Below are 60,948 nucleotides of genomic sequence, written 5' to 3' on the forward strand. Positions count from 1 at the left end.
CACAACGGTGCCAAGTCACCTCATCGGCGCATGGTCGCCTTCCGTGATGGTTGTCCCCCTTTAGCACGTAAGCGGCGCCTCCCATGGACCGGTCTGAGCCAGGAGAGTGCCCCGGCCATTGGACTTGAGGTCATGATCCAGTGCTACTGACGTTGGTGGAGCCATCCCATCGGGAAACTCCTAGCCTCTAAGCGCAGAAAGGCTTGTCCTGGCCTACCTTGGCCAGGACGCCACACGGGTTTCTTCCGCTGTAGAATTACCCCCGTGACACGGTGTCGGGGGGCTTAGCATTAGTCCATTTGATGTTATTCCTGGTGGACTTCGCACATGCCTCAGTTTAATTCCCCTTTGCACACCGATTCCGACTGAGCCTATTGAAGAATATTTGCCTCGGCTACTGTAGAGTGACTCAGCCTTAGTCAGATTAAGATATGGTTGTGCTCAATTCCTTTGTTGTTCGCTTGTTGCTACTCTGGTTAGTGATGGCAATTTTTCTCATTAATGACGGTGATCCAAATTCTCGATTTTGGCAGGGTGGGGACGGGGATGGAGATTCGGATTAGGTTCGACTATGATATGAAAAAAATATGATATCTGAAAATTTTCTGACTAGTCAACTGGAATCACAAACGTGGTAGTCAATTAGGTGTTATTTATCAAAATTCATGGGTGAGTTTTGATTGATTAAAACTCTTCCTATACTATATTTTTTCTGCATCATAGATTTTCCATTCGGATTAATAGAAATTTTCAGTCAGTGTTGGGGTTGGGGTGGGGATTGAAGTCCCCGCCATGCCCCAACCTATATACCCTGAAATTAGTTTTTTTAAAGCCTCCTTGAAATTAGTTATATAGTTGGGTATTGCAAGTACCACATCATTTACATAAATTGAATCTGGATCTGCTCTTCACAAAGAGCACCTTAGACGTCACAGGTCACAGCCCCATCCTACAATGTATTGGGAACATATCCCCATGAATAACAACACAAAGGACCTGAGATATTCCTAATACACGATAGGATGGGGCTGTGAGGTTTGTCTGAGGTGCGCTTTGTGAGGAGCAGATCTGAATTAGGAGGTGATCATTTGTGCTAAATGTGGAATTATACAACTTCAACTTTCTCCGATAAGGTTTTTTGTAACCTACCCAGAAAAGTTTTATCCTTCTCTTCTCTCCAATGAGACCGAATCAGCCCCCTACAATGTCCCACAGCACATCCCGGCTGTGTATTGGGAACATCTCCTGATGATGACAGCATTTCTGGTATTATCATCAGGAGATGTTCCCAACACACGGCGGGGATGTGCTGTGGGATGTTGCAGGGGCAGTCTCGTTGGGGGCTGATTTGAACTCCTCTCCAATAAAATAAGAGTAAAAGCTGTCATTAATTACAAAAATGCAATTCGATAAGCTTTTTAAAAACAGAAAGGTCAAGGATAAATATGAAAACTTACGCATGTAAATTTCAATAAGAAAAAAGCATAGGTAAATACACTTATTTGGGAAACACTTGGGGTGTTAGATTTTTAAGTAGGGGAAAGTTGGTCAATGGGATTCCCATTTACCAAGACACCCATGTTCTTTTTTTTAGATTTATGTGGGATAAATGGAAACCTTATTTTCCCTATGTGGATAAGTAATCTCGTAGGTGGATAGAAAAGTTACCAAAACTTGAATGGGACAAAATTGTCCCTTTTAATAATGGTTTTTTTATGGTTAAAATGGTTGTCTTATTCAATGTTTTAAAAACAAGCCAGAGGCTGAACCGTTTTTGCCTCCAAGACACGGATGTGTGTGTATTTGTGTGTTTGTGTGTGTATGTATAAATATATATATTGAATGGGACAAAATTGTCTCTTTTAATAATGGTTTTTTATGGTTAAAATGGTTGTCTTATTCAATGTTTTAAAAACAAGCCGGAGGCTGAACCGTTTTTGCCTCCAAGACACGGATGTGTGTGTATATGTGTGTTTGTGTGTGTATGTATAAATATATATATATTTTAACAATAAATAATGTATAAATATGTTATATATATTATTTTATATTTAATTCAGTTTTAATTTTTTTTATTTATAAAAAAATATTAAAAATAGTAATTTAAGGCAAAAAAGGTTTTTTTCATGAAAATAGTAGGGCAAGGCGCCTATGGCCCCTTGGGACACATAGATCTCGAAAAATTATCTAAAATAATAATAATAAAAAAAAATCACTACAATCAGACATCGGAGTTTAAAGTTATGGCCTCCAAAAGTTTGTATGCATTAAGTATACAGTCCATGACTCGATCACTGCATCAAATAAGTCAACGGCCAAACTGTCTGGGTCAGACTGTTCTTGACTAAGCCAACAGGTTTTGACTGCTCGATAGATCTTGACTGAACCAGATCCAAAATCTTGGCTGGGTGATGATTCAAATGATTCGATCAGCCAGATGAACGATGGGTTGAAAACATTGGTCTTAACAGAAGAACACTTACCGTTACCCAAGTAAATAACTTCGCAAGCCCATTTCCAGTGCCAGATTGGACACCAATTTCAGTGTCTTTTGCCTCGCCATGAAGCCCTTGCACGGTTGCACCAAGCCTCACTGGCCCAACACTGTTCAGGTGGAGCCTAAAGTTGATCCCAGGTTCAATCTAGCGTGGAAAAAAGTCAACACAAGCCTAAGCCCACTAAAATTCTTAGACAAAGATCCTTTGGGGTGGCCAGTCTCATTAAAAGTCCCCTGATATATTTAGTTCACCACGCTACCTATATGTCAAATCAGGACAACTACTGTAAGTAACAACAGTCAATAAATCTAGAAGAAAGAAAGAATATGTTATATGTAGGGTAAACAATGGAAACAAGAACAACTCATAAATTACCTCTATGATAAGCAGTTAGAAAGGATGAAAAGAAAAAGGCAAGAAAAGTTGTTTAACAGAAGCAAATCTGATAAAATGGGCCTGCACCTCATCACCTTTAGAATGAAAAATATTAGATCAGATTATCTACCAGACTACCAATGCTGGGTTAACCTTGGTTAGCAGAATTACTAATCCATTGATCAAATCAGTCAGGTACCACCTATATGTCTTGGATTTCACACAATGGCAAAATAATATATATATTTATTTATTTATTTATTTTGCCGGTGGCCGGAGGAGTAGACATGATTCTTGAGGCCGATGCCATTCTCCAGCTTCCAAAGTAATTAATCTTCAACATAAAGTAACCGGATAACCAGCCACAGGTTTACCATATGAATGCGTAGCATGTGAGCGCACCTCCCGCTGCTTGTTTTTGTTTGAAGATTCTCTCTTCTGTAATCTTAAATTTCATAGGGGCCACAGCCCACACACAGACCCTAAGTGCCCGTTTGGGAGGGCTGAAGCGCAGCGTGCAGCTTCTGGCTTTCTAAGGTGGTCTCCACGCCTCACCGGCCGTAAGTCACTAAGTCGGTCATCTGAAGGGCTATCTGCTAGCTATCCACTTCAACTTCTTTAAATAGCTTATCTGAAACACTTCAAAGCAGCTGAACCAACTTAACTGAATCTTCAGCTCAGTCCTTTTGAACAGACCTTAAAAACTTATCTCCCCATACCCTTAAAAGACTATCCTATCTAATTAGTTTGGATCCCTAATTGCATCATAAGTAGACATATGAAGCTGATGGTATACAATTTTAGATCTGAATGATATATTTATCTGTTCATCCAAACATTATATCATATATTTAGGGTCCTTTGGTTCACAACTGAATTGGAATCGGAGTTAAAATGATTTATTCCCATAATCTGTTTAGTTCAGATAGAAATCAGAATGAGAATTAAAATAGGCTAGAATGGGTTTTATTCTCAAGGGAGGGGAAGGGAATGGCCATTCCCTTAATGGGAAATCTGATTCCAATTCCATACCCTTATTCCCATAAACCAAATGGGCCCTATTCCCGATTCCAATTCCAGACCCCTATTATAACTTGATTGTTATTTCTTCTACCCACCCCACCATCTGATACTTAAGTAGAAAACAGATTTTACAATGACATATATGATTCTAATTATATGGATTTCAACCTAATATCAATTTCTTTATTTATTTTATTCCACGTTTAATGCTATATCTTAATTAGGTGACATGTCTGATTATGTAAAAAAATTAAAAAATAATATGTTCTGTAATTCATATCTACTCACTCTTCAAAGAATATTTCTAACATTTGCATCAGACAGAGGTTGTTACTTGTTGGGAGGACAGGAGCCATTCTCCTAGCTTTATGGGACTGAGATTTGAGGAAGGATTAACATTTATATCACTGATCTGAAACTTTACAATTATCAATGCTATATATTGTTAAATAAAAACGACCTTTGGTGTGAACATGATTCTGATCGAGGCCAATGTCACCCTCCAGCTTTCAAACTTACTTTCTTTAACATAAAGTGATTGGATAAGTAGACACAAGTTTATGCTATCTAAGTGTGTAGCACATGCCTCCTTGTCTAGTTGCTTTTATTTTAAAGGTCAATGCATACATATCTGGTTACAGAACTAGAACTTGGGGTCATCAGAGGAGTCAAAGGAAAAGGTTTCATATCTGAAAAACAACTCCAATAATGGAGAGTGGGTGATTCAATTGATGTTGTTTTCCTTTCATTGGACCCACAAGAGAGGTACTCTATCTAACAAAGTTGCATAAATCCCTAACTTCATGATCATTAGGCATAGGGGAGGAGGGAGCAACTAATGCCTCATGAAATATTAATCTATTTATTGATGTATTTATTTATTTTACCATCTAATGTATTAATTCATTATTATTAGCTTCTGATTATAATGAATTAATAAAATGGGTTTTGCTTTTGCAATAACCAGGTGCAGACCTAGGAGCTTAGTTAATAGTTATACTCTTAAACTTCAAATGTTAGCTTCTTTATTTTTGTATAATCCACACAAACAATGTCACTTGTGTGTGTGCAAAGCAAAGGCACATAAAAAACATCCATTCTGTAATTTATATCTATTGCAACATTTTCATGAGATAGAGGCTGTTACTTGTTAAGCAGACAGAAACCACTCCCCAACTCTCTGAGACTGAGGTTCCATGGAGGATTAGCTTCCCAAACTGCAAAGCCATGATTTATAGAGCAGAAAATGGCGCCAAATATGTTGCGCTTTTTCGCTGCCTCGTGCATACAATTCAGCAAAAATGCTGCAATTTCTTCATCAATCTCCATGTCTGGATCTAAGCCATAGAGAACAATCTAATTCTTTATACAAATACATTCCAGCCCTGTGTTCCCTTGGTTGAATGTTTTCTTAATAAATTACCCATAACACTGATCATAGATTTCCGTCACTTGCTTTTTGGATGGATCATCACTGAAACTGTAATATTTAAGCTACTATATTTCATTATTCAACTCCTCCCTTTCTTCTGACCCCTCTTTCTCTTTTTCTGCGTAGCATCCACTATGTGGGGACTGGGGACAAACACATATAATATAATGTGCCGTCACAGTCTAGCAACTGTGGTCTTCCTCTCTCCCTATTACTTATTAATTTTCTTAATTAATATGAATAGTGAAACAGTGAAGCAGCAGAAATAAAATAGTGAAGCAGACAGCTAGAGTGTCTGCAACTCTTTGTCAACACATTATGAACCACACAGTACATAGAAATGGTCCCCCTCCATGGTCCCCCGGGTACCCAGGACCAAGTCCGACCAAGCAAATAAAATAAGTACACTACGAAGGTGGCAGCATTGAGAGCCCGGCCAGTTTTGGATGGGTTTATATGGACGGGTTCAGTTAATGCTAGGCCTGGGCTCAACCCATTTTTAACTGGGTTTAAAAATAGCAACCCATATAATAATTATTAATTGGGTTGAATGTTTTGGGAGTTGTTTGCCTTCTTTTTTTTCTCCTTTTTCGGGGAGAGAAAGAGTTGGTCTAATGGGGATTTGGAAATACCACATCTCAGACTCCTGAACCAAAACCAAGGAAGAAACGGGGAAGGCTCAGGCAAGTTGGTGGGTCAGCTCAAGATTCCAAAATTTGCTTTTTCCAAAGTACACTTGGGATATCTGGTGGAGATGTTATTATATTACAAAAGAAAGACCTATCAAGTACGAGATGTGTATTAGTACTTGGAAGTGGGTACATATTCTCATGACTAGGCGGGTGGATCAATGTAAGGTCATGTTTGTTTCATTGTTTGTCACGAATGAATTCCAAAGCACTGACTGTATACTGAACTATCTGGCCATGAGAAACTGCTACTGCTATCTGCTTCTGCTTCTACTTTCTTGTGTGTGTATTGTGTCACTGGTAAAGGCTGAACTTTCCTATGAAGCAACCAGCCAACATCTTCAACAAGGTTCAATTTCTGGAGTAAGAATGGGTATGGAACACACAATTGATCTCCTTGTTGTTGGGTGTTGCTTTTGTTACAAATAAAATTTGCAATTAAGGCTTCGTTTGGAAGGAGTATAAATACAAATTTGTAGAGTGTGAAATTTTATATTTTATATTATTTTGTATGCATTTGTACTGTATATATTTATATTTGTATTCTTCTCAAACTGAGCCTAAGATGCAGAGTGCAATCGAGGATTAAAAATATAGGTATTAAAAGGTCTCATCCATTATTTTTAATGTATTCATATGTGGCTGAATGCATTGATATGGCTTATCGTATCGATATTTTAATCCTTGAATGTAATTTGAATTGGGTGAAGCAGTGGCAAGAGAAGATAAACGCCCAAATTCTCTCTCGTAGATTAAAATATAGAAAACCAAACCTAAAAATGAGTTCTAACAACTATAATTGACTTTTATGAACTGTGTTAGCTTACATTTTCATTTGTTCACGCCATGATCCCAATCTTGAATAAGGATATGATGCAGAAATGAAGGAATAATGGTGCCAATCTTGACAAAGATGTGATTCGGAAAGTGTTCAAGATATAATTCGTCAGTTTGCAACCAAACATACCCCATGTCTTGGTTCGGAAACCGACGTGAAAGAACAATGATGCCATTCTTGACAAGGATGTGATTCAGGGAGTACTTGCTCAAATTAAAACTATCAACTGCTGTAACTCTCCGATTGGACTTTTGGGGAATATGTGCTGCAGTAAAAAATGTGGAATTCTGAACTATTCCTTTTAATATTATTTTAACAATTTTGAAATGGAGATCTATGAGCAGTAGTTGATCACCATTTAAAAATGTAACTATATCTACTTGCATTAAGGAAAAAAAAACTAGAAATGAAGTCGTTTCAAGTAATGAACCCTTATCCATTTTCTACCTAATTACCGAAATAACTCCATTTTCAATAATAACATTTTCTTTATAAATGCATTTTCAATAATAACCTTGTCGGTTCAAAATCTCTTGTGTGAATTTATCCTATACTGCTACTCTACTAGTCACAGGGTTACATCGAATTAATGATAATCAATACTAAAACTTTTGACAAATTCTGGTAATCATAAATCCTAATTGCTTAGATGATGATGATGATGAACTTTGTTAATTCATGTCAAATGGTGTTCACAGATAGGAACCATTGCATTGAATAACAAAGTAGAATAATCACAATTTATAAGATTTTAATATATATTTCCACATATACATATACAGTACAAAAGTAAGGGGATGCTTTGGATAGTCTTTTTACCTCCCCAGACTTGGAGCAGTCTGGCCATGAGCCATGACAGAGCACTGCATAAAAATATACTTTTATCATCCAAAGTATTCAATGTGTAGGATCCTCTGGAAGATTTTCAAGACAAAAGATACAGCCCACAGCCACAAGTACTCATTCAGTTCGATTCCTTTCAAGGGCTAGAAATATAGCATAGCTCTCTTTCAGAGTAGGAGAAAAGAAAAACTCAATGTGGATGGTTAGACCTCCACTAGGGTCCACTGAATGCAGAAAAATGTGAATGCAAGAAACAAGATTGTTTGGCTCAATAAGTCTGATTAGGCGACGCAGGGTTGGATTCCAATTCCCGTGTCTGCGTCCAGGTAGGGCCAAAGATATGGTTCTTTCACCAGCACAGAATGTGTCAAAACCCCAAGATTGGCCCTTTCTCAGAATTTTTTTTTTTTTTCTGGGTTTCAAAGGGAATCACTTGTGTTAACACACAAGTCAGCTGTACGAAACTAGTTTTAATTCTGTGGGGCTTTCTTTCTCATGAAATCATTGACATTTTTTTTTCTTTTCTATCTATACACAACTGGGTACGATCAGAAAACTGAGGAGAGGGAGAGAGAAAGGTGGAAATGGAACTTGGTAAGAGAAACCATAAGATGTCACCGAGTAGAATGGGCCAAATGAATACTGTTCAGAAACTGCTGAGACATTGGGTTAAACTCAAGTCAAGAGAGAGGGAGGGGGGGTAAGACTTACATGACTATAAGAGCAATCCAACTAAAAAATCTGTTCTCACTTTTTATACCCAGATATAGTTTTAGAAGCATTAAGACGCAAAGAAAGCAGCCTGGCATACGCTTTTGACAATTCACTGATGCAAGGTCTATCTAGTGCTGTGACTCAAACTTCCATGGAAGTATAAAAGAGGCTCCACTTGACACTGACTGGCCGAGATACAATAAAGGGTCTCTCTCTCTCTCTCTCTCATGTCTGCACGTATGCTTTGTTGGATGCTTAGACAGTGCAAGACTGCAAGTATTTAGTTTGATTACTTTATAGAAAAAAAAGATCAAAAAATAACAAAGTTGTGGGGCTCCCCACCCCATCCACAAGCAAATAAGGGCACAAAGTCAAGCCCCTCTTTCCTTTCTCACTGAAATGCCCACATCCAACCAAAACATGTACCAACCATGACCCATTCTCCATTATTATCTGGTTGGCTTTGTTCCTTAAAGAGCTGTGTGACCATCATTATTATCTCATTTAATATTAAGTATCTTGAGGATGATTTTCCTTAAAAGCTAATAACATGGTTAATTATCAAATATCTTTGTTTTAACTTCTGCCAATGCCGACACCAGCTCTGCACCCTAGTTCACAATAAATGTGGACCATCTAAAATTAAGCAATCATGCATCAAAATCATATGCTTTTGACTTAGTAAGACGCTAGGACTCATCATCATGTGTCCAAGACAATTGCACTAGTTACACATCATCATGTGAGGAAAGAAAAAAATGAACAACAGTAAATTTCCATGCTTCCACTACCCCAATCTTGCACTAAAATTGCACTTGGGTACTTCAATTTAGACTCTTGTTTGACTAAAATCCCTTTTGAATTCAAAATCTTGAAACCAGTGGTGGTAGCTAACTCAAATAAATGCAGAGAAGAAAAAGTGTTTTTGATAATTAGGTTTCAGAAGTTGAAGTTGGATTTTAGTGGCCAGACCCGTGATGTGAACATTGACCGCCTCTGAAGCCGACCCTCCAAGGATTCCTAATTCTAGGTACAGTAATTGCTTGCATAATGTCATTGACCCAGTCCTAACTTATCAAAATACCACGGCCCACTGAGAATAATTCAATCAATGAATGTAACATCCAAACTATTCTTTTTCTCAGAAAATTAATTAATCTTACCATATTCGGTTGGAAAGTCAAGGAGGTTTTACTCATAATTTAATAATGTGCATGACACTGAACAGAAGGAAATGGTAGAAAGGGATTCATGTAGCTGATCCCATATAATTGAGACATGGTGAAAGAGAATACCCCCTAAAATGTTCATTTGTAGTATTAATTACTTAGGAACAAACCATGTGCTTGAAAAAGCATTCCAGATAAAATTCCCTTCTTGTACCATGTAAAAGTTATTCATAGTACAAGGAGATGATGGAATATAATTCTATTCAGTTGGTCTAGCTTAGTCCAATCAAAGCATTATTCCTACCAAAACAAAGAGCATATTGTGCAGTTCAATCCACTTTGAATTTTTCATCTTTCCCTTCAAACCAAATATATTTATTTTCGAAGAATTCACATTGGTGAAGCATATTGCAGAAGAATTGCTTAGTTATGACTTGATCAGATTGTGTTCTAATCTTGTTATACCATTAATTTGGCATGACCGAAGTTAGGTAGAAGCTCCAAACTCTAATGAAATTGAATTTGTGAGACTTTTGCAGATGGGAGGTCTCTTCTTGTAGTAATATGGAATAGGACATGTGGTCCCCTTTTCCTTTCCATTGTAAATGAGAACTTGATTCCTAGTTCCTTCTCCCCCCTCCTCCCTTTAGCAACTTGAGATCTAAGAGAAACTATCTCATGTAGGAACCAGTTCATATTATTGGAGGAAATTAAAGTTAGGGTACTTCTGATAAGATAGGAATTTGCATCTGAAATCAACTGCTGTGGATGACATACCAATCTGAACTACTGCCATTTTCCCTTTTGTAGTATTCTTATCCATATATCTTTTATTCAGCAAAAAATAAAATAAAATAAAAACAGGACAAATCAGATTTGACCCTTCGAATCGAACCCATCAGGAATTCACCACTTGTAGAATCCAAGTAGGCAGTATGGAATTCCACATGGCATCAAATGAAACTATCTTATAGAAAGAAGAAAAGAAAAGATGAGTATATTCCAAATGAACCATTTGATGGTAGAGTGGCCATAGGCCCTCGTTTGATCCTCAACATGTTGGAATATCCAATGGCCATGTGACAAGCCACATGTTGATGGAAGATTATTATTTTATGGTTATCTCTATGCAACACTCTCGCACACAATCATTTTAAATTATTACCTATTTATTTATTTTCTATAAAAATAAATTTATTTGAAAATGTTTTTATGCATGGAGATACTCAATATGAGACATTTGTCTCAATTTGGAGAGGCCTTAACTTGGTCTTCCCTCCAAACATTCAAGTTGGTTGAGTTCCCTCCTCAAAACAAGGAAGGGAACGTTGGGGAAAGACCTATATATATGGCTATCAGAAAGATAGCAAAGTGTGCAAATTAAGATAACTTGGAAGGTCAAGCAATCTCCAATTTTCGGCCCCATCCAGATTTGACAGTTCCCTCTTGCATTTTGTTTGAGAGATAGTGTCTCGGATCCTATATTGTGCATCTATTTCTTTTTCTCTTTGTTTGCAGGTTTGGTGCGCCCAAGTATCAACCGTCCATCTCTGTATCTGCTCAGTCCTTCACTGGTATCAAAGCTGAACATCGACTGGCACAATTTTTTAACTGTAGTCGCGCTACACCAGATAGAACCCCATCTTTTAAGCTTCAAAAAAGGGAGAGGAGAAAGAATACAACCAGTTCGAGGGTTTCCTCCTTTCTCCACCGAAGCATTGTTCGAGGGTTTCATCAGCTCTCCCATCTATGCATCTGTTTGAGATTTTTTTTTGTATTCTTTTCTACTGAAACCAGTTCGAGCTTAACAAACCTATATGACGGTCTCTCCCACCTACGCAGCCTCCAATTGTAGTTATTCACTATGAAGAAGAACCAGACCAAAGTTTTCTCCTCATCCTCCACTGAAACCCTATTTTGGGTCTTCTTTCTTCTTCGTCGAGATATCAGACAAGCTCCAATAGATGCTCCTTATTTTTTTTTTTTGCTTCGCCGAGTCGAAATGAACAAAAACTCTGGCGACTCCAAAACTAGTTCCAGTTTCCTCATTTTTTTTGTTCGAAAGAGACGCCTATTCGAGTTTTCTCAGAAAGATATACGAATCTATGCTCGAAGAACTACAAAATTTTATCTCAGATCTGAAGTTTGAAGCAAGAAACCCTAAATTTACCGTTTTCGTTCACTACAAAACAAATCTGGTTAGATAAGGCAGATCCGACCAGTGAGCCAAACCCAAGCATCTCAAATTGGGTATTAGAGTTTTATTTATTTGCTTATTTCTCCCATTTCAATTTTTTGTTCAGTTTTGCAATCGTTGATTCCAACATCTTATTAATTATTTACTGTCTTTTTTTTATGATAAATTGTTTTGAGGCTCCAAACCACTTAGAAGTATCATTGTCGAATGCCAAAGTTGTTGCTGAATTAAAAGGAGCAGTGGGAGCTGGACAAATTAAATCTGCTAGATAACTTAGCTGTCAATTAGTTGTTTTGCGTAAACAACTAAGTACTTTTTTCTTTTTTTGGCTCCAAACTTGAATGACAGTCTCATAAAATATAGCCAACTGATATCTTTGCTTTATGTATTTTCGAATAATCTTGCTATTTTGAACAATGCTTGCTACTGCCTTATCCCAAGAACTCAGTAAAACTAAGAAACTGAGTGGCACCAATTATGCTCTCTGGAAACGTAGGATTAGAAGGATACTTGATAAAGAAAATGTTGATTATGTTTTAGATAAATCTATTCCTGCTAAACCTACTGATGATGATTCCTTGATTATAATTCGTGAATATCAAAAATGGGAAAAAGATAATAGGAAGGCAAGAAATTGTTTGTTAACTTTTATGGAGCCTGACATAGAGGTTGTGTTTGAAGAATATAATAATGCTAAAGATATGCTTGAAGCCATTAAAGAAACATATGGAAAAATAACTGAAACCTATGTTCAATTGTTAATTGAAAAATATTATGGCTGTGAAATGAGAGAAGAGGATTTTGTAGTAGATCATGTTAGTAAAATGAATGTTATTGCCAAAGAGTTGGCAGCCACTGGTAACCCAATTCCTGAGAAAATCCAGGTCTCCACCATTCTTAATAGCCTCCCATCTTCTTGGAATTCTGTAGTAACAACTTTAAACCTATCTGAAAGAGAAATTAGCATAAAAAAATTATCTACTTTGATAGGATTAAGAGGCTGAAAGGAAGAGGAAGAAATCCCAACCTTCATCCTTAATGGTTACTCCCAAACCAATTAAAACTTTCCAAATGGCTGAAAAGCTTAAGGGCAAATTTTTCAAAAATAATAATGGGAAGAAATTTAATAAGAAATTTAAATTCTCAAAAGGATTCAAGAAGACAAAGGGTAAACATTGCTTTAACTATGGAAAACAAAACTATACAAAATTTAATTGCCCTGAATGCAAGAAGAATAAATCAAATAATGAAAAGGGAAAAACTAAAAAGAAAGGCATAGTCTTTGTAGTCTCTGAATCCTGGTTTACTGATTCTGATTTTTCTGATTGGTGCATAGATTCTGGCTCCTCTAAGCATATTTACAAAACTAAAGAGACGTTCCTGGAACTGAAGGAAATGAAGATAGGAGAACACAAAATTTTTATGGGAAACAACACCTACACTGATATGTACTTGGAACTGAAAAAGTGAAGATCCCCATAAATGAGAACACAAATTTAATCCTTAATGATGTATTGTATGCACCTAATTTTAGGAGAAATTTATTGTTTGTACCTCTATTAGATGAGAAGGGTTTTGATGTATGTTTTAGGGGAGGAAAAGTGACCATAGGGAAGCATGGTAGAGTTTTAAGGTTTGGAAATAAGTTTGATGAATTGTACAGTTTGACTATTAATAAACTTGATGCTCTTTCTAGTTATGATTGTGTTTATCATGTGGATGAAAATGCATACATTTGGCATATGAGATTTTGTCACATAAACGAAGACAAAATAATGAGAATGAGCACCAATGGATTAATTCCCAAAATATAATTAAATTTTAATTATTGTGAACCATGCCTTAGTGGAAAAATAACTAGGCTCCCTTTCAAGAAAGGAAAGAAATCAAAGGAATTATTAGGTATAATACACTCTAATGTTTGTGGCCCTTTGAATGTAAAAACACATAGGGGTATGGAATATTTTGTAACTTTTATAGATGATTTCTCTAGATTTGGCTTTGTGTATCTGATTAAAAGAAAATCAGAAGTGTTAGAGAAATTTAAAGAATATAAAACACTTGTAGAAAACCAATTGGGTAGAAAAATAAAAACTCTTAGGAGTAATAGAAGTGGAGAATATATCTCTAACATATTTAGTGACTTTTGTACACAAAATGGAATCATACACCAATTAACCATGTCCTTCACACCACAACATAATGAAGTGGTTGAACGAAGAAATAGGACTTTGTTGGATATGGTGAGATCAGTGTTATCTCACTCAAGTCTAGGAACACACTTTTGGGAATGATCCTTAGGTACTGCTATATATATTCTAAATAAGGGTCCAACTAAAGTTAATAACTTAATACCCCATGAAATGTGGACTGGTAGAAAACCAGACTTGACTGACATCAAAATTTGGGGGGCTAATGCCTATGTAAGAGTACCAAGTCAACAAAGAAGCAAGTTAGATAACAAGAGTCTAAGGTGTACCTTTATAGGGTACAGTGAAAATAGCAAAGGGTATAGATTTGTTAATCACAAATCTGATTGAATAGTTGAATTAATAGAAAGCAAAGATGTTGTTTTTCTAGAAGATCAAATTGAGGATAATAAACAATTACCTACCCTATTTGAAATAAACAAAGAATTTATAAAAGCTGAGACTGCACCTGAAAGACAGGTTTCATCTAATAATGACACCTTAGGTAGAATTCAGAGAGAAAGATTCCCTTCATCAAGATTAAAAGATTATTATACCTACTTGAATGAAGAATCTCTTAATGATCCAGTTGATTTTGAAGATGCTATGGATGCACCTGATAAGGAAAAGTGGTGTGAAGCCATGGAAGAAGAGTTAAACTCAATAAATAAATATCAGGTTTGGGAATTAGTTGATTTACCTAAGAATAGGAAACCTATAGGGTGTAAATGGATATTAAAGAGAAAACTCAATGCTGATGGGTCTATAGAAAAATATAAGGCAAGATTAGTAGCAAAAGGGTACACCCAAGTAGAAGGGATTGATTATGAGAAGACTTACTCTTCAGTTGCCAAGTTTACCTCTATTAGAATCCTAATGTCCTTAGTTGCCTTTTTGGACTTAGAATTGTGTCAATTAGATGTTAAAACTGCTTTCCTCAATGGAAAGTTGAATGAAGAAATATACATGACTCAACCCAAAGGTTATGTAATAGAGAGACAAGAAAATAAAGCGTATAAATTAAAGAAATCTTTGTATGGTTTAAAACAGTCCTCTAGGATGTGGTACCACACCTTCCTTGAAGCAATCTCTAAACTTGGATTTATACCTAATCCATTTGATCATTGTGTTTACTCTTTTAATAGTGGGAGCAGTTTTGTTGTTCTTTCATTATATGTAGATGATATTCTTATTGCTGGAAATGATGTCTCTATGATTAATAAAACTAAAGATTGGTTAAAAATCAACTTTGAAATGAAAGACATGGGTGATGCTAATTATGTACTTGGAATTAAAATAGAAAAAGAAAATAACACTAAAACCTTAACTCTTTTACAAGAACATTACTTGGAAAAAAAATCCTAAGGAAATTTAATATGAAAGACTGTAATGGAGTTGAAATTCCAATTTGTAAAGGAACCAAATTAAGTAGGGATATGGCTCCTACTAATGATGATGAAATAGAGAAAATGAAGTATAAACCCTATGCTCAAGCTATTGGTAGCTTGATGTATATCATGCTTTGCACAAGACCAGATATCTCATATGTTGTAGGCCTTGTTAGTAGATACCAAAGTAACCCAAGTAAAACACATTGGAAAACTGTTAAAAGAATATTTAGATATTTGCAATTGACAAAACACTTCAAATTATCCTATCACGCAAATGATTTAGAGTTACTGGGTTATTGTGATGCTGATTTTGCAGGTGACCCAGATGATAGAAAATCCACAACCGGGTACTTATTCCTCTTAGGATGAGGTGTTGTCTCATGGACAAGCAAGAAGCAAAGTTGTGTAGCTAAGTTCATCATCAAAGCTAGGCTTATCTCCTGTAGCTCCGCGGCATCTGAAGCAGTTTGGATTAGGAGATTCTTGGAAGAACTCATAATTCTTGTTGTACCAATAGGAGTTGTGAAGATCTTCAATGACAACCAAGCTGCTATTAAGACAATTAAAAATTGTGAGATCGGCCCTAAAGGGAAACACATAGATCTCCATTACCGATATTTATATGATGTCTACCAACGGAATGAAATCCTGATAGAATATGTGCCTACAAAAGATATGATTGCCGACCCATTGCAGTTATTGATTATGTAAGGCACGTTAAAGCGATGGGGTTGGTTGGCACTTGTTCATCTCGGGCCTAATTGGCCAAGTGGGAGATGATGGTAGAGTGGCCATAGGCCCTCGTTTGATCCTCAACATGTTGGAATATCCAATGGTCATGTGACAAGCCACATGTTGATGGAAGATTATTATTTTATGGTTATCTCTATGCAACACTCTCACACACAATCATTTTAAATTATTACCTATTTATTTATTTTCTATAAAAATAAATTTATTTGATTGTTTATTTGAAAATGTTTTTATGCATGGAGATACCAATATTGTTGGATTATTCTGGATCCAAGTTCCAGTTCTTATTGGGTCAATGGATATCCATTTGACCCAATCTAGACTAGATGATCATGTGGTTAGATCCTTGGTCAATATGAGACATTTGTCTCAATCTGGAGAGGCCTTAACTTGGTCTTCCCTCCAAACGTTCAAGTTGGTTGAGTTCCCTCCTCAAAACAAGGAAATGAACGTTGGGGAAAGACCTATATATATGGCTATCAGAAAGATAGCAAAGTGTGCAAATTAAGATAACTTGGAAGATCAAGCAACCTCCAATTTTCAGCCCCATCCAGATTTGACAGTTCTCTCTTGCATTTTGTTTGAGAGATAGTGTCTCGAACCCTATATTGTGCAGCTGTTTCTTTTTCTCTTTGTATGCAGGTTTGGTGTTCCCAAGTATCAGCCGTCCATCTCTGTATCTACTCAGTCCTTCACCATTGACAACTATCCATGAAGAACCTTAACCCACCCTCGAAGAGGGGAGTGTCTAAGACTTGCATCTTAGGTGAGAGTACTCATGTAGGGGTGTCAATTGGTCTGGACCAGGTCCAATATGAATCCATTACAAATGGACTAGGTCCAATCAAATCCGTTGAATACTCTAGACCATTTTGGATCAATCCAATTTAACGTTTGGACCATCCAATCTGTTCAAATTGATTTTAATTTAAATTAGTTCCAATCCAAACCTGGCCCAATTCAAAATAAGCCCATTACAGATGGATCAGATCCAATCCAATCCACTAAATACTCTAGACTATTTTGGACCAATCTAATTCAATGTCTGAACCATCCAATCAGTTTAAATTGGTTTTAATTTAGATTGGTTCCAATCCAAACCTGGCCCAATCCAAAATAAATCCATTACAAATGGGATCAGATCCAATCCAATAAATACGTTAAACTCTTAAATCTAGAGTGATCCGATTCAATGTCTTATTGGTTCGTTCAACCCATCCAAATTGATTTTGTTTTAAATGAATCCAACCCAAAACCGGTCCATTGACACCTCTACAATCATGTAGGGCAGAAGCAGAACCACACTAATATTTAAAGGGGTCAAGGGGCAACAATGTAATTAACCAAAGACGGTAGCATCTAGGGATCATCTTATCTAATCCGGTCCAAAGTCTAAACAAATGGTGAATTGTTCCACCGATGTGGGTTTTTAATGCTAGGGGTGCACCCCCCAAGTCCCCAACAGCAGAGTCAGCGTCAGGGCTCTGAAGTCAATGGAAATATTGAAGCTTTTGACGACTTGCACACATGCAGCCCCACCCATGAAATTCCAACACAGCCAATGGCGTCTTATCATATTTTGCTTAAACCGTTGGACATTTTCCCACATACCCAATCAAAAACCATAAAAACCCATTTTCAATCAATCACCAAAACAGTAAAAAAGGAGAAAGAAAAGAGATGGAAAGAGGAAGAAGGAAGAGAGAGAAAGAAAACAAAATAAAGTAGTGTCATCACCTCTCTCTCTCATCCAACCTTGTTCTTCACTCATACATCTCTCCTCGGACTCCCCCTCCCCTCCTTTCTTGTTTCTTCTTCTCTGCCCAAACCCTGCTTATTTTATATCTGTGGTCTGTCCAACTACAAAACTCTGTAAGAAGGAAGAGCTAAGAAAGCTGAGAGAGAGGGAAAAACAAAAACATCATGGAAAATTCTCCAAGACGTCAAGATAGAGAGAAGCCTTCTGTCCTAACCTCCCCAAACAGCAACAGCAGCAACAGTAGCACCAGTAGCAGCAGCAATAGCAATGGAGTTCAGCTCCCCTTAACGCCAAAAACCATATGCAGATCTGAAACCAATGCGTACCCAACAACCTTCATCCAAGCAGACACCTCTTCCTTCAAACAAGTAGTCCAGATTCTCACCGGATCATCAGAGACGGCCAAACAAGCGTCCAAGGCCACCGTCGACCCACCATCCAAAAGCCCCATACCGCCCATGAAGACCGGCCCGAAGAAACAAGGATTTAAGCTTTACGAGAGGAGGAACAGTCTCAAGAATCTGAAGATCAGTCCTTTGATGCCTGGGTTGATCCAGAATTCTGGGTTTTCGCCGCGGAAGCCAGAGATCTTGTCACCTAGTCTGCTCGATTTTCCTTCCCTTGTTCTCAGCCCGGTTACACCGTTGATCCCAGACCCGTTTAACAGGTCTCCTACTCCTTATGCCGACAATTCTATCAGTAATTCCTTAGCAGAAGAGAAAGCGATTGCGGAAAAGGGGTTCTATTTGCATCCCTCGCCTATTACGACTCCAAGAGACTCCGAGCCCCGGCTTTTGCCGCTCTTTCCGGTGACATCCCCCAGAGTTTCAGGTTCCTCTTCTTGAAAAGATGTAGTTTTTGTAAGCGCATATCGCAACTGATGAGGAGAACATTAATGGGTCATGATTTTTCTGCAGAGAAAAATTGAGATCTTGTATCAATTGTACAATTTGATCTCAAACTTATCCTTCCCCTTCTTTTTCTTCTTTTTCTTCTTTTTTTTCTGTAATTTCTTTTCTTATCTTCTTTTTATAATCTATTCTTCTCATTTTCCTTTTTGCATGTTTGTCAATGAGACCCATCAACACGAGAAGAATCTGTGTTTGCCTTCTTCCTTTTCTAATCTTAAAAAAAAATGGTGAATGATTTTTATCAAATTTTCCTATTGATCCAATGGTACCGTAAATGTAGACTCTTCATTTGCAGTCTTTGTTTTCAAATTGGCCCTTGGTAAGAGAGCAAAAGAGGAAAATGTTATTTTATGGGGTCCCTTGTCACACTAGTTGGTGAGGAGAGAAGAAACTGGAAAATGAGCTTATTTTATCATTCTATGTGCAGTGAATGTGAATTTAGTCCAACCTAAGTTGCATTATTTTATCAAGTGGAATACAACTATGGAGTATAGAAGAAGACTTCTATTACAAGGAGTGGAGATCTGTAAAGAGATGGTATTCTGCTGTGCCATTGACAAATGGCAAGAACTTGCCAACTGCCAAGACAATTGGATGCATGAGCAAGGAATCTTGACCATTTTGTGTTCATGGCAGAAAAGTGGCCAAGAAATGGGAAGACCAAGCCAAACTAGGATGATAGGGAATTTGCAGAACTCACATTTGCACTGTCTAGAGTGTGTAGCCAGAATGTCGGGGGATACCCATGTCGGTAGACCCTATCAAATGTCTAACAGTATCAATTCTCTCAACCACATGGGGCTGAGAGAATCACCATTTGATATCATGTCAAAGTGCAACTTGATCGGATCGTCATAGCAATCTGATTTTTTTTTTCACTCTGCTGTGAAAGGTCTCTGAAAATTACACCTGTATATGTAGACGGTGTGGCTATAAAGGGTATTTGGTGGGTCCATTTCTTTACATCAGAGATCATGGGTGGGATCCACCAAATGATGGGTTTCTGCTGCCTGGGTCGTGATCTTACCCACTGCTGCTTACAGTTGTAGGTGGTAGACCAGTCTTGCTCATTTTGCTGGCCAACTCTCATGACCAGTTTGTCTTAGGCATCCCATAGAATGCCATGGACGGCAAGGTAGAGATATCACAGTCTGGCCCAGATAGATCCGGGTGTGGGTGACAATTGAACAGAGGTAATCCAACTGCAAGCTATGTTGAATACAGTAAAATCTACTTATGGTTTAGTTTTTTTGTCTACTTTCGGTTTACTTTTTGCTTGCATAAGATCTTTTTCAGAACTGAGTAAATGCAACAGTTATTGGATTATCCTAGTTTTGAAGATCAATACCTGGTAAAGATGTTAAGAACTATGGAAAAAACAAACTCATGATCCTTGTAAGCTCATAACTCCAAGGGAAAAGGGGTAGTTTAATAGTAGTTTTCTTATTTCAGCTTGGAATTTGGGAACTCATGGACACCTTTTTTTTTCTTTTGAGTTGTATCCTTTTTGACTCAAAGAAGACTTAGAAAAAAAACTCCTAATGAATGGAGACACGAGAAAGTAAGGTGGGGAATGGGTCTTGCACTCTTTGAAAAGAGAGACCAAAACAGCAAGACCAGAAAACGTGGGGGGGGCCTCTTTTATTTTGTTTTGTGTGGGTATGGTTTGTGACTTCGTGTACGGCATTGAACGGTTGACGATCATTAAATGGGCAGTTTTCATGAACAATGGTTAGACATCCTCCATCAATTCACCATCATCAGAGTCAACATCATTATTCAGGACTATATTACCTCCTTGGTAGAGAGTAAAAGCACTTTTTCTTCTCAAATCTCCCAACCTATCATTTTTTTTCATGCAAACACCTCTGGTTTGAATGAGAAAATATTTTTTGTGATCATGAAACCTGGAAGGAATATCTTGTAATTATGTGCTCAAGTAATGAAAGGTTGCTTTCTTTGAAAAAAAAAAGAAAGAGAAAAATTACCCAAGAAAATCTCACAACCTGTTGGATCTCTAGGAGGTTCTGGATCAAATTAAGGTGTGTTCACCAGTATGTGATTTTGTTTTTCAAAACAAAAGCAACTGCAACATCAGCTAATACATGACAGTGCATACATAAATATATATAACTACGGTTGATGGATCAGACAGTCGCAATAATCCTAGCAGGAAAATTTTGGCTAAGGGGAGGTTTCTTGGATGGTGAATCATTATTGTCCGTCTTGAATGACTATAACTAACATCCTCTGCTCCTTTTGCCGCAGAACATTCAGAATGTCGGTGGTGCTGAACTCCATCCTTCATATTGATCTGTACTGCATCTTTAAGGGGGCATCATCATATACATTCTCTTTCCCCCCTTGGATGCATTTGTTGACCATGGTGACAAAAATGGTCATACAAACTAGAAACTTGGTTAAGATCCAAAAATTTTTTTAAGCTTATCCAGGGTTGTTTGTTTATTTACGTACTTCTCAAGCCAAATTTCCACTGTTAATAACATTACAGAAGATCATATTTGTCTCAAATTTCCAAAAAAGGACCCGATCGTTTTGAACTCATGATTGAGAGGTCTATTTTCTGGTTGAATGGAAATTATAACTTCCAAACCTGAAACATGGATTAGTAGGCAAATATCAACAAGTCAAAGCTAACAAAAATGACAAACCCCTAAACAATACCTAGAGATTAAAAGGAAAGAGAATTTGAGGATAGTATTTTCACTATGAAGTAAACCAAAAAAAAACTAATATGCCGTATGGAAACTACTGGAATATGCATAAAACTAGTATACATGTATTTTTAATGTTTTGGCCATTGAGCATATTATAAGGACATTACCCAATGTTGGTCCTAGCTATCTGTTATGGCCCTTGGCTAAGAAGCATAATATAATAAATGCTAATACAACTACTTAACCGCCTAAATTAAGAGCTATAATGCGAGTAGTGATTAACACGGAGCATTCATTGCTGATATTGGCATCTAAAATACATGGAAGCTACATCACATACAACCTCAAAACCCAATATCATATAATCAAGCAAGCACAACTTCCAAGCATATTAGCTTTACTGTTTTTAGTAAATTGTATAACTAATTTTTAAGCAATTTAAAGATGAATTACTTATATAGAACCAAATTCTAACCAAACCAGGAAGAAACACCAACTCAGTACAAGCCAATTCAACCAGCAGTCCAACCCCATATTGAACCGATCCCATTATTGGAAACAATTGCAAAGTTAAAACTGTTGTTTGTACAATTGAACCATGGCTAGACTAGATAATGCAAACAGTTTCTCCAGTTGACAAGTCTGATTCAAAATTTTCATCTTGGTTTTGAAGTCTGCAATACCAAGTGTTTTTCATTCTCAATTCTGCAGAAATGCTGCAAGATGGTGCAATGAGTCATTTGTGAAAACGCATCCTTGCCAAACACCCTGTAGATATCATAGACTGGAGTAGCAACTAGTCTAAGGGGTTCAAGGAGGCTCAGTTGGAAATAATCTTGCCAGGATGGATAACCATGTCCTTGAATTCCTTTTATGATCTATATGTGAGTGATCTGAAAAATCAACTGGATGAGTAATTAGTAAATAGAACACCTGAAACTTTATATCTGAAAAAATAGATAGAGATCCAAATAAAAAGGCGAAAGGAGTGCTTCAAAATAAAGAATGTAAATGATATCAAACAGAATATACATTCATTTTCCAGACATAAATGGTATTGAACTCATGAGACCCAGTAAGTACTCAAGTCAGGTTGAAACAGAAAGGCAGAAACAGAAAACAAAGGGCAGAAAAGGGGAAGGCACACATTGAATTAAGAATACATGACGAATAAAAAAAAGATTGAACTTTTCACTCAAAAATGACAATTAGCCAACTGTAGATAATTGCTTGGAACTCCTTTGAGAAGGGATTGATTATTGTTACAAGGCAAGACTCTATCCCATGGCTGTGAATAATAGCTCTCCCACTTCCCAGTATTGTGCTGTCATAAGCCTGCAGTAGGAAAAAGATCCGATGACCATCACAGTATCATCTGAAGGAAATTAGCAATGAAATATTCTTGTTGCAAGCTGATTAAAAAAACTTCTTGTTTGCAAAGAAGATCTGCAATTTTAATGATAACAGCTGGAAGACAAGAAAATCGAGGGCTGCCATCAGATTGGAGGAGTTGAATGGTGGAGAAGGAATTATTCTCCCATAATATCACTTTGCTATTTGTGTTTGTTGGATGAGGGGCAAATTCCATAATTGAGCAGAATGTAAAGAAGAACATTAAACAATTAGTGTGGAATTGAAATCCTTACAGAAGGTACAAACCTACAAGGTAGTCATTCTGAAATCCCTTTCTTGCATATTTTAAATCTTCAGTGAAATAGTAATTTGATTTCTCTATCTTGGGTGGAATTCAACTTATCTCTCCAGCTTGACCAACCACATCACAGGATTCCAGATGGAATCAATAAAATCAGAAATATTTTTGCCACCCTATGAAAAAGAAACTTATTTTGCATCTTTGGTAATGTGGATCTTGCTAGCTACTTCACTGATCTAAGATTTGGATGTCATCAATTCAATCTAAAAGAGTAAAAGTAATCGAAATTTGCAACCAGAGCTTGGGCAATTCCACTGAATATATCAACCATTCCAAAATGTCTGGCTAAGTGATTTACAACCATTAAGTTAAAACCACATCTACAGACGAGGACATAAAATCATCATAAATCTCATCATCAATCCAAAACCCTGCATTCTATGGTAAATCCCCATTCTCTAACTTATGTTTGCCATGCTGTCTAATAAAACAAAGCTTCAGTGTCATATTACAAGCTCCTACTATCATTTTGAAATGATGAAATGGCATCTCATTTGCTCTAATAGACAACAATGCTAGAAAGTAAACTACCATAACCTAAAATTCTTCACTAGATTAGCATTCAAGATAATCCTCTCATTGTAACAGTTCAGAGTCAATCAAACACAGAACAAATAAATAAATAGATAAGAAAGCCGAGGGTAGCACAAACCTTCATGAAAGGGGATCACAGTTGACACAACTTGGCAATTTGTAGGAATAAAACTTAGAAGGGGCAGAAAGAATAGACCCACCTGAAGAAAGAACATGTCCCCAGGAATCATTCTTTCCTTCTGGGCACCTACTCGTACAGAACAAGAAAACAAAAATCAAATGATATTAGAAAATAAATAAAATAAAAAGTGATCTTAAAACAAAAGCAATGGTGAGGGAGGAAAGTTAGAAGCACCAGGAGGGGGGCATAACAATGAGCTGTTGAGTTTGGGAATCAAGTCATCATGGACCTTGATGGAGATACTGCTTCCAGTGCCAGACATTGATCCAAGTGTATAGAAGCACCAGGAGGGGAACATAACAATGAGCTGTTGAGTTTGGGAATCAAGTCATCATGGTCCTTAATGGAGATACTGCTTCCAGTGCCATACATTGATCCAAGTGTATAGAAGCACCAGGAGGGGGACATAAAAATGAGCTGTTGAGTTTGGGAATCAAGTCATCATGGACCTTGATGGAGATACTGCTTCCAGTGTCATACATTGATCCAAGTGTATAGAAGCACCAGGAGGGGGGCATAACAATGAGCTGTTGAGTTTGGGAATCAAGTCATCATGGACCTTGATGGAGATACTGCTTCCAGTGCCATACATTGATCCAAGTGTATAGAAGTAAATACATAACTCTGAAACCAAAGCCATAGTATCCTTCACTGGCTTGGTCTCTAGATTGACCTGAGAGATGCCACCCATTGCTGCTGCCACTATTTCTTTACCTCTTTCTTTTGGAGGATGAAAAATCAAAAGAGAGAAGCTTCAGGTTCGAACTTAACAATACTAAAGATAATCTGCATCTCTAACTCCACAGTATAGAGAGACTGATAAAATTCAGATCTGCACTAGTATTAGATTAAGAACAACAGTAGAAAGAGATTGAATGAGAGAGAATAGGAAGAGGAAGAGAAGAGAAGAGAGGGGAAGGAAAAACTGGTTTGAACAAGAGAGAAAAATCTCTCTAGTCGGCCAAGTTGATATATTTATAGTTTACTAACATAAAACACAACTAATGTTATGCCCCTACTTAAGTATGGGACACATCATTCAAGTCAAACATTACACCTCACTCCCAATATAAATAAAAGGACCAAACTGCCCTGTACAGCCAACACTAACACTCCCCCTCAAGCTGGTGAGTATATGTTATATAGTCCTACCTTGTTACATATGTAGTCCACTCTTCCCCAACTCAACCCTTTGGTGAACAAGTCTGCCCATTGACTTCTTATGTTAACATATGCAGTACTTATCACTCCACTGAGTACCTTCTCTCTCACAAAGTAACAATCAATTTCTATATGTTTTGTTCTCTCATGAAAAACTGGATAGAAAGAAATGTGGACTGTAACTTGGTTGTCGCTGTTAGTGTCAACTGTATAGGGGCAGTTTGGTCTTTTCATTTATTGTTGGTGTGAGGTGTAATGTTTAAGTTGAGTGATGTGTCGCATACTTAAGTAGGGGCATAACAGTTATTCTGTTTATTATAGAAAACTATAAATATAAATCTGGCCGACTAGAGAGAGTGATTTTTCCTCTCTAGTTTGAACTGGCCGTTTCTCCTTCTCTTCTCTTCTCTTCTCTTCTCTTCTCTTCTCTTCTGCCCTCTTCTCTCTTCTTTCTTCTCTATTATTAACAAACTAATTCTGGTTCAGATCTAAGTTTTATCACAGTATCCGAGCCACTGTGACAATTTCAGATCTGCCCAGAATTCTGTTCCATCGCCATTCAGCCTAGGGTTTTCCAAATTTCTTCATCATCTGTTAGAGATAAGAAAAAGGGCTGAAAAAGAGTGGTCACCCTTCCCTTTTGGAGGTTTTCATGCCTCTGGTTTGTGGTTTAGTGGTTGTTTGTGGTGGTTTGTAGGAAGCCCTCTAATCGATGATTCGAAGAGGGCTGTTTCAGGTGGTGCAGTGGACAGTTGAGTACGGGTTGGTTTTTTGTTGATCAAATTAAGTGGGCTGTATGGGGGTTTCAGTGTGAATCGAGTGGTTGGTGAGTTGCTATGTTTGTGGTGTGTATTCAAGTAGTTTTGCGGATACCAGTGATTGTTATTGCTGAAAACTGTGACAGTAGGTGCCTTCAGCAATAACCTGTCACTAGAGTGCAGTGTGTGAAAAGTAAACTGGGTGGTGTGGCAAACTAGTGAGTGAAAAAAGGAAATTAACTGTTACTAGTGTGTAGTGTGGTAAGAAGTGAATTAGGCATGTGACATACAAGTGAGTGAAAAGAATAAAAAAAAAAAAAAATCAGATGTGGGAGTGGTTCCCCCTAATTACCTAAATGTTCAGATAGCTTCTATCAAATTGAATGGTGAGAATTATGTGCCTTGGGTGAAATCTATAGAGGTCTTTCTTAGGGCTAAGAAGAAGGTGAAGCATGTAAGAAAACAAAAACCTCCCGTTGATTCTCAAGAATATAGTGATTGGGAACAAGAAGATGCACAAATTATGACATGGTTATGGAATAGTATGGAACCCAAGATTAGTGTGAATTTTATGTTCTTAGATACAGCCTACGAGATTTGGGACCATGCCAAGAAGCTGTACTCTGGACAAGACAATACTACTAGAGTGTATCAGCTTTATCAGGAGTACTTTATTCTGCAACAGGGAAATCAAATTCTTGAGGAATACTATGCTTGCATAAGGAATCTTCATAATGAGTTGAATGTGTACCGTCCCCTCACTTCTAATGTTAAGACTCAGCAACAACAAAGAGAGAAACACAATGTAACCAGATTTTTAGTAGGACTGAAACCTGAATATGAACCGGTGAGAGAACAGATACTAGGTGGGTCAGCTCTTCCCTCTCTAGAAGAGGTGTTTTCCTATCTCCGAAGGATTTTTGTTGGACCTATAGAGAACTCTAACATCTCTGATATGTCTACCATTGCAGTGACAAGAGGGGGAGGCCGTGGAGTTAGAGGTGGAGCTCGGGGAGTTCAGCCTAGTCGCAGTGGTGGTCGTGGACCCATGTATGGTCATAGTAGTGGTGGTGAACAAGGGCGGAGCTAGGATTTTCTTTTGAGGGGGGCCAAAATGTAATAAACATGGATAGGGGGCCAAAAGTTAGTAAATATAGGTAGGGGACCAAAATATAGGTAAAATTAAAATGGGTATTGTAGGGATTTTCAAGGCATAGGGGGGCCATGGCCCCGCCCCTGGTGGTGCACCCATGTATAGTTGTGGTGGTGGACGTATTGGAGGTGGACGTATTGGAGGCCGAGATTCAGGGGGAGCTTATGGCATAGGACGTAGTAATGGTCCGAGGAGGTATACACATTGTGGTATTCAAGGGCACACTATCAATTTTTGTTATGATTTACATGGCCCACCTTCAACTTGGGCAAATCATGCAATGGCCAGTGATGGTAATTCAAGACGGGATATTTAGCAAATGGATTAGATGCCTTCTACATCTATTGATGCCTCCGGGTGTCAGAATCAAATCAAAAAGAGAGAGAGAGAGAGAGAGAGAGAGAGAGAGAGAGAGAGAGAAGAGAACACAGCAGATTGGTAGGTGTGTCACTTAGTGATTGTCGACACCCTAAAAGAAATTTATATTAAAGAAAGTAAAAGGGCAAATCTGCCCTTAGTTTACAAAAGAAAGAGTACACAAAATAGATGTACAACAAAAGAAGTACAAAATAGCCCTGCAGCTAGATCTCTACACTCCCCCTCAAACCGATGCATAGGAATAAGCATCAGTTTGTCCATGAGAAATAGATGCCGAGCCCAAGTCATTGCTTTATTCAACAGGTCTGCCAGTTGGAGCCCGAAGGAGACATGAGGAAGAGATATAATACCCTCAAGAAGGAGATCGTGAATGAAGTGGCAATCGACTTCTATGTGTTTGGTGCACTCATGGAAGACAGGATTGGAGGTAATTTTGATTGCAATGACATTGTCTACATAGAGAGGAACAAACGGTGATGGTTCATTAGGTATGTCAAGTAGAAGAGACTGGAACCATATGATTTCACTACACACGGAAGACATGGCTTTGTATTCAGCTTCAATGGAAGATTTTGATACAGTAGGTTGTTTCTTGCACTTCCACGAGATAAGAGAGTCGCCAAAGAATACACACCAGTCGGTAGTGGACCATCGGGTGTCAAGGCATCCAGCCCAATCAGCATCTACATAAGCCATAAGGTTAATGGAGGATGAAGAGAAAAATGTCCCATATGATTAGGTGCACACATATCTAATGATCTGATGAACTACAAATAAGTGAGGTTGTCTTGGAGAAGACACAAACTGGCTCACCAATTGAACTACATATGGTATATCTGGCCAAGTCATGGTGAGATAGATTAAACTGCCCACTAGTTGACGATAAAGGGTAGGATCTTCAAGGAGAGAACCATCATCTTTGCTAAGTTTCAAATTCAGTTCTAGTGTGGTGTCCACAATCTTCGAATCACTAAGATTGGCCAGTTTAACCAAATCAGACGCATACTTTTGTTGGTTAACAAAATAGCCCCGAGAGTTTTGGCTCACTTCAAGCCCCAAGAAATATGTCAGAGGCCCCAAGTCCTTTATCTTAAAGGATTCACTGAGTAACTATTGCAGCTCATCAATTCCTTCTACATCATCCCCTATAATGAGTATATCATCAACATAAAGAAGTAAGATCATCACTCCCTTATTTTGCCTTAAAGTGAATAAAGAATAATCTAAAGAACTCTAGATAAATCCTACATCAGTGATAATAGATCTAACTTCTCAAACCAGGCTATAGGAGCTTGCTTCAAACCATAGAGTGACTTCTTTAGATGATAAACAAGTTGTGGGTCTATACAATATCCATGAGGGGGCTTCATATAGATTGTCTCCTTCAACTCCCTATGAAGGAATGCATTTTTTACATCCATCCGATGGATTGTCCATTCTTTGGCTATAGATATAGCCATCAAAAGTCGTACGGTGGTCGTTTTTGCTACAGGAGCAAAGGTCTTCTCATAGTCTATCTCATATTCCTGTTTGTAGCCTTGTGCAACCAACCTAGCCTTGTATGTATCTAGGCTCTCATCAGATTTCAGTTTCATAGAGTAGACCCATCAGATCCCTATAAGAGATGTCTCAGGTGGAGCTTTGACCAAGTCCCAAGTGTCATTTTCAAGAAGGGCTTAGATCTCAAAATCCATGGTATCTTTCCAATGTGGTTCTGCTATAGCCTACCGGTAAGATCTAGGAATGTCTGTGATAGATAAAACAGCAGAGGAGCTATGGTCCAGTGAAAGACCATAACAGTCAAGTGGGCGAGAAATTATAGAAGAATGACATAAAGTAGGTTCAAGGGGAGGATCAGGTGCACTTATTGGTGCAATTGGAGTGACTGGATAAGGAGTTGGTGGTGGAGTGAAGGGGGGCATTGAGACTGAAGACCGTTGCTTCCTGAAGTAGGTCTAAAGTTGCTGCAAAGGTGGCATTGGTATGCTTGAGGTACCTGTAGAGTCAAAACTGTGCGACAAGTGGAAGGAGCTGAGAATTTTACAATATGTTCAAAAAAAGACACTCTCAAGAAAAACTACATTACGAGAGATTCGAATACGTCGGCCCGAAGGATCATAGCAAAGGAATCCTTTATATTCAAAATTGTACCCCATAAAGGCACACAAAGCCACTTGTGTAGTTAACTTTGTGCATTCATGAGGTGGAAGGTGAACAAAACAAGCACAACTAAAAACCCTGAGCATAGATAAATCTGGAGGTTTATGGAAGAGAGATTGGAAAGGAGAAGAATTATTTAAAACAAACAAAGGAAGGCGATTTATGAAATACACAACAGTGCTGGCCACCTCCACCCAAAACCAAGTGGGTACATGGGAATCTTGTAGAAGTGTTCTAACTACACTCAAAATATGTCAATTCTTTCTTTCTACTACCCCATTTTGTTGTGGGATGCCTGGATAGGATTTTTGAGATTGAATTCCATGTTGTTTTAAGTAAGTTTGGAAATCCCCATCAAAATTCTCTCCCCCTGAATCTGATCGTAGCACACATATCCGAGCATCAAATTAGGTATAAACATAAGCATGAAAGTGCTTAAAATACAGAGTAAACTTCATATTTCTTTCAAAGAAAATAAAGCCAAGTGAAACAGGTGCAGTCATCAATAAAGGTTACAAAGTACTTATAACCCAACCGTGAAACAACAAGAGACGACTAAACATCACTATGTATTAAATGAAAAATAACTATAGCATGTTCAGAGTGCGAAGGAAAAGGTAAAATATGACTCTTACATAAACCACAAATAATGCAATCTTTATTAACATTCTTAAAGGAAATAGCAGAAACAAGTAAACTATTGGAAGCAAATAATTAATCAAGTTTCTTAGAAACTTGATTAAAAGACTCAAAACCATAAGTATTTATGCCACAACTGCCAATCATTATTACAATTAAAAGACTCAAAACCATAAGTAATAGAAAGCAAACAAGAAGTAGAAACGGGTGCAGCCTTATTCTTCTCAAACTCCAAAGCAAATAGTCATCCCAGCCTATGCCCCTTCCCCTTCACCTCCCTAATTTGTCGGTCCTATATCAAACAGCCATCAGAAGTGAATGATACAATGTTACCTTCCTCTACAAGTTGACCAGCAGAAATCAAATTGGTGGTGAGCTTGGGTACAAATAATGTTTTGGATAAATGAAACGGAGATGACTTAGAAGTAGATAAATACAAATCATTACATTCAAGTATATCTAATTTTTCACAAGTTGGCCAGCAGAAATCAAATTGGTGGTGAGCTTGGGTACAAATAATGTTTTGGATAAATGAAACGGAGATGACTTAGAAGTAGATAAATACAAATCATTACATTCAAGTATATCTAATTTTTCACCATTAGCAGTGACAATGTGTTTATTGGGAAGATGGGATTTGGGATATTGACTGAGTGTGGCCCTTGTCATATGGTTAGAGGCTCCTAAGTCAATATACTATAGGTGATTTGGTGAAGGACAATAGGTCGGTGACTTACCAGACAGATTAGTTGCAGAGAAGGCTGAAGAGATGACCGAGGACATGAGTTGTTGAATCCATTCTTAAGACATGCCACCAGAAGTGTCATTTGGCCAACCACAAATGTGATGAAGGATGAGGCATATGATCCATCTATAGCAATCTGATAGGCCTTGTAGCTTCCTTTCTTCTGATTTGATCCACCGCTTTTCTGAGGCCAAATAGGGCATTCAGTAATGATATGGCCGAACTGCTTGCAATAAGTGCATGTATTCTTTTTCTTGCAATGAGAGACAGCGTGCCCAAACTCCTTACATTCATAGCACTGTACTTTAGAGAAGTCCTTCCCCTTTGGTTTTGTTGCCAGGAAAACAGTATCAATGCTGGAATTTTTTCTCCTGTCCAGAGTAGTAAATTTGGTTTCAGCTCTCAAAATTTCCCCAAAAATAGTATCTAAGTCAGGAAGTGTTCCTCGACTTAGGATATTAGATCTGACAACGTCAAACTTAGGCCTAAGACGCATTAAGAAATGCATAATCTTCCTTCTATCAAAGTGTTCCTTCATATACTTCACGCAACATTCCGAAGAATCCTTTCCCATGTGTACTAACTCATACTCTATCTAAGAGGTTAATAAACCATGCATAGTACTCCCGGACCTTCCTTTCTCCCTGATAGTATGAGAAGATACCAACCTCTATCTGGTACTGTCTAGAGGTATTTGATTGTCGATATACTTTCTCAAGATACTCATACATCTCATAGGCCGTCTTGTATCCTCTCATAGGGATTGTAATACAAAAAGGAATTTTGTCCTTAGAAATCTGAACTATAGCTGCATGTTAACTTGGTATTATTTGATACCCTTAACCATTACAAAAGACTGCAAAAGTTTGTTTCTAACGTAGGTTTTTAATAGTTTCAATTCACTTTATAGCCAGGATGCAGTATTGAATTAACTATACATCATACTCCAAATCAGTAGAGTAAATCCAATAGCTTCATTTCACTTTTCAGCCAGGATACAGGATTGAATTAGTTACACATCGTACTCCAAATCAGTAGAGTAAATCCAATTGTTTATCTCATTTTTGATAAATAATCCAATAGTTTTATCTTGATACTAAAGATGGAATTTTGCTGTAAAAATGAATTCTGCTCCGTACATATCAAGTGAATATCAACAGTATTTTTTTACCTTATGTGCTGGAATGAAACCCTGAAGAGAGATCGTCAGATTCACTAGTTAATTATGAAATGTGGATTTAACCTCCATAAACATCAATGACATGATGGGAACAGTTAAGGTGGGAGCCCCTTTTAGCATGTGAAATACCCCTATGTATTTGTGCCCCTATATGTGTTTGCCTTTTAACCAACCATGGCTGGTTTAGGTTGGAGTTTATCAGAATCCAACAAAATTACTACTGCTACCGTTTGTTTTTCCCTTTTTTTTGTCTTTGGATATTTAATACATAGATTTCGTGGTCATAAGCCATGACTTGTAGAAGGGCATCTTGATTTGGCATGGCATAATTATCATTCCTGTAGATCAACATGGAAAATATTTCCTTTATGTTTATCAAATAATTATAGAAAACCCATTTGAATATGTGCATTCTTATCATGCATTATAAAGTAAAAATAAAAAAAAAAAGAAAAATTGCATGGCATTATACCTGTGAAACTGACACAGCAAAAGAATCAATCCCTTATACTGGTGTTGCTGTTAATTTACATGTCTCTCTGTATTGATATTATTCACAAGCCTTTGTCATGAAACATGAATGAAACCTTTTAGTACATCATGAAATGATTCTTGACCTAAAACATAATGCTAGATTTACAGTTTATTGATTTTGTACAGCTCTATGCATGCAAGTGGACAGACAATTGTTATACAAGAAAGGAAAGAGGATCAATGGGTAGAAGATGTAGTAGTTACAATTCAGGTGAAGTAGGTAAAATGATTTTTAAGAAATTAAAGATGTGGGAATAAATCATATTTGCTGATTCTATCTTTCTCTATTAACAAAGCAATAGTTGCCTTCTTAGAAAAAGCATCGACACCATTCCTGTATCAAAAGAGGTTATGCCTGTTAATAGAAGTCACAAGACTCTTTGAGTTTGTGACTAACTCTGTTAAAGCTCATTAAGTCAAGGAAGCTCATCAGAATTTAAGGAACAAAACTCATCAGAAGTTTGTAACCAACTCTGTTAAAGTATCCTGCCTGTTAAAGTTTGTGCCACAGATGACAGAAGTTAAGGAACAAAACTCATTGTGGTTTGTCTTGCTATATTCATAGATATTGCTGTAGAAGTAGTTAGAAGAGATCCTGATTCAGCCCTTAAGTAACTTAAACATTAGGAGTCACCCTTGAGTTTGTTGGCTCAGAGGACTTCTCTATTACAGTTCAAGTATCCTGACTGAAAACTGTTACAGCCTGGTTTCAAATTTTCAAAAGAGATAAGAAAGACAAAACATATTTAAGGAGAGAGCATATTTAACCAGACTGAAGCACTCAGAAACATTCAGAACACCATCCATCTATCTCTACATATCCATGTGCCAGACTCAAACATTCAGAACAATGAATCAGATTGGTATGCAGACATGAACTCTGACTAATTTGTTCAACATTCAAACATCAAATGGGATGTATACACCTAACATAATCTATTCATCAGACATGAACTCTGATTTCTCAACTCAAAAGGCAAGATATGCAATATATTGTCTACATTGAACTGTAAGAATGGGATGTCAATCTCCCATTGGACAATCATCATATACATACATATATATGGGTACTGATCATCAGACATTTATCCATATCAAGCAGGGTTGCCTAGTGGGCTAGTGGGTGGATGGTGCAACCTTCCTCTACCACCCCTCCTGGGTTGTTCAGACTGCATACAAATTAATAAAGGCTTGTCAGATAGCTTAATTTCACTATACCACCCATGCTGATTCATTCAAACTACATACTGCAATAACAACCAAGGTATTGACAAACCTATCTGGCAGATGGGGGAGCTTCCAAGTTTGGATGGTTCACACTCCCCCTACCACCCCTTCTAGGATTGATAGCCCTTCCTCTTGTAACACCAAACCTGCTATGACTAGTGCCTGCACCCGATGAAGAACCTACTTTATATGTTGGTGGAATAGGGGTTGCTAAGGAAGAAGAGGCCACCTCACATGTGCTCTGAAGAGTATGGGTACTCCCCCCCCCCCTTTCTGACAAATAACACTTTTCCTTCTAACCATTCGGTCAGCTTCAGGTTGTCGTTGTTCAGGATTAGGCCTTTGCACCTACATTTATACATTTAAACATTAGTACTTTGGTAATGGCTGGGACCAACATTGGGTAATGGCCATTTTAACTAGGGTTGTACCCCCTTTTATCAAAATAAGATCTGCTCTGACCACAACTCTTGTTTTGCCATTGTCACAAAGATCCATTAGTTCTCACCAGTCTCAACCACATCTACTTCAAAGTGAAATTCATCCAACAGGAAACTTGTTACTGTGTCAACCTAAACTAGTTCTTTTACTCCAACCATATATGATTAATAAACTTGTAATGATAGTTTTTGTTTTCCCTCAAATTTTGAGTGGGCAACATGCTAGTCCCCTTACCCCTGTCACCAAATTTTAGATATGCACCAGTATTTGTTGTAATAAGTGCAAAAATTGGATATTTTGATCATTTATATTATTGTATACAAGGTATCTATGTTCCATTCCATGTGTACAGTATTTGTTGTAATAAGTGTAAAAATTGGATATTTTGATCATTTATATTATTATATACAAGGTATCTATGTTCCATTCCATGTGACACCAGCTTCAATAGTAGTAAGTGCAAAAATGATTATATGCTTATGTAGTCAGGGTGTTATTGAATTGCTACCATTAACAACCATGAATTACTACCTAATCAGACAAACAGAACAACACAGTTAAAACAAGACAGACCACCTACCTCAATGGCCAATGTAGATCAACAAGATGCACATCAGCTTTTGATTCAGTGTACAAGTTACAGGCAGCTAAAAAAAGTGCAATTACAAATAGCCACTTCATAAACAAGACGACCAATTGTGTAAACATAGTAACTAATTGGTTAAACGAAAATTAACAAAGAATCAGTTTCTGTTTCAAGTTTTATATAGACGAGAGAAAAACATAATCTTCAGCTGATATGGCTTAGACATGAAATCCTGTCCTCTTTCCAAACACCTCTGTAATACAACATCCACTCATCAGGGCTGCCCTCCAGCTGAACCAGAAATGGGGATCCAACCCCATCCATCTTCATCAGTGGATGGCTTCAGAACCTCTTAAGAATGTTCAAAGACAACACAACAGTCAATGAGAAAAACTGCCAACATCTACACAAATGAGGGAAGTTTCCACTGGCTCCTGTTCCCAATTTGCCTGATCCATTTGGCCCAACAAGATCAGGGAAGTTTCAAGTTTCTGGAGGAAACACATTCACTAACCACCCTATTCATGAGGTACCTATAGAATAAATGCTCTACACCATCAAAAACACATTCACTAATCATCATATTCAGGTTTCTAGGGAGTGATCACTAAACTTTTTCTTTGAATAAGAAAACTAACATATAAACACTTAATTTCAGTGGTCACTCCCCAATTTGAAACTGTTCTTGTTTGCTGCTGCTTAGAGAAGATTACCTCTGCAGTTGTATTGCTGGTACTGGGGGGAGCAGCACGACAGTTCCTCATATTGTGCCCATATCCATTACAGATTGAACACCTAACAGTCTTATGCTTTAGTGGGACACGATAGGATCGTCCTACTTCATCTTCTTCTCTTCTTCTGCTGATTGGAGATCTAACCGAATGGTGATCAACATATGCCCAATATTTCTGTCCAGGTAGAGCATGCACAAAGTGGCTATATACCCTCACATTTGTGGCCTTGTGAAAAGCTTTGTCACACAATTCCTCCACTCTGCCCTTTTTATAAGTCAGCACTGCAAGTGCATGAGCATAGGGGATGCCACAAATGTCCCAAACTCTACAAGTGCATGTTTTGGCATCCATCTTTATGACATTCTCCACCAAATCGGCCCCTGATGTTTGGTACTCATATTGCCCGGATTGAAAAACCCTAATTGACCTGCAAGTACATTATACAATAATGATCATGTATAGTAAATTAATCAAGAAAATACAAGTAAAAGGGGAATTAACGAATATGTTTTCTAATTAGACATTACCTAGCTTCCCTCCTCCTTCTATCAATGATTGACTGCACATTTGGCATTAGCTCAGCCTCGTGTGCTTCAGCAATCTCATATCTCTCAAAGATCTGATACATCCACCTTTTTCTTATATCCTTCAACATTTCAACAACTGCCATTGTTCTAGCCTCCCCAATCCATGAGTTAAATGACTCGGTCCAATTGTTTGTTATGTCATCCGACTTAACTATGGGGTCAAACCTCAAACCCATGTATGGACCATGTGTCAGGGGAGACTCTACAAAGCCAGTCATACACATCTTTGGAGCATCTCTTAACAACTGCCATATAGTGGTTAAAATCAAACCATGTGTAAGATTTCCCAGAAGCCCAAACAGCACCCTTCAATGCCTTTCCCTTAAATGTTTTCTTGAAGATGTTGTACAAGTGTCGCAAGCAGAAGCGATGGTTTGTACTAGGCATGCAAACCGAAACACCATCAACTATACCTTGCCAATAACCAATGGGTTTGTTAATGCTAAATGTATACACAATCCAATCAAACAACAAATACAATCAATTTTTAATATACACACCTTTCTATCTAACATAAAAGTCCATCTGTGTGGGTCACCAATACCCAAAGCATCTTTCAACTCATTCAAGAACCACAACCAGCTTTCCTTGTTCTCGGCCTCTACAACAGAATAAGCAATAGGGAATATGCCATTATTCCCACCAAGGCCTACAACAGAGTATTACTCCTCCTATTGCACTAGTCCTAGTATGGCAAACATCTAATCCAACATTTTTCCTACAACCCTCCAAGAAACCATTCTTTGGTCCTACAAGGCATATGAAAACTCTCTTAAAGATGCCAAGTGTGCCATCTGTTATGGGCAATGGAGCATGTAGCTTAACAACAGATCTGGGGTTGCTTATCAATAAAGTTGTGCAATATTGGGACAGCCTTGCATATGATTCAACCAAAGATCCCCTAGTCCTATCAATGGCTTTTAGTTGAGCTCTATGTATTTTCCTCCACGAAGCTTCTATTCCATAGAGCCGTCTGATCTCAGATCTAAGGACATGGACTGACATGCTAGTATCAGCCCTTAAAAACCCCTCAATCTTGGTGGACAGCCAGGTACTAGTTGCCTCCCTTTTTGTTGTCACCCTCAAATAAGTATGTGTGTGTCATAGAGAGTCTTCACAATGAAGCTACCCCCATCATGACTGAGGGATGCATGTATCCTCCAGTTACATTCATTGTTAGAACAAACACCAGTAAACCTGCACTTCCCATTCTTCTTTCTTCGGATCTCAACACCTTCTACCACATAGTATTGTTGCAAAGTGTTAGAGTCGGCTGTACAAGGGTAGTACAGTCCTTTTATGTTTAGTTATATATGTATTGCTCTGCTGATGTGGCCCTCACTTAAGTGAGGGCACAATGGTAATCCTTGTATATCTTAGAAGAGTATAAATGAAAGAAGGGCCGACTAGAGGTTTTGAGATTTTTCTCTCTAGTTCGGTTGTGATTTTTCTCCTTCTTTTTCTTCTCTTTCTCCTTCTCCTTCTCTCTCTCTTTTCCTTCTCTTTCTTCTGATCTGAACATATATGAACATCTAATCTGAGTTTTATCATGGTATCAGAGCCACGATAATCAGTTCAGATCAGTTGTCTCCTTTTCTCTCTGTTCTGCGCATTCCTCTCTAGGGTTTTGCAGAATTCTCATTGATATTTAGAGAGTTTTCCAGAAATGAAGAAAAGGACTGGTCGTTTTCTCCTTTGGGGGGTTTCCATGCCTCCAATGAGTGCAGTCATTGTGGTTTTGTGTGGTTGGTAGAGAACCCTCTACTCGCAATTCAAATAGGGCTGGTTTTGTGATGGTGACAGTGCAGACTTGGTACTCTCTACTCGACAGGTACATGATCTTCGAACTAAGTTGTGGTATGTAGCAAGTTTCTTTTATATGTTGCAGAACTGAAAATATTATTCGTGATGTGTGTTGTTAGGGTTTCTAGTGCTGACAGTAAATGGCAACAGTAGTGTTGTTGCTAAAAGTGGTGAACAGTTGTGAATATTATTGCTGAAACAGTGGTGAATAGTTGTGAGTGTTGCTGCTGAAACCTAGTACTAGGAACCCTAGTGGTGTTCAGTCATTCGTGTGGAGTGTGGTGATTTATTAGGGCAGTAGAGTAACAATTTAGTGGTACAACCTCCCACTGTTTTTTTGTGCAGTCATGGGAGACAGCAGTGAATACAAATCAAGTGTGGTGGCGCCTTCTGATTATCTGAATGCGCAGATGACCTCTATAAAACTGAATGGTGAGAATTATATCCCTTGGGCCAAGTCTGCTGAAGTTTTCCTGAAAGCCAAAAAGAAAGTGAAACATGTGAGGGAAGATAAACCCTCAATTGATTCTCCGGGATATGATGAATGGGAGCAGGAGGATGCTCAAATTATGACTTGGCTATGGAACAGCATGGAGTCCAAAATTAGTGTGAACTTCATGTTTTTAGATACAGCCAAGGAAGTCCGGGATCATGCAAGGAAACTATATTCTGGACAAGATAACACTACTAGGGTTTACCAACTGTACCAAGAGTACTTGAATCTGCAACAAGGGAATCAGAGTCTTGAGGACTATTATGCCAGTATGAGAAACTTACGAAATGAGTTGACTGTTTATCATCCTCTTACACCTGATGTCAAAATTCAGCAACAAGAAAGAGAGCAGTTGGATGTGGCCAAATTTTTAGTAGGGCTAAAATCTGAGTATGAACCCGTAAGGGCACAAATATTAGGTGGATCTGCTCTTCCCTCTCTTGAGGAAGTGTTTGCTCGTCTTCGGAGGATTTCAGTTAGACCCATAGAGACTTTCACTATGTCATCACCCCCTCAGATACTTCTCCTCTGTTGGATGTGACTAGATTTTTGAGTCTGTTCCTTTCTTCTCCAGGTTGGATACTTCTTCTTCTTTGTTGCCATCACCCCCTCTTCCAGTTCCTGTTGAGGATCTCGTTCCTCTTGTTCTGGTCGTGACCCAGTCTTTGCCTCCAGCACATCTACCTGAGAGAGGACCACCTATCCGGCAAGTGTATACACATCATCAGGCATCGGCTCCTCCCCTAGCTTCGTCACCGTCGACAGATCCGGCAGTTGATCCCACCCCAGCCCCAACTCCAAGTTCTGACCTTGATCTTCCCATTGCTTTGCGGAAAGGTAAACACAGTTGCACTCTCCATCCCATTTCCAATTTTGTTTCTGTATCTCACATTTCGGCTTCCCATCGACAGTTTGTTTCTATGTTATCCTCTATCTCTGTTCCCAAGGATGTCCAGGAAGCCCTCAATTCTCTAGGGTGGCACCAAGCAATGGAACAAGAACTCTCGGCCCTGACTCGTACTCATACGTGGGACCTCACTACTCTTCCTCCTAGTAAGCATGTGGTCGGCTGTAAGTGGGTGTACACGGTTAAATACTTACCTAATGGAAGTGTTGAATGGTTGAAAGCTCGGTTAGTTGCTAAAGGTTATTCACAGCATGGTATTGATTACACAGACACCTTCTCTCCGGTTGCCAAAATTGGATCAGTTTGTGTTCTAATTTCTCTTGCTGCTATGTTTGATCGGCCCTTGTTTCAACTCGACATCAAGAATGCCTTTTTACATGGTGATTTTCTTGAGGAGGTGTACATGGAGCATCCACCAGGGTTTGTTGCTCAGGAGGAGGGTGAGAAGGTTTGTAGACTTAAGAAGGCTATTTATGGAATTAAACAATCTCCCTGTGCATGGTTTGGGAGATTTAGTGAAGTGGTGAAGAAGTTTGGAATGAAACAGTGCCAGGTTGATCATTCCGTATTCAGCTATGAATCAAATGCTGGGAAGATTCTCTTGGTGGTATATGTAGATGGCATTGTTATCACAGGCAGTGATAGACTAGGAATTGACAGGTTGAAGACTTACTTGCATGATCACTTCCAGACAAAGGATCTTGGCAAATTAAGATATTTCCTAGGGATAGAGGTTGCAAGGTCCAAGAATGGTATTAATCTGTGCCAGAGGAAATATGTTCTTAATTTGCTAGAGGAAACAGGGTTGTTGGGTGTCAGACCAGCTGAAACACCTATGGAACTGAATGATAGATTGGGTAGTGATACAGGTGAGGAGTTTGAGGATCCAGGAAGGTACAGAAGGCTGGTGGATAAGCTTAATTACCAAACCATCACTCGACCTGATATCTCATTTGCAGTCAGTGTAGCGAGTCAATTTATGCAGAATCCGAGTAAAAAGCAGACAGTGGTAGAAAGAAGCAGTGCAGAGACTGAATATAGGGCTATGGCTCACACAACATGTGAACTGATGTGGTTGAAGCATCTACTAGAGGAGATGAGATACTCGATTGACACTCCTATGAAGCTATACTATGATAACCAAGCTGCAGTTCATATCTCCTCTAATCCAGTGTTTCACGAAAGGACGAAGCACATAGAAGTGGATTGCCACTGCCACTTTGTACGTGAGAAGGTGCTTAGTGGAGTGATAAGTACAGCATATATGAACACAGGAAATCAATGGGCAGATCTGTTTACCAAAGGGTTGAATCGGGGAAGAGTGGACTACATATGTAACAAGCTGGGACTATATGGCATATACTCACCAGCTTGAGGGGGAGTGTTAGAGTCGGTTGTACAAGGGTAGTACAGTCCTTTTATGTTTAGTTATATATGTATTGCTCTGCTAATATGGCCCTCACTTAAGTGAGGGCACAATGGTAATCCTTGTATATCTTAGAAGAGTATAAATAAAAGAAGGGCCGACTAGAGGTTTTGAGATTTTTCTCTCTAGTTCGGTTGTGACTTTTCTCCTTCTTTTTCTTCTCTTTCTCCTTCTCCTTCTCTCTCCCTCTTTTCCTTCTCTTTCTTTTGATCTGAACATATACAAACATCTAATTTGAGTTTTATCACAAAGCTTGCCTAAACTCCTTTATAATTGCAAATTCCATTCCCACCAGGATTTTTGGCTTAAAAAAGTCAAATTCAAGTGGACTTTGTCTACTGCCCTTGCCCCTTGTCAAACCAAATTCCCCTTCACTTGGACTGCCATAGTCACTGGCTTATAATCTGATAAATCAGTTGTAGCCTCATTCCCAACTCTGTTCTCTTCTTCATTCACTAATGTACCACCATCACCACCACCTTGTACAACCTCACCATCACCCCCCATCTACCACACCCTCAGCATCCCCACTTGCACCATCATCATGAACCAACCCATCACCCTCACCTTCAAACCCCTCATCAAAATCTTGTTCTTCATCAGCTACATCACCCTTTGCTTCCAATCCATTACCATCACCATAGTCCTGTTCTCTATCAGCTACACCCCCTTCAAAACCATCCCATTGAACATCATCATCTAAAACATATTCCACAACACAACAATCCTCATCATCTTCAATTTTACCCTTTCCTTTTCCATGGTCACCAACCTCTACATTTTGTATACTACACATGTCATCTATACTTACACATTTAGCCTCAATATATGTAACATAGAATACAATTTCATGCAAATCACCATGAATGGCAAACATAACCAACATGTCATTCTCACAACCCAACAACCCTATTTGATCTTCTAATTCCCATCTTGGTATCTTATAGTTGATAGTCACCAAACTCCCAAGAGGTATCCCACCTACTTTGCAGAAGTCATCCACAATGTCTAAGTAGCATATCCGGTCACTATCAATGTTATCCACAAATCCCACCTCCCCATTGACAATGAACATGTATTGCCTCCATCCATTACCTACATGATGGAAACACACAAATTCAGCCATTGAAAAAGAAAGCTAAATACTTATATTCCAGCTTAAACAGATCAGCTGTCAACAAAGCTTAAACAAGGATTTATCCATTGAAAAAGAAAGCTAAATAATTATATTCCAGCTTAAACAGACCAATTGTCAACAAAGCTTAAACAAGTATGTGGATTTCCTTGTAATGTTAACTACATCCTTAGAGGAATTAATTTTCCATATGTGGATTTCTATAATGCAAACAGCATTCGTAAGACCCTTTTTGTTTGATTTTTATGCATCTATGGAGATAAATGTGTGAGGTTTTCATACTTAGGATTCCATACTCTGATAAGAGAACAATACAAGCTTCATATGCTCTGATAAGAAAGCAAGTCAAGTTCCATATTATGTTTAATTTTCTCAGAAAGTATGCTTGAAATCCATTAGCAAGTACTCATAGTAAAGTGTTTAACGACACAACATGCTTGAAATCTCTTGACAGTATAGAATTGACTGGAAAAAAGAGAGAGAAGGGAAGAGAGGAAGAAAGGAGAAATTAGAAGAGAAGAAGAGAAATTGGCAACACTAGAATAGTTTTGGCGGCGCCAAATTATATTAATATTTATAGGGCGACTAAAAAGAAAGGGAAAAAGACCCTTTTGCCCCTGTCATAAATAAAGTACAATAAAAAAGACTTTAAACAGACCAAACAGACCCTAACAAGACAAAAATAATAAACAAGAAATAAAGTAAACTATTTCAAACTGCCCCTCAAGTTGGAGCATAGATGTCAATCATGCCCAACTTGTCACATAAATCATTATGCCACACATGATGAAAGCCCTTGGTGAAGATGTTCGCAAGTTGTTCTTTTGAGTTGACACATGGAGAGCACACTTCTCCACTCACAAGTTTTTTTCTAATAAAATGCTTGTCCACTTCAATGTGTTTCATCCTATCATGGAGGACTGGATTAGCAGCAATGTTGATAGCAGCTTTATTGTCGCAATAGAGTGACATAGGATTGTTAACTGCAAAACCCAATTCACCTAATAGGTTTCTTATCCACATGATTTCAGCAACTCCATGAAACATAGCTCTGTATTCTGCTTCAGCACTGGATCTAGCCACCACATTTTGCTTCTTACTTTTCCAGGTGACCAAGTTTCCTCCTACAAAGGTACAATACCCACTGGTAGACTTTCGGTCATTGACTGCCCTTGCCCAATCAGCATCAGTATACACTTCCACCTTCAAATGTCCATGTTTCTGGAACAGCAAACCGGCTCCTGGAAACTTCTTGAGGTATCTAAGGATCCTCTCTGCAGTTTCAAAGTGAGTTATCCTAGGGTTGTGCATGAACTGACTAAGGACACCCACTACATAAGCAATATCAGGCCTAGTCATAGACAAATATAAGAGTCTCCCTACAAGTCTCTAGAACTTTTCACATCTTTCAAGAACTCCCCTTGATTGTAATTAATGGTTAGGTTCAATTGGTGAGTCAATTAGCTTCACCCCTAGCTTGTCTGTATCCTCTAGTAAATCCAGCACATATTTCCATTGGGAAATAAATATGCCCTTTTGAAAACAGCAACTTCAATCCCAAGGAAATAACGTAAGGGTCCTAGATCATTCACCTCAAATTGAGTGAATTTCTTCAATTTCTATATTTCAATCTTCCAGTCTCCTGTGATCACTATGTCATCCACATACACAATTAAAGCTACAATTTTCCCTTCACCTTTCTTCACAAACAGAGTGTGGTCTGACTAGTATTATTTGAACCCCATCTGGTGAACTGCTAAATGGAACTTACTAAACCAGGCCCAAGGTGACTTTTTTTAACCTGCACACCTTCTTTTCACTGCCTTTGTCACAAAAACCTAGAGGTTGAGTCATGTACACTTCCTCCTCTAAGTCACCATTCAGAAAAACATTTTTAACGTCCAACTGGTGAAGTTCCTAGTCAAGATTTGCTGCTAATGAAAGAAAAATCCTGATAGAATTCATCTTGGCTTACTGGAGCAAATGTCTCTACATAGTCTACTCCATATTACCTATGTATAACCTTTTGCCACCAATCTGGCCTTGTACCTTTCAACAATTCCATCAACCTTATGCTTCACTGTGAACACCCACTTGCATCCCACTAGTTCCTTCCCTTTGGGAATATCCACCAACTCCCAAGTGCCATTTTTGTGCATTGCATCAATTTCTTCCTTCATTGTATTTGTCCATTCAGGTTTGTATAAAGCTTCTGTCACATTCTTAGGAATAGAGACACTGTCAACAGAAGAGAGGAATGCACAATATGAAAGTCAAATATGGTCATAAGACACAACGTGAGAGATAGGATGATTAGTAGTACAAGATCTAACACACCTTCTCTTAGCAATAGGAACATCAAGATCATTAATGATAGGGGGATCAATATTAAGAGGTTCAGGCATATCAATGGGAACAAGTGTACCTAACTGATGAGGAGGATTTACCTCTAGAGGATTCGATGATGTTGGTTGCACAGCTTCAAGTTCCACAGTTCTTGAACTCTGCTAGCTCTTGTGGTGGCAAAGAAAGACATGAAATGGAGGAGGATCAGGAAGATGAGGTAATTGAATCTGAGACTATGTGTGTTTCTCCTCAACCCTACTCTCCCCCTAAGGAGAAACCGAGAAGAAAGGTTGACTCTCAAAGAGGGATACATCTATGGAGACATAGTACTTGTGTGAGGTGGGATCATAGCAACGGTAACCCTTTTGAGATAAAGTGTAACAAAGGAAAATACAAGGAATAGCAAGAGGATCAAGTTTACCACAAATAAGGGGCAAGTCATGAACAAAGCAACGACAACCAAAAACACGCATTGGAATAGGGGACAACGGAACTGTAGAAAACAAAAGTTGATAAAGAGATCCACTATTTTGTTGGGGTGTCCTAGCACAAAAGCTTCGATAAAGAGATCAACATGAAGCAAATAATTCCGTGAGATCACTATGAAAGTACTCTTTTGCATTGTCTAACTGGAAAATATGAATTTCAGTTTGGAACTGAGTGAAAATCATGCGTTGAAAGTCTTTCACAACCTTTGGCACTTCATCTCTAGATCGCATAAGGTAAACCCAAGTATATCTAGAGTAGTCATCAATCAAAGTAATGAAATACTTATGTCCAGCCTCAATATGTAGAGTAACAAGGCCCCAAACATCAAAATAGACAATATGAAATGGAAATTCAGATCTTTTATTTTTTAAAGGAAAAGAACTTCTATAATGTTTGCTCAATTGACATGTCTGACACTGCAACTTACTAACTAACAAAGACTTAAATAATTCTGGAAGCATAACTTTTAATGACTCAAAAGAAAGATGACCAAGACGACTATGCCATAAGTAGGCTTGACTCTCACCGGACGAACTTAATGACTCTGTAGCCACAAGACCAGCTTTATTCTCTAACACGTAGAGACCATCCACCATGCTTCCTCTACCAATCGTCTTCCCCGAAGCCAAATCGTAAAACACACATGAAGAAGGAAAGAAAGTAATTGAGCAATTCAATGAGTGAGTAATACTACTAATGGAAAGCAAATTTATAGGTAATTTAGGAACATGCAACACATTAGAGAGGGTAAGGCCGAGTGGGAGAGATATGGTTCCTTGGCCGGCTATGGTGGAGAATGAACCATCAGCCAATCTCGACTTATCTCTCCCAGAGAGGAGGTTATATGTCTGAAATAAATTTGACTTACCAGTCATGTGGTTTAAGGCTCCAGAATCAATTATCCAAGGGGAATCATATGTATGAGATGACACATGGAAAGCAGTGGCAGTGTTAATTGATGTAGATGCAAAGGAGGTAGAAGGAGTAGGACCAGAATCCATCTGGCGAAGAGTCCTACCATACAACTCCAAATGGTCATGAAAGGAGTTGATAATCTCTTCCTTGGGGTCAAAACTAGGGTGCCTTTCCTGAGTTACCATGGCACTAGTCACTTGAGATGCCGCATTAGCTGAGCTATATTTTTTCTGATTCTGTTGGATTGGTTTCTTACTCTGATCAATTGTTGACATCTTACTCAATTCCTGTGCCCATTTAGGTTTCCCATGGAGGTCCCAACATGTATCTCTGGTGTGTCTTGTCTTCTGACAGTGAGTGCACCAAGGTTAACTCTTGTCATCCACTCTCTTCTGAGAATCACCCTTCTTAAAAGAGCCTTTGACATTTGAATCTATACTTCCTCGGACAGCTAGGGCAACTGGTTCCCCCTCTGCACAATTCATCACACTTCTTCTACTCTCTTCTGACTGGACTAAGGCATAAACCTCCTAAACTGATAGTAAGTCTTTACTTCCCAAGATCTGTACTCTAATAGACTCATGAAGGGTTCAACCCCAAAAGAAAAGCAAATACTCGTTGTTGATAAACAAGTGAATTGTATGCCTTTGCATCTTCATCACACTTCCAATTCACATTTTGATAGTGATCCAGTTCTTTCCATATTGATGTCAGACCTGAGGAGTACACTGAAAGACTTCTCTCCCCCTGCATGCAAGTAGAGGATTTAGCTTGTAGTTGGTATATCATGGCATAGTGCCATTGCTCTAAATAAGTAGATTTTGCTTGTTCCCATATTTCACAAGCTGTTTTAGCCCACATGAATGTCTTCCTTACTTGTGGCAACATGGAAACCAAGAGCCATGACATCACCATACCATTTTCTTTGTTCCACCTATCATATTCAGCACTTCCATTCTTCGGTTCCTTCACTTTTCCATTAATATATCCTATTTGCCCCTAACAATGACGTAGAGTTTTATTCCCCTAGACCATTCAAGGTAGTTTAGTCCATCAAAGGGAATTACAGCCATGGGAAGACTCATACCCATCCCCTCACTCAATCCATTTTGACTTCCTGAAACCCCCGAAGTAGCAGAATTCTCAGAGAACACGGTCCAAAAAGGATTTCAATCTCAACACTCAACTTAGGATCCCTCTTTACACCAAAAAAAAAAAAACTTGGCTCCACACAAGTAAGCAGTCCAAACACACACTTCGGTTTGGACTCAAACTGAGCACAAAACAGCGCCAATTTCCAGGAAAAAACAAGGCAAGATCAGACTGATTTCAGAACTGTATGGGTTAACAGTCCCAGCCTACCAACCTTCCAGAATGTTTAAGTACATTAACCATCAGGAGAGATCCTTAAAAACTTGTAATCATACCAAAAACTGGAGATAACAAGTCATCCGTGACCTACAGGTACAAGATCACACGATCCAAGAAAAAAGAGTTATAAACCTCACAAAAATCTAACAGCATTCAGCAGCCCAGATTCATTTGATTTTTTCTTGGTACACGACCAAGAAAGATAAAAGAGAAAAAGAAAAAAAAAAAAAAGGACTGTACCAGTCGTAGATCAGTTTTCGTTCAGCCTAGATTCGACAAGTCGAATTGGAAGTCTTGTTCGATCTACTCTCACAATCAGTAATCCCACTCAGATACCATCTTGACAGTATAGAATCGACTGGAAATAAGAGAGAGAAGGGAAGAGAGGAAGAAGGGAGAAGGCTGAAGAGAAGAAGAGAGAATGGCGACACTAGAATGGTTCTGGCGGCGCCAGATTATATTAATATTTATAAGGTGACTAAAAAGAAAGGGAAAAAGACTCTTGTGCCCCTGCTGTAAATAAAATACAATAACACTATAACAGCAATAAAAAAAAGACTTTAAACAGACCAAACAGACCTAACAAGACAAAAATAATAAACAAGAAATAAAGTAAACTATTTCAACAAAATCCATTATCAGTTAATCATAGTAAAGTGTATAACAACATAGTAAAGTGTCTACACAAAGGCCTACACCATAGTTGGTGATATTCAATTCCATATCTCTCACCCACCACAATGTGTTCATTTCCTAAACCATATTCAATAACACCAAGGCCTACACCATAGCTTGGATCTCATTTTTGTTTGGGCAAATTGTAAGCAGATAAGATGCAAACTATGGAATTCACAACTAGCAAATCCAACTGTAAAGATTCCCCAACTGACCAGTCATGTGTCATTAGGCACACAATGTTATTTGCAACCATTTTGGCTTTTTAGGGGTGAGCATCAAGCGCCAAGGTGTTCCCCTTGAGCCAATTATGTCTCTAAGGTGTAAGCCAACTATACTTCTAAAAACACTGAAACAAGCCTATCTAAATCAATCTAAAACAGTAGGCTTAATCACTCAGTTTTCAAGTCCAGACATTGTGTTCTCCAGAGGAATAAGTTACATTGAGAATCAACCTCTTCCTATTTGTTCTAGTAGGGAGCAAAATTCATTTTTACAGCAAAATTCCATCTTTAATATCAAGATATGTAGGAAGCAAAATTCCATGATTGTTGATATTCACTTGATATGTAGGGAGCAAAATTCATTTTTAAAGCAAAATTCCATCTTTAATAACAAGATAAACTGGATTATTTATCAAAAAAAAAGCTAAACAATTGAATTTACTCTACTGGTTTACTCTTCCTATTTGTTCTGGTAGTTTCCTTGAGACCACTAGATCACCCAGATCAGGAGGCCAAATGCCAGTAGTACATCCATGATATATCATCACTAACTCCACTAGTAGGCCAAATGCCAGTAGTACAGCCTTGCGGCCCTTGCCAGCATATTTAACTGTTGTTTGGACTGATATATCTTCAGTATATCAACCCTACTAATGAGTTCATGGTGCAAAAATGCCAATAGTACAGCCTTGGCAGTTCAGGCATTAAGCCAAACATCGAGTGTTGTGTATACCAATAAACCACCACTAGGAACAATATCGGCCATGTATGTTTGAGTTACTTGTGTGTGGATCCCAAGTGTGCAACACATGGGTTCCAAACGCGCCACATGTAACCCTCTACAACACTGATGAATTGGTCCCCATAACCCTAGCCATTTTACCCAAACCAAGAGGAGGTGTGAAAACGGCAATGAAAAGCCACAAATCTCTATGACTGATCCCCACAACTGAACTAAGGCTTAATTTGGAAGGAGTACAAATACAAATATGTAAAGTACAATATATACCACTCTACATATTTGTATTTGTATTCCTTCCAAACTGAGCCTAAAGAAACAAACAAGTCAGAACAAGATGAATCATCAAGCCTACTCTATACAAACCTCACTGGTGGAAGATTCTGAGAAGCAATAAACTACTATTGTCTTTCGTCAATCCCACTGCAAAACAAATAAAAAATTGTATGTAAGATAAACAAACAAGACAAAAGTCATCCTTCCAAACTAGGGTTTAATGCCATCACAGTTAAACTCGTTTTAGGGTTTAACACCATTACAGTTAAACTCGTTTGAATAATGTAAAACAGGGCTGAACAGCGTTTTTTCCATTAAAAAACGTACATGAAACAATCTTTCTCACCTTCACACCGTTGATCAGAAGCTGCAGCAGTAACCGTTGTAGGCAATGTTCCTTCTCTAGTCGGGCAGCGGCAAATGTGATGTTAAGAAATGATTTACCGCAGACCACGCCTATGTGTTAAAACGAATGTCAAAAGCATAATTTACTCTTTGGCACAATTATTTAACATAAGGGCAAAAGCAACATGACAATTGTTAAAAATCTTAGGGATACTTTAAGACAATAATTAAATAATAGGGGTATAGTTAATCAATTTCTCAAATCATAAGGATACACTTAAGAAATTTGCCCTTGAAGAAATCTAAACCAAAGATGAAAGAATGATGACAATGCCACTCCCTCAAATGTCATGTGCAACTTTGAGGCAGTTCATACGTCTTCCTATCTCAGTGGGATGACCATAGCGTTTCTACTCAACAAAATTACAATGACGTGCCCATCTCATGAATGCGTACAGTTTTACAGCAGTGTTCCACAAAATTTTTCATGATTCACCAGTAATTGCTTCATGTAATTCATGTTTAAAGCCATTAGAGGTGCAGACTATTGGCTTAGCGTCCAAATAGTGTAATAGAGTTAGGATGAGACCCAAAGTGCATCCATTGGGCCAAAAGGTGTCACATTTCTCCAGTGTTATATGTATATATTCATGTCATACTTTAAATGCAGCCTATGAGCAATAACCGTAAGGAACCTAGTTTTTTCTTCTGTAAGAACAATTTCTCTAACGTTTCAAGGTAAACCCCAATTTTCGTTTTTATCAATAATCCTGTTCTATGGGTTTTCCACTCTATTGCCCTTCAGTCCCCCTTTCTCTGTGGACGAATAGCACCCATCATCTACGATCAAAGGGTACAAAATCCTGAATTTCACCCAACAGAGAAGTTCCTGAAGATCATATCTCTATAATTTGGGTTGCATGTAAATGGGACAATAACCGCCATTCTGATAGAAATATAAAACAAATAACGTGAAAAAAAAAAACACCAAACAAAAATTAAGCAGCAATGAACTACAGTAGAAACAAAGCAACAGACTTCACTCCTCTTGGCAGAAAATAAAACATATAAATGTAACATTCTTTCTTCTTCTGAAGGGACGAAGAGCATACCTTACGTGTATAATCAAGACATGAGTGTTGCAAAGCTGTTTCACCATTTTCTCACTTCCAGACTTCTGTTGCTGGTACTGGTGGAGGAAAAAACATCCGAATTAGGCCTATAAACGGTATTTGAAAATCTGAATTTGAATCCGAGAATTGGTTTAATAGAATCGAATTCAAATAATTCAAATCGAATATTCGATCGAATTCGGATACTATTTTTTAATAGAATAAATTATTGGATCGAATTCGAATATACACATCCGAACCGATTATATATATATATATATATTATAATATAAACATTTAAAAAAAAAAAGAAAATGAAAAATAACTTTAGTTCGAATTCTTTCATTTTACCTCTCAAAAGAAAATAAAAGTCAAAATCGAACATTACATTCGAAGTTTCGAACTCTTTCATTTTACCTCTCAAAACCCTAGAAAACCCTAACCCTTCGTCCGTCACTCCCTTCACCGTCGCCGGTTGCCGCCCGACAAACCACCATCGGTCCATCACCGGTCACCCCCTCATCGTCCGACCAACCACCAGCCTTTCGTAGGAGTTTGAACGTCATCGTCGCTCATCTCGTGTCTCGTCTTTCCTCTTAGGCTCTTACCTTTATCTCTCTTCTCCCAGTCTTTGACTCGCTGCCCAAGCAACCACCATCACCGACGGCATCACCAGTGATAGTGGTCAAGCACTGGTCACCAGCCATAGCTCTAGCTCAGAGCTCAAGATCAACATCGTCTCTTTCGCCCAATTGCCCGTTCGCCGCTAAGCAATCCTCAGGCCTCAACCATCCAGCATCACCGGCATTGTGTTGCAACCCACGGCTGCTAGAGATCAAGGAATTTGAACCCAGGTTGGTTTAATCTCCTCTTTTCTCTTAAATACCTCAGGTTTATTATTCTCTCGATTGATTTCCCCTTGATGGATTCAACATTCTTCAATGGAATTTTTTTCTCATTAGTATAAGTGGTAGACAACGAAACCAACGGAGAAAAAAGCCTTCCTCTAAGCTTTTACAGTTCCTTCTTCCAAAAAACTCAGCATTCATGGCTTCTTCCAGCAATGCCGGACGTGGCACCATCCAGAACGCTTATGGGGAGCAGCCCCAGCTTCCAACCGTTTGTATTGGACAGTTCACCGTCCCCCTCTCCGTGGACGGAGTCCCCAGCTTGAACGTGCCTCTTGTAGTGGCACCCGCGGTCGCTCCACTCCCTTCCACAGTTGGGGCAACCTTTGTTGAACCCTCAGTTGTGCCTCCAGCGGCCAGCCCGAACCAATTGGAGGACTTAATGCAATGCACACGAGCCATGCAAGCTCAAATGCAACAATTTCAACAGTTCCAATTCTACCAACAACAAGTGTTGCACCAGGTTTCCCAATATCAGTACCAACAACAGTTTCCCTCTCTGCCTTAGGCCCAGCCGTCGCTTCCCCCTCGGCATGCGACCACAAAGCAGACCGAGCCCTTCCGTCGGAGTGAGCGACCTCGCCAGGAAGAAGCCTCCTAGGCCTAAGATCCCGCCAAGAGTCAAGCCTCTTCCCATAGCAAGAAGGAGAGGCCAACTACCCCCGCCTCGCAGCCTATGGGCAGGTTGGGGGCCTCCTAGCCAACCAAGCCTGTATCGCCCCGGCCTTCGCAGTTCGAGCTCCCGCACGCGGAGAATCCGTTCGAGGTCCTGGCCGCGGACTATAGGCAGGGCCTTTCGGTCCAGAGTCACCACCAGCATTCTGAGCCCGTCGAGCTCGGTGACACTCAAGCATCAAGCACCAACGTCGAGCCAGCGAAGCAACAGCGAAGACGCTGGCGAGCTTGCCGAACAACTACCCGAGTCTCTCCTGAGCTCAAAGGAAAAGATGAGGTATGCTCAAGTGAAGTGAAAGCTACCCCTCTCCTCTCAGTTTCCTAACCGTTATCTCCAGAACTCCTTGTTGTCCCCATGCTAAGGGACTTTAAGCTCCGTCCTCTGGATAAGTATGATGGGTCTTTCGATCCAAATGACCATGTGGATGCCTTCCAGTCCCAAATGCACCTGGCAAGAGCCAACGAGTCATGTATGTGCGTAGCCTTTTCCACCACCTTCAAAGGGGTAGCCTGCACCTAGTACCGAAACCTCGCGCCCGACTCGATAAGAAGTTGGGCGCAGTTCGTGCAAGTTTTCACCTCTCACTTCGTCACCAACAAAAGGTGCCCGCGAACTCAAGAAAACCTCCTCGGCATAGTGCGAAAGGAAGGGGAGTCCATCTGGAGAGACATCAAGCGGTTCAATGACGCTTGTTTGCAAATACCCGACCTGGATCCCACAGTTCGCCTCACAGCAGCCAAGCAAAGTATCACCCACAAAGAGTTCAAGTGGCACGTAGTTGTCAACCAACCCAAGACCATGACCGAGTTCCTTAAGCTCGTGGATCGGTTCATAGGGACAGAGGAGGAAAACAACCAGAAGGGCGAGCAGGCCCCAGAAAAAAGAAAGAGGGAGCCAGAACCCCCGTCTCAAGGCGACAGCAGGAAGAAGAATGACAGGGCTCGGGGGGCAAGGCCAGTCCAGCCCTTCCGAGCTCCGGCAACAGAAAGGGACTATACACCCCTCAACGCGAAGCGAACCGAGATCCTCATGGCGATCAAGGATGCTCTGTACATGAATTGTCCACCTCGGCTGAAGGCCGACCCTAACGCCAAGAATAAAAATTTGTATTGTAGCTTTCATAAAGATCACGGTCATAGTATCGAAAGTTGTAAAAACCTCCGCGATGAGATAAAAGGGCTCATCCGTCGCGGATATTTGAGAAATTTTGTACAAAGTAATAATAACAATAATAAAGCAAATCGACAAGGGAAGCAAAGTAGAGATGCTCCCGAATCCAGTAAGCAAGCGGAACAACCGCAGAACCAGCCCCCGAAGAGAGACCGGTTCGGGGGACCATCTATGTCATAGTCGGAGGTTCGATTGTGGCGGGTTGCACCTCAGCAATAGCTCGCACATCAGCTCGCAAGACCGACCTCGGCGCAACAAGACCCAGTCGCCTCCATGGCATGGGCAAGCTACTGAGTAGACCATGAGTCACTCCCAGAGCCTAAGGGATAGAATGCCGAGCTAACATGACCTCGACGCAACAAGACCCAGTCGCCTCCATGGCATGGGCAAGCTACTGAGTAGACCATGAGTCACTCCTAGAGCCTAAGAGATAGAATGCCGAGCTAACATGACCTCGACGCAATAAGACCCAGTCGCCTCCATGGCATGGGCAAGCTACTGAGTAGACCATGAGTCACTCCTAGAGCTTAAGGGTTGAAACGCCGAGCTAACACGACCTCGGCACAATAAGACTTAGTCGCCTCCATGGCATGGGCAAACTCCAAGGGCAGACTATAAGTCACCCCCTCAGCTTAAGGGCTAAAACACCAAGCTAACTAAGATATTGAGATCAAGAAAGACTTAGTCACTTCAATGGTGAAGGCAAAGTATGAAATATCAAAGGCGTAAGCAGCTCGGGTTTAAACCCCACGAAACATAGCTCGTCTCAGTACGTTGATTGAACTAAGGAATCACCAACAAGTGTATAGTTCGGGCTTACATGGTAATCACTTCGTAGTATACCATAGTGATGCCTTAAATGTTCAAGGACAGCTCGGGATAACGACTACCGAAAAGTCCTACTTCGGGTATGTAGCTCTAATAGCTCAGGTGATGAGATCGCTTTAGAAAAAATACAAGGAGCACACCATACTTTGGGTATGTACCATTGCAATATATATATATCGAGCTAAACAGCTCGAGAAAGTTTAACAGAAGGTAAAAAGGGCACAACCGCCCAACAAGATCTTTTCAAGACCGGGTTTATGGCATAAAAATTGTGGAATGGGTGGGCGAACTTCAAAAATTTTCATACCTTCTCTCAACTGGGAATCGTATTCCCTAAATTTAGAATACAATATTCAAGGATTCTACTTGAACCATAATCGAACCAGATCTGAACCAAAAGGGAAGGGAGGAATTATACCTGATCCAGAGAAGCAGTATCTCCCAAAGTTGGTGTTCACGCCCAAAGAGGACACCAAGATCCGCTCCTGCTGAAGATGACACAGCTGTATGTGGAACGGAATTAGCAGAGTGCGTCCTACACACTGGATCCTTCGCAAGAATCCTCTGCAAACTCTGAGCACCAAATCTTTTTCAGTCTTTTTCTGCAAAACTGATGTCAAGAACTGATTTCTTAATTTCTTTCTTCTTCAAAGATCGAATCTTGTCAGAAAGAATGGCAGCGGCTGGAGGAGAACTCCTGGGACGAAGATAGCTGAATAGCTTCTCTTCTTTCTGGAGTGTGTATGAGATCCAATCTCAATTCGCAGGATGCTTTCATGCACAAAAACCCTTAGGTTCGAAATCTGATTATTATTCTCTCTTAGGTTTCTCCTCTTTTCTTCTTGATTAAGAAACCTCCTAATTAGGAGTTATCCCAATCCAAATCAGTATTTGGATAGGGGATGATCTTAATCCTATCTGCAGATTAAGTTAGCTTACTCCTGATCTTATCAGGAGGTTACTAGATTCAAATCTGATTTAAATTTAGTCTCCCAGAGTGGATAAGGTTAAAGGCCCAATCCTTTTGCTAACTTTAATCCCAGATTCGCCCCATAGTTGGGTGATCATATCAGCCCAGCTTGAAATGGGCTTTTGGCCCATTAAGTGTTCAGTGCTTAACTAGTTTCCAATCTGCTGCCCAATTGGGCTTCTTTGTATGGTGTGGGACCCAAGCATTGATCTACACACCAGCCACATGGGTTCAGCCCAACCTTTATTACAAGGCCCAGCCGAATTTACTGAAAAGCTCAGTGAACCCCTGAGCCCATCACATGGACCCTATGGGCCCAACACTTACATTAAGTGGTCCCTGGGCCAAACCATCTTATTAAAACACAGGGACTGTGGGTAGGTGCAAGATTAGCCCATCAGGTATTATCCTAAATGGTCTTACACTTAACCTCTCAGCCCTTAATGATCAAGCACTGCCTGACAAGAGAGGACATCTCCCTCGGCTGCAAGGGACAGTGCCGCACTCTCTAGTCACATGGATCCCGGGAATTAAAACCATTTGCAAACATTTTGAAACCGTACAAATATATATATATATATATATGTATATTAATTTTGCAAAACAAAATTCCAACGATTGAAATCAACTGCCGACAGTTTGGTTTCCATCAGAGAAAGTGCCTTCCCGATCATTACCTTTGTCCGACAAAGGGGTTGATCTTGTCACTATGATCACCCACTCAGATGAATTCTCAGACTGTCCCAACATACCCAGGTTTTGATCCCCGCTAAGGATCTCACTGATTGGCATATCAAAGACAGCCTGATCCGACACCTAGTGAAGTATCATAATCGAGTCCAGGGGTCAGGTGTAACTTTCCAGTTTTGCCCATCTGTCTCCAAGGTCCAGGGCAATACTGGAAATCTGGTCCGGTTCAAGGATTCGAGTAATCCCATACTGCATGTGCCTTAGGTCTTACCTTGGTGGCCGAGACAGGCCATCCCAACACTTGGTGGCACACCAGACAAAACTCTTTTGTCCTTCGAAGGTATTTATGTATGTTCTTCATAGCAGTTCAATGCTCCTGCCCTGGGTTGGCCTGGAATCTGCTTACCACACTCACCGCCTGAGCAATGTCTGGGCGAGTGCATAGCATGGCATACATGATGCTCCCTACGGCTGAGGCATAGGGAACGTCTCTCATGCCCTCAATCTCCTCAAAAGTCTTTGGAGACATCTTCTTGGAGAGATTGACTCCATGTCTGAAAAAAACGTTTCCTTTCTTGGAGTTCTCCATGTTGTATCTTTTGACAATTTTGTCAATGTAAGCAGCGTAGGATAATCCAATTATCCGCTTCAATCTATCTCTATAGAGTTGAAAACCCAGTATATACGAAGTTTCTCCAAGATCTTTCATGGAGAACTGATGTGATAGCCATACCTTGACCGAAATCAACATTCCTACATCATTCCCAATGAGTAGGATATCGTCCACGTACAACACCAAAAAGGTGATCTTATCCCCACTGGACTTCCTGTAAACACATGGCTCATCCGGATTTTGCTCAAAGTCAAACATTTTGACGGCATAATCAAAACGGATGTTCCAACTCCTAGAAGCCTGCTGAAGTCCATATATGGATCTATTAAGTTTACATACCATGTGTTCCTGACCAGCAGCAATGAAGCCTTGCGGCTGCTGCATGTAGATATCTTCACTAAGATCTCCATTCAGGAACGCAGTTTTGACATCCATCTGCCAAATCTCGTAGTCATGGTATACTGCTACAGCTAGCAGGATCCTAATGGATTTAAGCACGGCCACAGGCAAAAAGGTTTCCTCATAATCGATGCCTTCTTTCTGAGTATACCCTTTTGCCACCAAACGAGCTTTATAGGTCTCAATCCTGCCATTGGGGCCCTTCTTCGTCTTGTAGATCCATTTGCAACCAATTGCTTTTACCTCGGAGGGCGGATCTATTAGAGTCCAGACCTCATTGGTCTCCATCGAGTCCATCTCAGCTCTCATGGCCTCCACCCACTTCTGGGAATCTATGTCTAACATAGCTTCCGTGTAAGTTACGGGATCCTCCTCACTAGTCAAGGCTTCCACCAGGTAACTATCCTGGTCATAACCATATCGGATTGGTGGTTTGGATACCCAAGTGGATCTTCTACGTTGGTCATTACCTGGAACTTGTAGAACATCTCCCACTGCTCCTGAGCTCTCCTCATCAAGAACTATTTCCTGACGATGGGTGCCCAGGATGTATTCGGTTTCTAAGAATTGGGTGTTTCAACTGCATAACACTTTCTGCTCACTTGGGTCATAGAATAGATAACCTACCGAATCTTTTGGATAGCCTATAAATAGGCAACGACTGGTTTGGACTCCAACTTGTCCGCACTTGTTCTTTTAACGTGTGCAGGGCAACCCCAAATTTTCAAGTGTCTTACACTTTGCTTCCTTCTGGTCCATAGTTCATATGAAGTTTTCGGAACCGATTTGGTTGGAACCCGATTCAACACGTAGATAACAGTCTCTAATGCGTATCCCCAAAAGGATGTGGGTAATTCTGAGCGTACGAGAAATGACCGGACCATGTCCAACAAGGTCCTATTCCTCCTCTCTAAAAGACCGTTGAGTTGAGGTGTAGCAGGAGGAGCTAATTGTGACACTATCCCATTGACTTTCCAATAGTCCCTGAATTCGTCAGAGAGATACTCGCCACCTCGATCTGATCGAAGGGCCTTAATTTGTCTCCCCAACTGTTTCTCAACTTCGTGTCTAAACTCTTTGAACTTTTCAAAAGATTCAGACTTGTGTTTCATTAGGTACACGTAACCATATCGTGGAAAATCATCTGTAAAGGTAATGAAATACACGTGTTGATTCTGTGTCCTAACACTCAGGGGACCACATAAATCAGTATGTATTAGGTCAAGTGTGCCTACACATCTTTCAGGCTTACCGTCAAATGGTTGCTTAGTCAACTTACCTTGAAGGCAAGTCTCACAAGTGGGAAGATTTTCTACGGTTAGAAAATCCAAAGGACCATCCTTTACCAACCTTGTGATTCGGTCAACACCGATATGGCCAAGTCGGTAATGCCATAGGCATGTGGGACTTACTGTATCACGAGTTCTTTTCTTGGGTTTTTCGACCGACATAATTTCGGTTAAGTTAGTTTCTAGAGAAGGATGTAGAACATAGAGACCGTTCTCTAGTTCCCCGCATGCGATGAATTTGTTATTCTGTTTAACAGTAATCATATTACTAAAATAAACAGTATATATCCATCAGCACACAATTTAGAAACAGAAATCAAATTTCTTCTTAAGTTCTGTACATAAAGACAATCTTTAAATACAAGCACTCATTCTCTAAAGACTAATTCTACGGTTCCTATTGCCGCAACTGCAACACTTGCAGTTGTTCCCAAGAATAGTGTCACTTCGCCTTCACTCAATCTTCTGCTAACTTTGAACCCCTGCAGTGAGTAATACGCATGAGTTGAAGCCCCGGAGTCAACACACCAGGATACAGAAGTAACTAACATATTAGTTTCTATGACAGAAGTTTCGACGTTACCTTTCTTAGAATCTAGGTAGGCAGGACAGTTCCTCTTCCAATGGCCGCAGAAGTGACAGACATCAGATGCCTTTCATACTCGCTCAACTCGATGGACCACTTCATCAACCTCCTTGACACCTCGAGCTTAAGTAAATTGTGCCTCAGAGGTCTATTAGTACGGACGACAATGGTATGGGCTTGGAAGTATGGGCGTAGTTTTCGAGCTGGAACTACTAGCGCATACGCCAACTTCTTGGTGTTGGGATATATGGTTTCCGCATCTTGCAAAACTTACTTACGTAGTAGACTAGTCGTTGGACCCGGTCTACTTCTCTGATCACTCGCGGAGATGTACAACTTCAATTCATCTCCTTCCTCAGGTCGGGTTAAAACCGAGGCGGTACTTAGGTACCTTTTCAGCTCATCAAACACGAGCTGCCACTCTTTGGTCCATTTGAAATTTTCGTTCTTTTCTATTGCCTTAAAAAAGGGTAGGCACCGACCCGCTGATTTAGACATAAACTGGTTTAAGGCAACTACCCGGCCAGTTAGACGTTGGACTTCATTGATTTTTGGGGGTGGTCACATATCTAAAATATCCTTAATTTTATCCGGATTGGCTTTCACTATGTAATCGAGAAACTTACCCAACGTGACCTCGAAGACACACTTGTTTGGATTTAACTTTATATTATGCTTCCTTAAAATTTGAAAAATAGCATTTAAATCATCGATTAAAGATCTAGAAAATTGGGTCTTCACGACCTTGTCATCAACATAACACTCCACTTTGTTGCCAATCAAAGGCTCAAAAATTTTGTTTACAAGTCACTGGAAAGTTTCTCCAACGTTTTTCAAACCAAAGGGCATGAGTTTATAACAGTACAGTCCGAGTTCAATTACAAAAGTAGTTTTATCCTGGTCGGCTATGTCCCTCCTAATCTAGTTGTAGCTGGAGTAGGTGTCCATGAAACTCAGCAACTCATGCCCTAAGGTCGCGTCTCCCAGGTGGTCTATTCTGGGCAGTGGAAGCAATCCTTCGGGTAGGCTCTATTCAGGTCGGTGTAGTCGATGCACATACGCGACTTGTTGTTGACCTTCTTCACCAGCATGGGGTTGGTGACCCAACTCGGATAATGGACCCCCCTGACGAAGTCTATGGTGAGGATCCTCCTAACCTCCTCATCGACTGCCCTCCACCGCTCTGGGGCGAGGTTGTGTTTTCTTTATCTAACTGGCCCGACTAAAGGGTCCATATTTACTTTGTGAGTTATCACACTAGTGTCCTGGTCTGACACAGGCTTAGCCTTGCCCGCGCTTGGTAGGCTTACAATAAGGGACATCACCGTCATTTTTGCTAGTAAGATTATTTGGAAATCTCATGTCATCTTCAGGCAGACCACCAAAAGCTTAACGTACTCTTTGAGCAGGGGTGGTCGACCTCTTTGGGTGCCTAACCTTGGCACTCCTAGACCAACATCCCTTGTGGGGTGGCCCTGGTTAATGGCTAGCATGGCTACCAGGGTTCCACATGGGCGCACACATTCTAATGGGGACAGTGCATGGACCGGCACAACACCACCGACACTCAAGGGAGGCTTAGCATGTGGGTCTGGCTTAAGCATGACCCTTCACCATGCCAGCCCCTTGCCTAAGCTGAATGAGCTATCCCGTTGCCCATAGCACACGGGTGTGTTCCGGCCCAGCGGATGCCTATCATCATCGGCACTCATGTGCCTACATCATCGGCATACAGGAGTCCCTCCTCATTGGCGCCCAGTCACCTCTCATCATGATCGTCCCCCTTTAGCACATAAGAGGCGCCTCCCATGGACCAGCCAAAGCCAGCCGAGTGCCCCGGCCATGCGACTTGAGGTCATGATCCAGTGCTACTGACATTGGGGGAGCCATCTCATCGGGCAACTCCTAGGCCCAAGCACATATAAGGCTTGTCCTAGCCTGCCTTGGCTTGAACGCCACACGGGTTTCTTCCGCTACAGATCTACCCTCGTGACACTAGGGTCGATTTCAAGCATTTCTATCATGAACCAGGCGAAAACATCTAAATTATTGAGTAAGAAACTTACTAATTGTGTTCGGAGTGGTTCACTTATCAGGGCACCGATCTGGAGAGTCTTGGTCGGCTTGGTCTCGAAAAACGATATGTGGATTGTCTCTTCCATCGGGGTAGCTCGCTCCTCAATGTAGTCTGTTGGTTACTCCAGTTCAATGTCTTCCTCCAACTTTGCTTTTCCCTTGAGGGTAGCTACGTAACACTTATGGGAATCGACTCCTACTGTGTAATCGGTTGGAAACTTCATCGCTAGATAGTATGTTGATACTATCGCACGTAGAGCATCCGTGATGGGCCGACCTACGATCACATTGTAGGGGAATGGAGTTGCGACCACCA

The 60,948-nt window shown here is 39.6% G+C and overlaps 2 protein-coding genes across 14 annotated transcripts; one reads left to right on the plus strand and one right to left on the minus strand.

Moving 5' to 3' along the window:
• The first annotated feature begins 17,743 nt into the window (after positions 1-17,743).
• On the plus strand, positions 17,744-18,958 carry LOC104599410 (VQ motif-containing protein 4). Its single transcript, XM_010261932.3, has one exon. The coding sequence runs from the start codon at positions 18,035-18,037 to the stop codon at positions 18,713-18,715; it is 681 nt and encodes a 226-aa protein (XP_010260234.1). The 5' UTR covers positions 17,744-18,034; the 3' UTR covers positions 18,716-18,958.
• LOC104599412 (uncharacterized) lies at positions 17,981-36,811 on the minus strand. 13 transcript variants are annotated; one of them, XR_016074108.1, is made up of 8 exons: positions 36,672-36,811; positions 36,112-36,578; positions 35,564-36,011; positions 32,535-32,624; positions 31,171-31,253; positions 24,063-31,066; positions 23,908-23,954; positions 17,981-22,794 (listed from the first exon to the last, which is right to left on the minus strand). XR_016074108.1 is itself a non-coding variant. In XM_010261934.3 (4 exons), exons 2-4 carry the CDS (start codon positions 36,393-36,395, stop codon positions 22,651-22,653), a joined length of 876 nt encoding a protein of 291 aa, XP_010260236.1. In that variant the 5' UTR covers positions 36,396-36,578; positions 36,672-36,811; the 3' UTR covers positions 17,981-22,650. The 13 variants fall into 13 exon arrangements, 3 of the variants coding, with proteins under 3 accessions (XP_010260236.1, XP_010260238.1, XP_010260240.1); XR_016074074.1 differs by lacking the exon at positions 32,535-32,624; XR_016074068.1 differs by lacking the exon at positions 32,535-32,624 and having other exon boundaries at positions 24,063-24,608; positions 30,875-31,253.
• Between the last annotated feature and the right edge of the window lie 24,137 nt (positions 36,812-60,948).

The sequence above is a fragment of the Nelumbo nucifera genome, chromosome 1 (genome assembly GCF_055504915.1).
Source record: "Nelumbo nucifera cultivar China Antique chromosome 1, China Antique-T2T, whole genome shotgun sequence".
Taxonomy (NCBI): domain Eukaryota; kingdom Viridiplantae; phylum Streptophyta; class Magnoliopsida; order Proteales; family Nelumbonaceae; genus Nelumbo; species Nelumbo nucifera.

Bases quoted from the DNA above. Each gene is read 5' to 3' on its own strand.
- LOC104599410 (XM_010261932.3), top strand. From the start codon at position 18,035: ATGGAAAATTCTCCAAGACGTCAAGATAGAGAGAAGCCTTCTGTCCTA.
- LOC104599412 (XM_010261934.3), bottom strand. From the start codon at position 36,395: ATGTGTATGACTGGCTTTGTAGAGTCTCCCCTGACACATGGTCCATAC. The intron at 36,012-36,111 runs GTAATGTCTAAT...ATGTACTTGCAG, and splicing joins AGAAGGAGGAGGGAAGCTAG to GTCAATTAGGGTTTTTCAAT. The intron at 22,795-35,563 runs GTAATCTTCTCT...TTCCTACTGCAG, and splicing joins CCAGCAATACAACTGCAGAG to GCTTATGACAGCACAATACT.